The 51771-nt window shown below is 33.1% G+C and overlaps 5 protein-coding genes and 1 pseudogene across 5 annotated transcripts; 4 read left to right on the plus strand and 2 right to left on the minus strand.

Moving 5' to 3' along the window:
- The first annotated feature begins 4943 nt into the window (after positions 1–4943).
- On the plus strand, positions 4944–9895 carry LOC123892147. The gene is made up of 2 exons (XM_045941976.1): positions 4944–5030; positions 9206–9895. The coding sequence occupies exons 1-2, from the start codon at positions 4944–4946 to the stop codon at positions 9893–9895; spliced, it is 777 nt and encodes a 258-aa protein (XP_045797932.1).
- Positions 9896–16197: 6302 nt separating this feature from the next.
- On the plus strand, positions 16198–16698 carry LOC123892165 (B3 domain-containing protein At2g33720-like). Its single transcript, XM_045941990.1, has one exon. The coding sequence runs from the start codon at positions 16198–16200 to the stop codon at positions 16696–16698; it is 501 nt and encodes a 166-aa protein (XP_045797946.1).
- Positions 16699–18209: 1511 nt separating this feature from the next.
- On the minus strand, positions 18210–19011 carry LOC123892175 (annotated as a pseudogene).
- Positions 19012–21509: 2498 nt separating this feature from the next.
- On the plus strand, positions 21510–22010 carry LOC123892181 (B3 domain-containing protein At2g33720-like). The gene has a single exon (XM_045942002.1). The coding sequence runs from the start codon at positions 21510–21512 to the stop codon at positions 22008–22010; it is 501 nt and encodes a 166-aa protein (XP_045797958.1).
- An 11117-nt stretch (positions 22011–33127) lies between these two features.
- Positions 33128–33997, plus strand: LOC123902971 (ethylene-responsive transcription factor 1B-like). Its single transcript, XM_045952817.1, has one exon. The coding sequence runs from the start codon at positions 33244–33246 to the stop codon at positions 33904–33906; it is 663 nt and encodes a 220-aa protein (XP_045808773.1). The 5' UTR covers positions 33128–33243; the 3' UTR covers positions 33907–33997.
- A 6460-nt stretch (positions 33998–40457) lies between these two features.
- LOC123892190 lies at positions 40458–42091 on the minus strand. Its single transcript, XM_045942009.1, has 3 exons — positions 41819–42091; positions 41037–41090; positions 40458–40955 (listed from the first exon to the last, which is right to left on the minus strand). Exons 1-3 carry the CDS (start codon positions 42089–42091, stop codon positions 40458–40460), a joined length of 825 nt encoding a protein of 274 aa, XP_045797965.1.
- Positions 42092–51771: the final 9680 nt, after the last annotated feature.

Raw genomic sequence — 51771 nt, forward strand, 5'->3', positions numbered from 1 at the left:
TTTATGATTCTAGAGTCAGTAAATATAACCAGTCAAATCAATGGACTGGTGATAAATACAAACTCTGGGAGCATAAACAATCCAAGTCCTGGAATAATAACAGAACTCAAACTAAGAAACATTTTCAAAAGAGTTATTATTCCAAACCAAAATCTTTCTCTCACACTCAACAACACAGTAAACATTTGTGGACTAACAAGCGTGGACCCAGAAGATGGGTACCAAAAGCTGAAATTATGTATCATTCAGATTTACCAACTAGGAAAGGATATGTCCTACCTAGAGTATGGAAACAAGTCCTATGCAAAGGAAGAAGGGCTTATGTCCTTGACCAATGGCTGACAAGTTCTCAAGTTAACAATCAGAACTTGATAAATGAAGAGGAAGAATATTGGGATGACTTTATCATTAACTGTGATAAAGAGTTCCACCGTAGTGATTAAAGTTGTTTCTCATACAGCCTATCACTCAAAGAAGTATCATGAATCACTCATGGTATCTGGATAGTGGGTGTTCAAGGCACATGACTGGTGACAAGCAACTGTTTTCCAAGCTAACCATGAAAGAAGGAGGTTCTGTTGGCTTTGGAGGTAATCAGAAAGGAAAGATAATAGGTACAGGTACAGTAGGTAATTCCTCCCTATCTATTAATGATGTTTGGTTAGTTGATGGACTTAAACATAATCTATTGAGCATAAGTCAATTTTGCGACAATGGTTATGTAGTCATCTTTAATAAGGAATCATGTACTGTAACTAAACAATCTGATAATTCCGTTATCTTCAAAGGTCTGAGAAAGAACAATGTTTATAAAATTAATCTTTCTGACTTGAATGAACAAAAAGTGATGTGTCTTTTGACCTTGAGTGAAGAAAAATGGATCTGGCATAAGAGGTTGGGCCATGCTAACTGGAGGTTAATCTCCAAGCTTAGCAAGCTTGACCTTGTCAGAGGTTTACCTAAAATCAAATATCACTCAAACACACTTTGTGGTTCATGTCAAAAAGGAAAGATTACAAAATCATCTTTTAAACCTAAGAACATTGTCTCTACCTCAAGACCATTGGAACTTCTTCACATTGATCTCTTTGGGCCAGTTCAAACTGCCTCTATCAATGGAAAGAAGTATGGATTAGTAATTGTTGATGATTACAGTAGATGGACTTGGGTAAAATTCCTAAGAACAAAAGATGAAGCTTATGATGAGTTTAGCATCTTCTGCAAACAAATTCAAAATGAAAAAGGCTACACTATTTTAAAAGTTAGAAGTGATCATGGTGGAGAATTTGAAAATGAACCTTTTGAAAACTTTTGTGAAAAATATGGCATTCTGCATGAATTCTCTTCTCCTAGAACTCCTCAACAAAATGGGGTTGTAGAAAGGAAGAATAGAACTCTGCAAGAAATGGCCAGAACCATGATGCATGAAACAAATGTAGCAAAGTTTTTATGGGCAGAAGCTGTAAACACAGCATGTTATGTTCAAAATAGAATCTATATCAGATCTAAGTTGAACAAGACTGCTTATGAATTGTTCAAAGGAAGAAAACCTGATATTTCTTATTTTCATCAGTTTGGATGTACATGTTATATCTTAAACAACAAAGTCCATCTAAAGAAATTTGATGCTAGAGGCTATAAGGGTATTTTTATAGGATACTCTGAACGCTCAAAAGCATACAGACTGTATATTTCTGAAACACATACTGTGGAAGAAAGTATGCATGTCAAATTTGATGACAAAGAGCCTGACCAAGTGTCAGAGCTTGTGGAAGGTTTGTCTAGATTTCAGGTATCAGAGGATCAATATTCAGATATTCCAAACTACTCAGAACATCCATTCTCTGAAGTACCTCTGAACACAATAGTTCCTACAGACTCTGAACAACCAAGAACTGAAGCATCTGCTGAACCTAATGTTGATGAGTCTGAAGATGATGAGCCTCCAAGAAATACATTCAAATACAAGTCATCACATCCAGAGGAACTGATCTTAGGCAACAAGGATAGTCCAAGAAAGACAAGATCTCAACTAAGAAATGAGGAATCATTAGTTGGTCTTATTTCAATGATGGAACCTTCAAAGATTGATGAAGCTCTGAAGGATGATGCTTGGATTGTAGCAATGCAAGAAGAGCTGAATCAATTCCAAAGGAATGATGTATGGACTCTAGTGCCCAAACCTTCACACAAGAACATTATTGGAACAAAATGGGTATTCAGAAACAAGCTGAATGAACAAGGTGAAGTGGTAAGGAACAAGGCTAGATTGGTTGCACAAGGTTATAGTCAACAAGAGGGGATTGACTATACTGAAACCTTTGCACCAGTTGCTAGACTTGAAGCAATCAGGTTACTTCTATCTTATGCTGTTAATCATGGAATAACCTTATATCAAATGGATGTTAAAAGTGCCTTCTTAAATGGTTTTATTTCTGAAGAAGTGTATGTTAAGCAACCTCCTGGTTTTGAAGATATCTCAAACCCAGAACATGTTTTCAAACTGAAGAAATCACTGTATGGTCTGAAACAAGCTCCCAGAGCTTGGTATGATAGACTCAGTAATTTCCTTCTTGAAAAGGGTTTTGAGAAAGGAAAGGTTGATTGCACACTCTTTAGAAAAACAACCAAAGAAGACATTTTAATTATTCAAATTTATGTTGATGATATTATTTTTGGTTCAACTAATGCTGCTTTGTGCAAGAATTTTTCTAAGATAATGCAGGATGAATTTGAAATGAGCATGATGGGAGAGTTGAAGTTCTTTCTTGGAATTCAAATCAATCAGAAGAAGGAAGGAACTTATGTTCATCAATCAAAATACACTAAAGAACTTCTGAAGAAATTCAATCTAGATGACTGCAAGATAATGAATACTCCTATGCATCCAACTACCAACATGGGCAAGTCAGATGATGAAGGAAAGGTAGATCAAAAGGTCTACAGAGGTATGATTGGTTCCTTACTCTATCTGACAGCCTCTAGACCAGATATTTTATTCAGTGTTTGCTTATGTGCAAGATTCCAGTCAGATCCCAGAGAATCTCATCTTACTGCTGTAAAGAGAATCTTTAGGTATCTGAAAGGAACAACTAATCTTGGACTTCTCTATAAGAAATCCAATGATTATGTGCTAAATGGATTCTGTGATGCTGACTATGCTGGAGATAAAATTGAAAGAAAATCCACAAGTGGCAATTGTCAATTTGTTGGTGAAAACCTTATCTCCTGGGCTAGTAAGAGACAAACTACTATAGCTTTGTCTACAGCAGAAGCAGAATACATTTCAGCAGCTAAGTGTTGCACACAACTACTCTGGCTAAAATATCAGTTAGAAGATTATCAGGTAAGCAGTAACAATATTCCTTTATATTGTGATAATACTGCAGCCATTCATTTATCTAAAAATCCTATCCTACACTCTAGAGCCAAACATATTGAAATTAAACACCATTTTATCAGAGATTATGTTCAGAAAGGCATTATAGATATTAAGTTTGTTGATACTGAAAATCAATGGGCTGATATTTTTACTAAAGCTTTATCTGTTGAAAGATTTGATTTTATAAAGAAACATCTGAACATGTTTTCAATCTCTGAATGAAATTTTTTTTTTTGGCAATTAAAGTGTAAGAGGTTATGTATATCAGAACTTATTATTCAGAACATCTGAAACACAAGCTCTGAAGTACTTAACTCTGATAGAGAATTTTAAATAACTCAGAGGCTCTGAACTATTTAAGTGGGAAACGTTTAGTATTCACTGCTGAACAGTTGTCCATTAAAATAGCAGTTACCGAGTAAATTTCTGCACGTGGTCTACGTGTGTCAGGTAGTGGGTGGTTAATGATGATTTTTGGTATTCAACTTTCTGTCAATTAGCGTAACTCCCCAAATTTGCTATTTTCGTGTTAACTGTGTGCATTTAAATAAAACTTACACAATACACTTGCACACTATTCACTCTCACAACCTACACTTTCATATTCTCTCTAAACCTCCAACAAACTTTCTTTCTCTCTCGTTAGTCTTTCCAAACCTTACCCTAATCTCCAACAATGGCTGGTACTTCATCTTCTTCGTCAAAAAGGATTCCACCGTTTATTTTCAAGAACCTTCAGATTGTTGGGAACGAGATGGAATTCCCAGAATCTGAACTCACGTTTCTGTCAGAGAAGATAGTTGATTTTGATGGTCTGAAAGCAAATGGTTTCGACGTTAAGCCGTACTTTATCACTCAAGGTTGGGATAAGTACTTCGACATGCTTAACGGTCCTATCTACCCAGATTTGTTGAAGAAATTCTGGATGAAAGCAAAGGTGTTTGATAAGCATGAAGCTAAGAAGGAAGAGCTTGCTGCAATAGAAAGAGATCCTAGTCTGAAAGGTAAAACTAGGAAGGAAATGGGTTTGCTGGATTATACAGGTGTACAGATTAGGTCAAATATCTGTGGGATGAACATGGCACTCTCGCCTATTCATTTCAATGCTCTTCTTGGTCTGCCTAACTCTGGGATAGAGTTAGATGTGTTTGAAAAGGATACAAGATTCAGAGATGATCTTCTGCATCTCATCTGCACTGACTTTAAGTTAAAAGGGAAAGTAAAGGGTTTGACTGATGAATGTCGAGTTCTTTTCAAGATCATCATAGCAGCTATCAGTCCAAGGGTTGGTGGGACTGATACAATCTCCTGGACGCATCGTCATCTGCTGTATTTCCTTCTGACAGGAAAGAAGGTAAATCTGGGAGATTACTTCTTTGAAAGGATTTGTGAAGCCATTTTTGCAAGTAAATCTCAGAGGAAAACTACTATAGTTTATCCTAGGTTGTTGTCAGACCTTCTGCATCAAGGTCATGTTGTTCAGAACCTAAAGAAATTTCACCCAGAGCTTGTGGAGAAGAAGTTCACTCCTGAAATTCTTCATGCTAGTTTCCTTACTAAGATGCGCCTTATTGCATCTAAGCCTGTTGCACCTCCACAAGAGCTATCTGTTAGACCTGAAGATCGTATGTATGTAGAAGGCTACCCAGTTATATCTGAAGCTGATGCTGAGCATGTGATTCAGGACTACTTAGAAGTGCTCAGAAAAGAAGGTTTGGTTGTTGATAGAAGTATGGTTCCTCCAGCTCCTGTAAACATGTATAAGCCTAAGAGGAAACCAAAGAGGAAAGCTGATTCTCAGGATGAGCAAGTTAAGCCAGATCTTCTTGCTCAGAAGAAGGTTAAGGTTGAGCAATCTATGGCTGAGCAAAGAACTAAGAGGAAGCATGAAGAAACTTCAAACAAGGCTGCTGAAGGAGCTTCTAAAAAGCCTATTGTTATTGAGGAAGACAGTTCATCTGAAGAATCTGAGTCTGAAGATGAGACTGAGTCTGATGAAGAGACTATTGCTGAAAGCCTTCGTAGAAGACCTGCTCCTATTTCTAAAGATAAAGGTAAGTCTTCTAAGTATGTTTTTAATGAAAATGAGATTGGAATAGGTTACACCAAACCTCTCAGAACTATTTTACCAACCTCTGATATTCCAACCTCTGATAACCCCCTATCTGAACTTGAAAAACATCTGAGCCCTGACCCTCTAAACAATCATCCTCCTTCGCATGAAACTCAACACAAATCTACATCACCTCAACCTCAACCTGACATTCCACCATCTGAACCTCAACCAGATATTCCTGTCACTAAACCAACCTCTCCCACAAAACAATCCTCTCCACCTCCTGAACCAACCCCTGAACAAATTGCTCCTGAACCAAACCCTGAATCTAAATCCCCTGAACCATCTCCTGAACATATTCACCCTGAATCAACTTCTGACATTTCATCACCTGAACCAACCTCTGAACCTCATCCTAACCCAAGTGCTGAACATGCTTCTCCTGAGCGTATTCATACTTGTGCCCCCAAGCCTTCAGAGGCAGAAGTTGTTATTATTGACAACCCTGCTAATGAATCACCCAACCTCTCTACCATTCCCAATCCTTCACCATCATCATCCAATCCTTTTGGTAATCTATCCACTCAGATTCATGAAGACTTAGTTAGATTATCTCTGCTTAAGGACAGGTTTCTAGTTTGTCCTTCTGATGTGGACTTGGAAGTTTCAAACATTAAGGCAAGGATTTGCAATGCTCTGGATGGTGCTGCTGAGAAAATTAAGGCTGAGATTGGAAGAAGAGACTTGGATATGATAAGCTTCTTGAGAGATAGTATGGCTAGGGCTGAATTGAAAAGGTTAACCATGTTCAATCATGCTGGATTTGAACTTGCTAAGCTGGAAGAAATTGCTGCTGTTGAACACCGTCTGAATGCTTTCAAAGTCATCTGGATAGACTCCAAGCTGTTTCCGAGTCTTGAAGCTCAGAGGTCTGAGTCTGAAAGGTTGGAAGAAGCTGCTGCTAGAGTTGCCGAGTTGGCAAATGAGCTACACAATGAGGATACCACAGGCAAGGATGTACTGAATGTGCTGAACCAGGATGATATCCTGATGATAGATTATCCAGAGGAAGGTGAACCCTCTGATAAAGGCAAGGCACCTTTAGTTGAAGAACCAGAACCTGTGATTGAAGATCAAGCTCCTGTTATGGCAGAACAGTTGCAGATATTTCAAGAAGCCCTGAGGGAACAGCAAGAAGGTCTAGCACGTCAAAGAGCTGCTCAAGAGACATTGGAAACCAAGGTGGATGGTTTAGTTTCCAATGTGGGATCTTTGAATGATAAATTCGACCAACTCTTAGCCTTTCTTAAGAAACCCTAGGATTCTATGCACATGTTTTATGCTTTCTTTTTATTCTCTGTTTTATCCTCTGAACAATTTTTCTTATTATGTGGTTTATTATATGTTTTGTTGTTTTTGCTTGTGATTATTTTCCTTGTTAAAATAGAACATAAGAACACAAGATGCTTTCTAAAAACAAAATTTTTTTATTCATGATCTGATAATGTTGAGTACATTGGTAAAAAGAAAAAGAAAACGACAACCTAATCCTAATCAGATGGATAAAACTCAGAAGAAATCTCTGATTTCTCCTCAGCATCCTCTGATGAAATTTCAATGGGATCTGGGTTTTGCTCCTGTTCTTCTTCTTCTTGTTCCTCTTCTGGAACATAGCCAGCCAAGAACTCAACATAGTCAGCATCATCTTCATTCTCTTCAGCTTCTGAGTCTGATGAGATGATTATTATCTCAGCATCTTGTGGTTTCTTGTTGTCTTTTTTATCCTTCTCTTCGTCTTCGCGTTTTTCGCCTTCTTTCTTTCTCTTAAACTCTGCGATGCGTAAACTAAATCTTTTCATTATTCCTACTTTCTCTTGCTTCACTTGTTTACTCGTGTTTTTACGTGAAGAAGGCATGTTAACTCGTCTCTTTTTATACACCTTTGAGCGCGTTGGTTTTCGTTTTTGAAAATTAATTCACCTTTGTAACAACCACTCTTCCTTCTTTGACTGTCTTGGTTATATAAATTTTTTTTTTTTTTACTTTTTGATAATGACAAAAGGGGGAGTAGTTACGCATTAATTGATAAGTGATAAGTTAAAACTGAAACCACGCCTTTTATCTCGCTTTTATCTGTTATGTTAAAAGTTGTTACGTTTAAATTGTTTTACGTATTTCAAGGTGGAGACTAAGTTAGTTGAAACTAAAATAAATTTCATAAGTAAGGATAAGTTAAGAGTGCAATTTTAACTTAGCCTTATGAGACTTAGGGGGAGAGCTTGCAAACCTCTCACTCTGAAGAAAGATATGAAACTTATTTTATTTCAAAATTATCTTAATCTTATACTAAATTAAAATATCATGGATAAAACATAAAGTTCAGACTTTATGAAGTATCAATCTTAGGGGGAGCTTGCAAACCTCATAAACCTAAGAGAAACATGATAAGTTAATTTAACAACAATTGTCAATTAATACTTATGTTTGTCATCATCAAAAAGGGGGAGATTGTTGGAACAAAATTGATTTAAAAATGTTTGCCCCTAAATCTATAAAGGTTTTGATGATAACAAAGTATTAATAAACAATTGGAAGGACTAAAAATTTACTTTAAGTGCGCAGATATAAGCATCATTTAAGTCCTGAGTGGAGTTCAGAGGATGTGAATTCAGAAGTTCACAAGCGCTCAGAAGATGTTGGACTTCAGAGGTTACAACGTTCAGAGGATGAAGACTTCAGATCTTCTTATCTGTCTACAAGCTTCATCAAACTCTGAAGATCTCTTTGTAAGCTGTAAAGATTCTCTTTACCAGTCAACTCTTCTACCAATGAAGAAAAGGACCTTTCAAGCCTGATCAGTTCAGCTACCTCTGTTTTGTCTGTCCTGTCTTGAGAACGTGGGTCTTCAGTTTTGTTAGCTGAATAAGGAAAGTCCACTCTGCAGTAGTCAAAGTACCTGAAACTCTTTCTTAGTTTTGGATACAACCAACTGCATCAAGACAGACTGCTTGAAGACAAAAGGTTATCAACTCCAACGGTTCTTTTTGCAACGACTCTTTTCTAGTGGTATATATACTAGAAGATTCAGCTACAACAATAACTATTATCAAGATTTGAACGTGCGCTGAAAAAAACTCTGAACTCTGTGATATACAAGCTCTGAACCTCTGTCAAGTGTTTTTGCACTTTAGCCAAATACTCTGTACTACTTTGTATTTGCTCACATTAGGTTCATCTAAGAGCATTTGTATATTTTTATATACTTTACTATTTTACTTGAGGAAACTTAAGCTTGTGTGCTTAAGTGTGAAACTTAAGCTTGTGTGCTTAAGTGTGAAACTTAAGCTTGTGTGCTTAAGTGTGAAGTCTTAAGCTTGTGTGCTTGAGCATTGTTGAGAAGTCTCTTGCTTGTGTGCTTGAGCAGGTGTAATCTTGTGTGATTATAGTGAACTCCCTTGGAAGTGCAAGGGGACTGGACTACTCTCGTTTTGTGAGAGGAACCAGTATAAATTGTTTGTGTGATCTCTCTCTCCCTTTATCTTGTTATTTATTGTGTTACTTTTCCGCTGCTAACGTAGTTGAGTTAAGAACTTGAAAAAGTTTTAACTTAGCTAAAACACAATTCAACCCCCCCTTCTTGTGTTTTCACACCTTCAATAACGTGTAACCCTGATCATGCCCATTCGCAAGGATTCAGTGAAGGAAATTTTAATTCCGCTGCGTTTTAATCTCTTTTATACACGTTATTCTCCTTCACTTGGCAACAGAGAAAAGAGTCCAACAAGTATAACCAGCATTTGAAAGCGAAGAGCTCACCAAACAAAGGGAAGCAAGTTCAGACTTCCAAGTCCACTCAAGCTGGCGGGTGCAACAAGTGTGGAAATTATCATAAAGGAGAGTGCTTGGCTGATCAACACATTTGTTACCAGTGTAAACAGCCAGGCCACATGAAGAGAGAATGTCCTCTAGCAAGAAAGAAGGGAGCAATTGATCTAGAGATGCCAAAGCCAGCTAGAGTGTACACCTTAGATGCCAAAAAGTCGAAGGGAAATAATGAACTCATTACGGGTAAGTGTTATCTAAATGATGAACCTCTTACTGTGTTGTTTGATTGTGGAGCATCACATTCTTTTATTTCTTTAAAGTGTGTGAATCAACTTAATCTAGAAGTGACTCCTTTAAGTATACCAATGGTTATCACTACAGCAACTGATGAAAACGTAGAAACTACTTTGACGTGTCAAAACTGTCCCATTAGAGTTGGAAACAAAACTTTTTTGATAGATTTGATTTGTGTGCCCATGATGAGGATGGATGTTATATTGGGCATGGATTGGCTTTCAGCTAATTCAGTGTATCTCAGATGCAAAGAAAAAGTTGTTTTCGTTCCACCTGAGAATATGACAACGGGAGAAGTGATATCTAAATTACTAGAGAATGCTCACCAGATGATTTAATGTCTATTTGACAAAGACCAAACTTTCATACTAATGCTTTCCTCAAGTCCTAATTCAGATGGAGGGATAAGTTCTATTCCGATAGTACAAGAATTTCAGGATGTATTTCCTGAAGACATAACTTCCTTACCACCTGAAAGGGAAATAGAATTTTCTATTGATCTTGTTCCAGGAGCAGAACCAATTTCCACTGCCCCATATAGAATGTCTCCATTAGAATTGAAAGAGCTCAAGGCTCAGTTGGAGGAGTTATTGCAAAAACATTTCATCAGGCCTAGTGTATCCCCTTGGGGTGCACTAGTGTTATTAGTCAAAAAGAAAGATGGTGGGATGCGATTATGCAGTGATTATAGGAGACTCAACAAAGTCACTAAAAAAAACAAATATCCTCTTCCTCGTATAGATGATTTGCTGGACCAACTCCGAGGAGCAACAATCTTTTCCAAGATTGATCTGTGATCAGGGTATCATCAGATTCGAATTAAAAATTCAGACATACCAAAGACTGCTTTTAGAACTCGTTATGGTCACTATGAATTCTTGGTAATGCCTTTTGGTGTGACTAATGCTCCAGCTGTGTTCATGAACTATATGAATAGAATCTTTCAACCTTATCTCGATAAGTTTGTGGTAATCTTCATAGATGATATTCTGAATTATTCTCATAACCCGCAAGAGCATGCAAAACATTTGAGGATAGTGTTGCAAACTTTACGAGAGAAGAAACTCTTTGCAAAGTTGAGTAAATGTGAGTTTTGGATGTCTGAAGTGAAATTCCTTGGACATGTCATTCCACAGGGAGGTGTAGCTGTAGACCCTTCTGAGGTAGAAGCAGTACTTAATTGGGAGCGATCCAAGAATATTTCTGAAGTTAAAAGTTTCTTGGGACTTCCCGGTTATTATCGAAGGTTTATCATGCGATTCTCCCAAATAGCTTTACCACTGACTCGTTTGACGCGCAAGGAAACTCCATTTGTATGGAATGAGGAATGTGAGCAGAGTTTTCAGAAATTGAAGGAAAAGTTGACTAAATCTCCTGTTTTAACTATCCCAGACCCGACTCAGAAGTATGAAGTGTATTGTGACGCTTCGAAGAAAGGTTTAGGATGTGTTCTTATGCAGCAACGGAAGGTTGTAGCTTATGCATCGAGACAATTGAAATCACATGAAGAAAATTACCCAACCCATGATTTAGAGCTAGCTGCCATTGTTTTTGGGTTGAAGGTGTGGAGACATCATCTCTATGGAGTTCAATTTGAAGTTTTTAGTGACCATAAGAGTTTGAAGTATTTATTCGACCAAAAGGAACTTAATATGAGACAAAGAAGGTGGATGGAATTCATAAAGGACTATGATTTTGAGTTGAAATATCATCCTGGAAAAGCTAATATGGTGGCTGATGCCTTGAGTAGAAAAGCTTTACACACGTCTAAGTTAATGATGCATGAGTGTCAACTATTAGAGAAATTCAGAGATCTCAATTTGAACTTCACCTGTCTAGACCGTGGAGTAATGCTAAGCCAGTTAGATGTATCTTGTGACTTGAAAAGACGAATTGGAGAAGCACAATTAACGGATATGGATCTACAATCTCGTTTGGGTAGACCAGAATTTACTCAAGCAGCAGATGGAGTTATACTCTTCGAAGGAAGGATGTGTGTGCCTAATGATGCGGAATTGAAGAAAATGATTCTAGAAGAAGCTCATAAAAGCAGTTTCACGATACATCCCGGTTCTACGAAGATGTATCATGACCTAAAGAAGGATTTTTGGTGGCCAGGCATGAAAACCGATATCGCAGAGTTCGTGGCTCAGTGCTTGGTATGCCAGCAAGTCAAAATAGAACATCAGAGACCAGGTGGTATGCTTCAGCCATTGGAAATACCGGAGTGGAAGTGGGAAAAGATTTCAATGGATTTTGTGACGGGTTTACCTCGCACTAAAAAAGGACATGACTTGATTTGGGTAATAGTTGATAGGTTAACCAAGTCAGCCCATTTTATATCTGTCAAGGCCACTTACACAGCACCCCGACTAGCTGAAATATTCATTGAAGAGATAGTAAGACTACATGGAATTCCAGTTAGCATTGTATCAGATCGAGACCCCAAATTCACTTCCAGTTTTTGGGGAGTTTTCCATCAGGCTTTAGGGACCCGGTTAAACCTTAGCACATCAAATCATCCTCAGACGGATGGTCAGACAGAGAGGACTATTTAGACCTTAGAAGACATGCTCAGGGCCTGCATTCTAGAAGATGGAGGAGACTGGAGTAAGCATTTGCCTTTAATTGAATTTGCTTACAACAATAGTTATCATTCCAGTATTGGAATGGCACCATATGAAGCACTATATGGAAGGAAATGCAGGACACCTCTATGTTGGTCTGAAGTGGGTGACAAAGGCATTCTTGGACCAGAGATAATCCAAGAGACCACAGAGAAAATAAAAATGATACCAGAAAAGATGAAGGTTGCTCAGAGCCGACAAAAGAGTTATGCAGATAAAAGGAGGCGGCCTTTAGAATTCAAAGAAGGTGATCATGTGTTTTTGAAAGTAACTCCTAGGTTGGGATTAAGAGGAATTTTCAAGACAAAGAAGTTAAGCCCAAGATACATAGGACCTTATCAGATCATCAAAAGGGTGGGAACAGTGGCATATAAGTTGGCTTTATCACCTTCACTATCCGAACTTCATAATGTGTTTCATGTTTCTCAGCTCAGAAAATACATTTCGAATCCCTTTCAGTCGTTGTCAGTTGAGTCGGTAGACTTGAAGTCCGATCTTACTTTTCAACCCCAACCAGCTCAGATAATTGAACGTAGTGTCAAGACGTTGAGGAGTAAGGAAATCCCATTAGTGAAAGTTATATGGGAAGGTTCACCCCCAGGTGAAGCAACTTGGGAGCTTGAATCGGAGATGCAATCGAACTACCCCCATTTGTTCAGGTAAATTTTAAATTTCGAGGACGAAATTTTCTTAAGGGGGTAGAATGTAACAACCCATTTTATTATTATAGTAAATAATAATTATAAGTAACTTTATGTTAAATTAAGTCACTAATTTAAATAGGACTTATTATTAGTAAATATGAGAAGAGGAATAACAGAGTTTTCTTCAAAATCAAACTTAATAAGAACTCACCTTGACTCTTTGAAGGTAGTTCTTGATGGGTGAGTGAAAATGATGAAGATTGGAGAAATCCCTAACACTTGAGTTCCAACTTCTTCACTTTTGTTAACTCATGATGCAGACCCAATGCATAATCTTCTTCACTAAGCTTGTTAATAAGGTAGAAGGTGTTTATTCTTCTTGAATCCTAAGCATGCATGTGGTGTTAATGGTGAATTTGAAGAAAACTACATTGGAGGGGGGTGGGGTTGTGTTCTGCCGAGAGGAAAGAGAGAGGGAGAGACTAAAATTGTGTTTTCTTTTTCTTTTTTCCAACACTCACTTTATGTATACTTATTGATAGAGTTTTACAATAATGTCCCTCTATAGTATAGTTTCTTCTCTATGAAATTATTCCTCTTCTCATATTTACTAATAAGTCCTATTTAAATTAGTGACTTAATTTAACATAAAGTTACTTATAATTATTATTTACTATAATAATAAAATGGGTTGTTACAGTATAACTCTTAGTTTCTCATCTTGTTGAAACTCACTCAAACAAAAAGCACATTCAGTAGAGACTCTTTCATCATGGTGATCTGATCGGCGTCGAATCAACAGAGACAAGAAAAACTGATTATAAGTTGAGTTTTGAGACAAACACATGTTTTCTCTTGTTTTTGTCACACCAGCACAGACCTAGTCAGTGCCTCATATGCAAGGACGAGGAGAATTGTGAGCTTCTACTTTTAAAAAAACTGGAATGGAAGTGGCTCATAGTAAGAACTGGAATCACCTTTGGTTAGAGAGTGATTCGACAATTGCACTTCGAGCCTTTGATGATATGAATGTGGTTCCATGGGATTTGCGAAATAGATGGTCGAAAATTGCTTGCATCTTGGTCTTACTTTAAGGTGGTCTCATATTTTCCGTGAAGGAAACGCGTGTGCGGATAAACTTGCAAATTTAGGACATGTTTACACTCAAATTAGGTGGTGGAATTCTCTACCGACTACCCTCCGGGATGACTTTTTACGTGATAAGTTAGGACTCCCACAATACGGTACCACCTTTCCTTATTCCTTTGGGGTAAGGCTTAGTCTCCCCTTGTAATTATCTTTTTTTTTAAAAAAAAAAAAATAATAATATGGGCTATAGGTAGAGGATGGGAACGTCGCGGGGTGCCAACATGGTTGGGATGTCGCTTCAAACCTAAATTATATAATTATATCTTAAAATTTAGTTTTTTATTAAATATATATTGATAATCTAAGGAAAAAGTGACATTGGAAATAAATTTAATTTATTTATTTATTTTGACAAAAAATTTAGTTAGCTCAAAGTAGAAGTAGGTGGAATTTCGTTCCAGTTCCAAGTGAAGTTAGGCTAGAAAATTATTCAATCTGTGTTCAATAACGTGCAACTCAATTTTCAAACGATAGAATCGCTCCTTGTTTTGGTCAATGGTCAATTGGTCATCCAGTGAATGATAAGGTTACTCAACGACCACGTCTTGACCAATGAAACCATCTCTTTAGAGGAGAGGGACAATTCAAACCGATTTGGATCTCTCCAATTTTTCCTTATGTTTTCTTTCATTTTTCTTAATTCAATGGTTGGTAAATTATAAAAATTCAAAATGAGAGAAAATCAACTATTGAATTAAGAAAAATGAGAGAAAACATGAAGAAAAATTGGAGAAGATCCAAATCCATTATACATTTTTCATAAAGAAAAAAAAACATTTTTATTAACACGGTATAAAATACCATAGTTTTAAAATCCGAACTGTGAAAGACCTGGTCAAGGTAATGAGTCATTAGTTGGAGTCGGACTCCAATGATTTGTCCAAATTTAATTACGGATATTATATAAGTTTAAATACACAATTTTAATTTGCTATTTTGTTTTGAGCAATTTTAGTCTTCCTATTTTACGGTATGCACAATTTTGGTTTTTCTATTTTGTTTTACACAATTTTGGTTCCCATATTTTGAAAAATTTAAATATTTGGTCCTCCTCTTTGTTTAACCTTTAATTTTGATGATTTGACACCATCTTTAAATGACATGGCACATGATACATGCTTATGTTTAGCAAAAGAACACAATGAAGAAGAATGTCACACGTTTAACAAAATAACTTGATATGTGTTCATGATGATCATAAATTTGTATGCATTTATAATGAGTTCGCGCGTGTTGTCGAGGATCATAACTTGTTTTATTTGTCGTGATGTTCTCCTAATGAGTGACCTTGGTTTTGGCGAGATACGTGTAATCTCGCGAACAAATGAACGTGACTTGAGGGGACAAGCCGTTTAGTCTTTTGTTGCCATGTGTCCTAGCTACTCTGACGCACTCAAGTGCACATTCCTTTAGTTTATGATCATGAGGACGAAAGAGAACCGTTGGATTGACGCGTCAATTCGTGAATTCTTAGATAAAATCTGGAGCGTTGGATGTCTTTTGGTCACAACCCTTAGATCAACGCAACGGTTCAAACTGGGGTGTGTTGTTTCACTTCACGTGGTTGTAGTTGTTGGGAATTTTCCTACAAATAGGAAAATGGAGGGACTTTCAAACACTTTTGCTCATTTGTCTTTGAAGAACTTCCCGTCTTCTCTATGATTTTCCGCATTCATTGAGTTTGTCAAAGGATCAATTATATTGGAAGCTAGTTGTTACTGCGGTTCTGTAGTGTCGTCTTCTTCATCATCCACCGGTTCTATAGTGTTGTCTTCTTCATCATCCACTTTCTTCTTTACCGGTAAGTTTCTTTGACTAAGCAATCCCTAATTAAATAATTAATTAATAAAAGAACCTTACCATATTTGGACACTTAAATAACTTACCATAAAATTCCATATAAAAGAATATAAAATGAACTTACCATAAAATTTAATTCCATATTTGAATACTTAAAAGAATTTATCATAATATTATTTGAATATTTTTATTAATTAATTAGATAAAAGACTAAGTAATTCCAATAAAAAGAATATAAAAAACATCATTTTTATTTGGGCCGAAAAGAATATAAAAAGCAGCATTTTTATGTGGGCCGACCCGATTAATCTAATCTAATCTATTGAAAGATAAAGAAAATTAACCCTAATATTGATCTATATATATAAGTAGTGAAGGGTTTATCAGTTAACAAAATAATACTCTAAACTCTGTTCATTCATGGCTAGCCGCATCAATATTCCCAATGACTTCGTTTGTGTCTGCTTATCACTCGGTGGTGGTTCTTGCGGCCGTTTCCCTTTCCGTTGTTTAACATTTGATGAGATCCATTTCCCATTCCGTTGTTTAAGAATGAACAATAATTCTGATTATCAATGGGAGATTAAGAAGGTCTTGGAAGAGAGTGATTGTGGCCGTTTGAGAAGGCTTTGGTTGAATAAGGATCTGGCTAATGATTTTGTAATTCCTGTGTTGATGGGTGGTGCTGAAGCTGCTAAGCAGAAACAAGGAGTGGAAGTTCAAGTATGGGATGTTGACACAAAATCTCTCCATTCTCTCGTTTTCAAGATATGGACTTCCGCACAATGTCATGTTTTCATCAAGAAGTGGTTCGATGACTTTGTTGTTAGAAGGAAATTGAAGAAAGGGGATGTAATTGGTCTTCATTGGGATCAAGCAAACCAACGATTTAATTTCTCGGTTCTCTATAGCTCTAATTAGTTTATAAATAATTGTTGGTGTCTTGTTGCTCCTTGATTATTACTCTAGTTAAATAAGTTTAAGCCTAATTGATCATTTTCTTATGTTGTCTTTTGTTATATCAAAAAAATTATAGTTTGTGTTTTTAGTTGAGAAAAATTCTTGTAATTAATGCCTACAAGGAATGATTGATGTATTTTCATGTTTGGAGGTACAAATTGGTTAATGAATGTTGTGAAGCATAGCATATAATTTGGCAAATGGTTTATACCGATTGAATACTTTGTTCCTAAAAATTATTTTGATAAGATTATTAATTATAGATATAAATTTTATAAGATAATAATTAGGCGTTAAACCTCTTAAGTTAATATAGCTCAATTAATATGAGTCGAAATTCAAATATGAGATTTGTTTTGCCAAATGAATCCAGAAAGATTTGAGACAAAGATTCATAAAAAATTTGGGGTGTTTTGCAATGATATCGACGTCTTGACAAAAATAATGATAAGCATTTTTCAAAATATAAATATTAATAACAATTGATATTTTTTTTTGACAAAATAATAATTGATATTATTAGACATAAATTTATTTGTAGATTCAATAGGATAAATATTAGCTGACAGTTTAGAGGGAAAAAAACTAATATAATTTAGTAAGAATATGGATTTAGTATGATTTGGTTTAAAATGTTGGTAATACTATCTTGATAAAAAGAAAATCAATTAATAAAGATTTAGTATGCTATAACTGTAAAGAAGTTTTTTTTTTTTAATTTTTTAAATGAGCGTCACTTTAACAAAAATAAATAATTTGTCATAGTGTCATACAATGAATGTATGACCACACTTTGCTCTTTTGTTGTTATCACACACTTCCATGACAATTGAAGTTGATTTTTCTTAACTGAAGTACAAACTAAATGAAGCATAAACTAAATGAAGTACAAACACCTTAATCACAACATTAAGCAACACTTCAGAGAAATGGGCCCCCGCAAGTGGGCGGTGGGATTGGTCCCCTTGGATTAGTCGGTCCTAAGGCCGGATACCAAGTTTTCAAAAAAAAAAAAGCAACACTTCAGAGAGCTCATCATACATTGGAGTGAGCATTTGAAAATTTGTAAACTACCAACTGGCTTGCATGTACAACGCATAATTTAGGTGCGTATAACCCAACTGTATTAACTTCGAACTTGCAAGTAAATTAAATTGTTTATTGACTGAGGTGTGTCTAAACTGATATTTACAAGTGGTATCAGTCATGATCGTGTTCGTTGCCAACTAAAATCGTGCTTTAACCATCGTCTTAGAATTTAGAGTTCGGTCTAACTCAACTTACAAAACACACCCCTGGTGCCCGTACTATTGGGCTTGGTGTGCAGATATAAATGGTAGGTGACTCGATCAGAAACATGATAGGTGGCTCAGTCGATCCTGGAGGAGACTCTAATATTATCTTAGAATTTAGAATTGAGTCTAACTCAAACTTACAAAACCGGGTCTGATATATCGGCGCAATTCTGAATTTCAAGGGTCCAAATGAATAGGTAAGACATCACTTCTTGATCTACTTCGATGCCCAAAGGAAAAGAATGATCTCTTGACTCTACTACTGCTATCACCACAAACTGCAACGGAGTCAATGACCTCATGGACATGCATATTCTGTTGATATTAAGATTTTCGAACTAATTGGTTTAACCAAAAAGCCATCATCTTTATCTTTCATACTTACACACTCATCCCCCATGCTAATCACTTTATGAAGCTTAATTGCTTTCATATGTGTAGGACTAGTAGAATCTCTTGGTACCTCCAATTCTTTACCTCTTTCTTGTCTTCTTTCATGCAAGTTTTGTCCTTCATTTTCATCATCCAAATCAACCACCAACGATGTTTTCAACATTTTGGCTTTGAAAATAAGGTGAAGGTCTTGGAGTAAGAACATGTTCAACTTGTACTTCTTCTTTTGTTAATGAAACTCTTCTTCTACAAAGTGGACAATTAGCATTGTTTTGTAGCCAAATATCAACACATTAATGTGAAATAAATGGTTGCAATTTGGTATAACTCTTAGTTTCTCATCTTGTTGAAACTCAGTACTCAAACAAAAAGCACATTCACTAGAGACTCTTTCATCACAGTGTTTTTCTGTTTTGTAATGAATCATTGGAATTGATTGAATCATTTCTTGGTCTAGTCCTCTTGGATCTGAGATTGTTGAAGATTGATTTTCATGTTGTCTTGAAAAAGTAAAATGTCTTGTTCTAACAAGATCAACATTGTTCCAATTGAGACAACATTTGATGACAAAGGAGTAGTAGGCCATTAGTGAAAGAACTGGAATGGAAGTGGCATTGATCCTTGCAATGGAAGTGGCTCATAGTAAGAACTGGAATCACCTTTGGTTAGAGAGTGATTCGACAATTGCACTTCAAGCCTTTGATGATATGAATGTGGTTCCATGGGATTTGCGAAATAGATGGTCGAAAATTGCTTGCATCTTGGTCTTACTTTAAGGTGGTCTCATATTTTTCGTGAAGGAAACGCGTGTGCGGATAAACTTGCAAATTTAGGACATGCTTACACTCAAATGAGGTGGTGGAATTCTCTACCGACTACCTTCTAGGATGACTTTTACGTGATAAGTTAGAACTCCCACAATACCGTACCACCTTTCCTTGTTCCTTTGGGGTAAGGCTTAGTCCCCCTTGTAATTATCTTTTTTTTTTTTTTAAATAACATGAGTTATAGGTAGAGGATGAGAACGTCGCGGGGTGCCAACATAGTTGGGATGTCGCTTTGAACCTTGATATCTAGATGCTCTTAATTTATAAAAAAAAAAAAAAAACTCTTCCTAAATTATATAGTTATATCTCAAAATTTAGTTTTATATTAAATATATATTGATAATCTAAGGAAAAAGTGACATTGGAAATAAATTTAATTTATTTATTTTTGACAAAAAATTTAGTTAGCTCAAAGTAAAAGTTGGTGGAATTTCGTTCCAGTTCCAAGTGAAGTTAGGCTAGAAAATTATTCAATCAGTGTTCAATAACGTGCAATTCAATTTTCAAATGAAGACCCTATAGACGATAGAATCGGTCCTTGTTGTGGTCAATGGTCATCCAGTGAATGATAAGGTTATTCAACGACCACGTCTTGACCAATGAAACCATCTCTTTAGAGGAGAGGTACAATTCAAACGGATATGGATCTCTCTAATTTTTCCTCATGTTTTCTTTCTTTTTTTTTTAATTTAATGGTTAGTAAATTACAAAAATTAAAAATGAGAGAAAATCAACTATTGAATTAAAAAAAAAAAAAAGAGAAAACATGAAGAAAAATTAGAGAATATTCAAATCCATTACACATTTTTCATAAAAAATTTTTTTTTTATTAACCCGGTATAAAATACCATAGTTTTTAAATCCGAACTATGAAAGACCTGGTCAAGGTAATGAGTCATTAGTTGGAGTCAGACTCCAATGATTTGTCCAAATTTAATTACAGATATTATATAAGTTTAAATACACAATTTAAATTTGCTATTTTGTTTTGAGCAATTTTAGTCTTCCTATTTTACGCAATGCACAATTTTGGTTTTTCTATTTTGTTTTACACAATTTTGGTTTCCGAATTTTGAAAAATTTAAATATTTGGTCCTCCTCTTTGTTTAACCTTTAATTTTGATGATTTGACACCATCTTTAAATGACATGGCACATGATACATGCTTATGTTTAGCAAAAGAACACAATGAAGAAGAATCTCACACATTTAGCAAAATAACTTGATATGTGTTCATGATGATCATAAATTTGTATGCATTTATAATGTGTTCGCGCGTGTTGTCGAGGATCATAACTTGTTTTATTTGTCGTGATGTTCTCCTAATGAGTGACCTTGGTTTTGGCGAAATACGTGTAATCTCGCGAACAAATGAACGTGACTTGAGGGGACTAGCCGTTTAGTCTTTTGTTGCCATGTGTCCTAGCTACTCTGACACACTCAAGTGCATATTCCTTTAGTTTATGATCATGAGGACGAAAGAGAACCGTTGGATTGACGCGTCAATTCGTGTATTCTAAGATAAAATCTGGAGCGTTGGATGTGTTTTGGTCACGACCCTTAGATCAACGCAACGGTTCAAACCGGGGTGTGTCGTTTCACTTCACGTGGTTGTAGTTGTTGGGAATTTTCCTACAAATAGGAAAACGGAGGGACTTTCAAACACTTTTGCTCATTTGTCTTTGAAGAACATCCCGTCTTCTCTCCGCATTCATTGAGTTTGTCAAAGGGTCAATTATATTGGAAGCTAGTTCTTACTGCGGTTCTGTAGTGTCGTCTTCTTCATCATCCACCGGTTCTATAGTGTTGTCTTCTTCATCATCCACTTTCTTCTTTACCGGTAAGTTTCTTTGACTAAGCAATCCCTAATTAAATAATTAATTAATAAAAGAACCTTACCATATTTGGACACTTAAATAACTTACCATAAAATTCCATATAAAAGAATATAAAATGAACTTACCATAAAATTTAATTCCATATTTGAATACTTAAAAGAATTTATCATAATATTATTTGAATATTTTAATTAATTAATTAGATAAATGACTAAGTAATTCCAATAAAAAGAATATAAAAAACATCATTTTTATGTGGGCCGAAAAGAATATAAAAAGCAGCATTTTTATGTGGGCCGACCCGATTAATCTAATATAATCTATTGAAAGATAAAGAAAAGTAACCCTAATATTGATCTATATATAAGTAGTGAAGGGGTGATCAGTTAACAAAATAATACTCCAAACTTTGTTGATTCATGGCTAGCCGCATCAATATTCCCAATGACTTCGTTTGTGTCTGCTTATCACTCGGTGGTGGTTCTTGCGGCCGTTTCCCTTTCCGTTGTTTAACATTTGATGAGATCCATTTCCCATTTCGTTGTTTAAGAATGAACAATAATTCTGATTATCAATGGGAGATTAAGAAGGTCTTGGAAGAGAGTGATTGTGGCCGTTTGAGAAGGCTTTGGTTGAATAAGGATCTGGCTAATGATTTTGTAATTCCTGTGTTGATGGGTGGTGCTGAAGCTGCTAAGGAGAAACAAGGAGTGGAAGTTCAAGTATGGGATGTTGACACAAAATCTCTCCATTCTCTCGTTTTCAAGATATGGGCTTCCGCACAATGTCATGTTTTCATCAAGACGTGGTTCAATGAATTTGTTCTTCGAAGGGAATTGAAGAAAGGGGATGTAATTGGTCTTCATTGGGATCAAGCAAACCAACGATTTAATTTCTCGGTTCTCTATAGCTCTAATTAGTTTATAAATAATTGTTGGTGTCTTGTTGCTCCTTGATTATTACTCTAGTTAAATAAGCTTAAGCCCAATTGATCATTTTATTATGTTGTCTTTTGTTATATCAAAAAAATTATAGTTTGTGTTTTTAGTTGAGAAAAATTCTTATAATGCCTGCAAGTAATGTTTGATGTATTTTCATGTTTGGAGGTACAAATTGGTTAATGAATGGTATGAAGCATAACATATAATTTGGTAAATGGTTTATACTGATTGAATACTCTGTTCCTAAAAATTATTTTGATAAGATTATTAATTATAGATATAAATTTTATAAGGTAATAATTAGGCGTTAACCCTCTTAAGTTAGCACACACTACAAGAAATTTTACTAATTTTATAAGGTAATAATTAGGCGTTAAACCTCTTAAGTTAGCGACGGTTTTTGAGCGGTCTAGCGAAGGTTTTAAACCGTCGCAACAGCATATAGCGACGGTTGTACAAAGGTCGCATATCCTGGCGTCGTCAGTACTATATAGCGACGGTTATATGAACGTCCACACAGACCGTCGCAATCAGTTTAGCGTCCATTGTAAACCGTCCCGAAATCATGTAAACCGTCGGGAAATAAAAATACAAATAGATGTATTTCACCATTTTGCGACGGTTTAAACCGTCGTAATCCCTTCTTTTTTTTGAAAAAAAAAATTGTGGTATTTTTTTGTTAGCTTATAGCTTTTCCTGTTTTAATTGATCTTATTTCATACTTGACAACTACTAAATTAATTGATTAAAATCCAATGCATTAATCATCAACAAATGCATAAAGATCCTTGCAATGGAAGTGGCTCATAGTAAAAACTGGAATCACCTTTGGTTAGAGAGTGATTCGACACTAGCACTTCGAGCCTTTGATGATATGAATGTGGTTCCATGGGATTTGCGAAATAGATGGTCGAATTGCTTGCATCTTGGTCTTACTTTAAGGTGGTCTCATATTTTCCGTGAAGGAAACGCGTGTGCGGATAAACTTGCAAATTTAGGACATGCTTACACTCAAATGAGGTGGTGGAATTCTCTACCGACTACCATTCGGGATGACTTTTTACGTGATAAGTTAGGACTCCCACAATACCGTACCACCTAGGATTGTTTTTTTTTTCCTTGTTCCTTTGGGATAAGGCTTAGTCCCCCTTGTAATTTTATTTATTTATTTAAATAATATGAGCTATGAGTAGAGGATGAGAACGTCGCAGGGTGCCAACATAGTTGGGATAGTTGGGATGTAGCTTTGAACCTTGATATCTAGATGCTCTTAATTTATAAAAAAAAAATTCCTAAATTATATAATTATATCTCAAAATTTAGTTTTGTATTAAATATGAGGAGAGATCCGTTGATTCCAGGAGTAAGTCTCCATTGACTTACTCCACTTAATAACTCGACATCGGCATTATATTTCTTCAATCCAACAGTTGAATTCAAATATCTTATTAAGTACATCAACTTCAAATTTTTTTATAAAAATTCAAAAAATGTAGTTATGTATTCAGACTATTGAAATTCAACGGTTTTTTAAAAAGTTTGGCGTACGTCCAATTAAAGTTATCAATAAAAGTATCAAACGGTTTTGAATTTTTATAAAAATTTGTGGAGTTGATCTATTCAATGAGATCTTTGAATTCAACGGTTGGATTGAAGAAATATAATATTGATACCGAGTTATTAAGCGGAGTAAGTCAATAGACTTACTCCTGGAGTCAACGGATACCTCCTCTTTAAATATATATTGATAATCTAAGGAAAAAGTGACATTGGAAATAAATTTAATTTATTTATTTATTTTTGACAAAAAGTTTAGTTAGCTCAAAGTACAAGTTGGTGGAATTTCGTTCCAGTTCCAAGTGAAATTAGGCTAGAAAATTATTCAATCAGTGTTCAATAACGTGCAATTCAATTTTCAAACGATAGAATCGGTCCTTGTTGTGGTCAATGGTCAATTGGTCATCCAGTGAATGATAAGGTTACTCAACGACCACGTCTTGACCAATGAAACCATCTCTTTAGAGGAGAGGGACAATTCAAACCGATTTGGATCTCTCCAATTTTTGCTTATGTTTTTTTTCATTTTTTTTAATTCAATGATTGGTAAATTACAAAATTTAAAAATGAGAAAAAATCAACTATTGAATTAAGAAAAATGAGAGAAAATATGAAAAAATCAGAGAAGATCCAAATCCATTACACATTTTTCATAAATAAAAAAAAACATTTTTATTAACACGGTATAAAAAACCATAGTTTTAAAATCCGAACTGTGAAAGACCTGGTCAAGATAATGAGTCATTAGTTGGAGTCAGACTCCAATGATTTGTCCAAATTTAATTACAGATATTATATAAGTTTAAATACACAATTTTAATTTGCTATTTTGTTTTGAGCAATTTTAGTCTTCCTATTTTACGCAATGCACAATTTTGGTTTTTCTATTTTGTTTTACACAATTTTGGTTTCCGAATTTTGAAAAATTTAAATATTTGGTCCTCCTCTTTGTTTAACCTTTAATTTTGATGATTTGACACCATCTTTAAATGACATGGCACGTGATACATGCTTATGTTTAGCAAAAGAACACAATGAAGAAGAAATGTCACACGTTTAGCAAAATAACTTGATATGTGTTCATGACGATCATAAATTTGTATGCATTTATAATGAGTTTGCGCGTGTTGTCGAGGATCACAACTTGTTTTATTTGTCGTGATGTTCTCCTAATGAGTGGCCTTGGTTTTGGCGAGATACATGTAATCTCGCGAACAAATGAACGTGACTTGAGGAGACAAGCGTTTAGTCTTTTGTTTCCATGTGTCCTAGCTACTTTGACGCACTCAAGTGCATATTCCTTTAGTTTATGATCATGAGGACGAAAGAGAATCGTTGGATTGACGCGTCAATTCGTGTATTCTAAGATAAAATCTAGAGCGTTGGATGTCTTTTGGTCACGACCCTTAGATCAACGCAACGGTTCAGACCGGGGTGTGTCGTTTCACTTCACGTGGTTGTAGTTGTTGGGATTTTTCCTACAAATAGGAAAATGGAGGGACTTTCAAACACTTTTGCTCATTTGTCTTTGAAGAACTTCCCGTCTTCTCTATGATTTTCAGCGTTTGTTGAGTTTGTCAAAGGGTCGTTGATATTGGAAGCTAGTTGTTACTGCGGTTCTGTAGTGTCGTCTTCTTCATAATCCACTTTCTTCTTGCTGCGGTTCTATAGTGTCGTCGTCTTCATCATCCACTTTCTTCTTTACCTGTAAGTTTCTTTAACCTTTCTTCCGTTTTAGTTTTTTTTGTTTTCACTTTTCTATTTTGATTTTGATGAAATTGAAGTTGATGAGGTTACTCTAGTTGAAATTGATACAATGGTTTTAAGGGTTTTACCCTTAGTAATTTCGTTCCACTCAAGCCTGTTATATTTTCCAAATAATAAAATAAAATGTTAGAAGTCCCACATTGACTAGAGATATGGTAAAGATAACTTTTATAAGTGTAGTGCAAACCTTAACTCTAAAGCTAGCTTTTGTGGTTGAGTATAGGCCTCACAAATTCTAATATGGTATCAGAGACTATCCTAGATTCATTTGTTGTTTGTTATGGAGACCTCCCATATTTGGGCTACCCGTTGTTGTTGATTTCACGTTTCAGCTTGTTCAGTTCTGGACGTGAGGGGGTGTGTTAGAAGTCCCACATTGACTAGAGATATGGTAAAGATAACTTTTATAAGTGTAGTGCAAACCTTAACTCTAAAGCTAGCTTTTGTGGTTGAGTATAGGCCTCACAAATTCTAATATAAAAAATTTGTTCCATTCCCATCATAAAAAATTTGTTTCATTCCACTTAAATCTGCTATATTTTTTTTTTCACTTTTTTTATAAGCATTTTTTTCCCACTTCATTTTACTTCGTTTATTCTAAATTATCCAAACTTCAGTTAAAAAGAAAAAAAACCATCTCAAAGTTATACATTAAAAACCTTCCTTACATTTAACCTCACAGTTTATTCCTTTTGAGTTAACAGAAAAAAAAAATTTACAAAAAATCTCTCATTTTCTTTCATATTTGAATCTTCAATCTCTTTGTATTTCTGTTTCATTAATCTGTACTGTATTTTCGATCCCTCTTCAACAAAAAAAAAATATTGTTTTTCAGATTTTTGTTATTTTCCAATTCATACAGCAAAAAAAAAAAAAAAACCCAAAACCAGAAATTAAAGTGAAGTTTTCTAATATATTGAATGCATTTTTAATTCGAATCCTAGAACGCACCAGTTCATCTGTTCATTCATAATACTGGTAAGAGGTCTATTATCTTTATTGTTTCGGAACCGTTTGGATTAACTTACTGCAAACAGTTTATGCAATATAAATTAGTTTTTATATTATTTTATAAGTTCACACTAGTGAAAATTATATTTTTATAAGTTATTTTATGATAAAATACCTTGACAAACTTATAATACTACATAAAAATTTGTCCAACCTATTTGCATAAGCTCAAAAATAAGCTAATCCAAACGAACCCTTGGCCAGTTTTTACTTTCTATATAGGTTTAGTTTAGATTTACTTATTTTTGAGTTTATGCGAAACAACTTAGGTAAATAAATAAGTTTTTTTGTATTATTATAAGCTTTTCAAGGTAGTTTATGAGAAACCAACTTATAAACTACTTTGAAAAACTTATAATAATACATAAAAACTTATTTATTTGTATAAGCTGTTTCACATAAGTTCAAAAATAAGTTAATTCAAACGGACTCTAAAAATAAGAAGATGCTAAGAGTAGCTTCTCAAATACAGTAATAAATTTGTTTTAGAGCAGATAAAATATAAGTGTTAAATGGTGGAGATTATTTTGTATTTAAAAAATCATTTTACATATTGTATCCATGCTACATTAAACAAACACAAAGTAAGAAAGTTTGTCATATATCTTTTTCCATATTCACTATTATGCCAACATCTTCGACTTGTAGAAAAACTTGACATAAGCTCTTGCGGAGTTGAGGGAATTATTGCAATGGAAGAAAGATCAATGGAAAACAACTTTTGTTTGATAACATCTACAACAGCTAAGAGCTTAGTTCAACTTACAACATTGAAGAATATATTCATTACTTCTTTAATCGCTTAACTTAATTTCATAGAACTAGAAAGTGAGAGAAATCAAGAGAAGCATTTTCAATAGAGATACTCTTCCATCATTTAGATTGTAATGAATGAGTTAGTTGCATTGTGCAACTGTATGGTATTAATTATACCAATAGAGATTTGTGTTGACTGACTCAGCACAAGTTAGTTCTGTTTGATTTAGCTATATTTCTTGATATCTCCTAGATATGGTATTTAAAGATAGAATTTCTAGTCAAGACTACCTGACAAAAAAAAAAAGAGAAATGAAATAAAAAGAGAAGAGAATGAAGAGAGATGCATATATATCATAGAATTTGAAATAAGTTAAGGGAGGGGGGAAAAATCGAAATCAACGACAACTTGATTTTGGTTTCATCATATTAAATAAGTAAATTCTCACATATATCTCTTTTCATTTTACATTTCTTTCCTTTCACTTTATCTCATACCAAACACCCAAAAAATTATCACACTCTCTACTCTCTTTCCTTCCTTCTACTTTTTTCTCTTACTTTCTTTCCTTTCACATTCTTTTACAAACCAAACATAGCATTAGAGAAAAATATAATGAAGGAGATGATATAATTTCGAATTGTTCCCTTTAGAGGAGCATATCCCCTTTTCTTTATAGGATGGTAGAATTTGAGTTAAATGATAGGATGATCCAATTTGCATAAAATATTTTTCTCCTAAAAAACATTTAAAACCTAGGCTCATTTTTAAGTTAAGAAATTTTAAAAAGTTTTTTGTCCAACTTTCTTCTTTTAAGGAGAAGAGAAGTACAAAATAAGTCAGACCAAATAATGTTATTATTTTGTTTTGCCTAACTGTTATATAAATAAAACAACTTAAACATAGCTAAATATATTTAAAGTAAAAGTTTGTTATTTAATTAAAAAAAATGACAAAATTGTAAAGAAAATAATTTGATATAATTATATCACTTTTACGAATGAGAATAAAATGTACAATAAAAACACATAAAACATTAATGTTAATAGTTCTCAATACATATTGAATTATTTCAAATATTCTTTTTTTTTTTGTAGAGATGATCTAGATATATGATATAAATTATTCATTAAAACATTATTGAGTGATGTAATATTAGTTAATTATTATAATTTTGTCCTCTCCAAATATACATGTGGTAAAATATTAGTAATCCTATATATATTGGGCTTTATTGGAAGCATGATAGTGAGTGAAGTCTTAAATTTCAAAGATGCCCAATAAGTGATGGGCTAACTTTGATTTTGAAGGACCATACATCAAAATGATTACCAAAATCTTAATTTAATTTTGATGACATGAAAATAAGTTAATTAGGCATGAATCTTGAGCTCATTCAATGTACCAAAGAAAGCACACATACTATGTTCTATATGGATAACGATTCTTCTTGTCATACCAAAACAAACTATAGTTTTGAAGACAAAATTCATGCTTGGTGAGTTGGATAAATGTCATTTTCATTTAATTAATTTTTGGATTCACATGAAAATTTTACATTATTTTGCACCAAAATGTGCTTTGTACTAAACCTTTTCACATGAACCTTTGTAGACATAAATTGAACTGAGCTAAGATCTAATCAAGCCCGTGTTATCTCTGAAGACTGGAGAAACTTTTTTCAATTGATGCAATGTATATAGAAGTTCTAAGTGATTAGCATACCCCAAGAATTGTTTAAATATTTTCTTATAATCATGACACTTTACTTTTCCACTATATTCATTGAATTCAAATGACTTAAGAATTCTAAGACTTTTCATTGATGACAACTGTTATTTGTATAGTAGAAAAGTTTGGTTGGCATGTTAGTAACATTACATGTACGGTAAAAACAAAAACAAAGTTGGCTCCATCAACGAATGAAAACGTCGAACTTAATAATTTCGATATTTGTGAGTTGAGGAATATACCACAATAAATAAGCGCATTTAACTCGACTCAAATAAATTGATCTAAGTGTATGTTTGGTTTCAATTCTGGAGCAGCCAAAATCGATTCTAAACATTTAGAATTGATTCTGTTTTGTTTGGTTTCTTAAAAGTATAATTGATTCTGCCTTCAGAATTGATTTTCCTTGAAGCTAGAAATTGTAGCTTCTGATTTTAGAATTGATTTTTACACTTAAATTCTTTATTCAATTCACTTTTGTAAAAATATATCCAAACATAAATCAATTTTGTCAAACTCAATTCTATCAAAATCAATTCTATCAAACTTAATTCTATCAAAATCAATTTTTTTCACCGCAGAATGTGAGCAGTCCAAAAAAACCCCAAAATAAATATTGCAACTTTATCTAAACACTGTTGACTTGGGATCTGATCTGTTATCATCGTCAATACTTGAAGTTACAATCAACAATAGTTTCTTCTTGGCGCCATTTTTGCGGTTATTAATAACAAGGAACTAAAATATGACAAGTGATTATAAAACATAAATGAGGCAATAAATTGGGAATATTCGCTTGAGTTTGTCGTTGTTCACATGTAAGCCGTTTGTTAATAATCCACACACGTGTTGTATACTCCCTTCGTCTCAAAATGACTCTGTGCATTATTCATACAAGTTATTTTGACCATATTTTTTTATTAATGTATAAAGATAAATATTAACATATGAAATCTTGTTAGATTTGTCTCAATGAATACTATCAAAATATCAATTTTTCATAATTTTTAATAATACACAATTAAAGATATTAATGATCAAAATTGTGCATCAGCAAGTGTGCAGTAGTAAAATGTGACAATTATTTCGGGACGAAGGGAGTACTATACTTGTACTATGATATACTACAATTAGCTAGCCTTATTCATGTGGATGAGGAGTACTCTATCCGTACCAAAATATAAGAATTCATTGAACACTGCACGTATACTAATACATAATTTTGATTACGAATATTTTTAATTATATATTAGTAAAAAAATATAGAAATTTGATATTTTGAAAATATTCATCGAAACAAATCAAACAAGATCTTATATGATAATATTTACATTTATATACTTTTAGAAAAATACCGTCAAAACAAGACATATGAATAGTGTGCATTTAGTCAAAGTATAAGTCTTATAAAATGGGACGGAGTGAGTAGTATACTCCCTCAATCCTCCTTAATTATAAGTAGATTCATTGAATAACTGAACTGATGTATCTAATTTATATTACTACAATTCGCTAGCCTTATTCATGTAGTCGTGGAGTAGTATACTCCCTCCATCCTTAATTATAAATAAAAGTCAACTTTTTATATTTATTGAATAACTGATGTATTTGGTCTGTATTCAATTAATTTAAAAAGTATATTTTTGCTTGTAACTAAGCATGAAGCGAGTATAGAGTTAATAAAAAAATTGTAACTCGATTGTGACATAAATAACCAAAATAAATATTTTCACTGAGTTGAATTTGGACTCTTCCAAATGATTCGTTTTAACGAGATTGTTAACCACTTAAACTAAATTATTTGATAGAACAAATATGCAAACCATCACCTACACCGGTATACACACACAAAACTTAGTGGTTCCTCATTGAGATATTATACATTTTGTGCGTGAAAAAGTTGATTCAATCAAGTGTGAGTCCTACATGTCCTCTCACGTTATCAAATTGCTGACATCTTCACAAAAGGACTTACTTTACAACTCTTTCTTGATTTTAAAGTTTGTCTCAACATTCGTCAATCTCCAGTTTCGACTAAGGGGTATATTAGATTATGTAAATCTTTATATGTAGAATATGTATACTATTGGAAATTATCATGAATACTCTACTCATCATATATATGAGAATCATTAGGGGAATTATTAGAAGATTATTGTTGTATATATAATTGATCAAACTAGTTGCCAGAAACATGTCGATCTATGTCTATTATGTTAATTTATGTTAAAAAGAAGAAGAAAAAAAAAAGTGTCTTATATTATGGTGAATGTGTTAATAAAAAAAAATTGCTGCTTAAAAAAAAAACTCTTATATTATGATGAGTTTGTTAATAACAAAATTTTGCTGCTAAAAAAAAAGAAAAATACACTCTACTTCGAATATTATTACTTCCAGAAAAAGAAAAAAAAATACACTCTACTTTATTTTATATAGAAAATACAATTCCCATGTGTGCACAGAAAATTCTTTCCATAAGGGGTTTCGTGGAATCTTCTTTTTTTACATTATTATTATTATACAGGAAAATGGAGAAATGGCAGGCAGGAGTCAAACCTCAAAGAAACTCACCAAACCTTTATTATTGAAGCTAAAAGAAGTAGCAAATATATATTTTGTCTCATCTTTGAATACTTTTCAAACCTAGTATTACTAAAATAAAAATAAAAAGCTAAGTCTTTTAAGTGTTCAAAATCGTATGCGTAATTCTATTAAATAAATTTAAATCTAAAACTTTTTTTTGGTGAAAAATTTAAAACATTTATTGAAGCAATTTAATATATATTATGTTGATCAATATAAGAAGCTTGAAAAAAGTGTATTAACAATACCAATTAGTTGGTCGAGTTGTGATCGATGTTGTATTTAGTAAGAATGACCACAGTTCGATCTTTCGTAACTGTGATTGTGAGGAGATTGAAACTAATTGATGTCAGAACTGACTCCGAATCAGATTAGGCAGTCCAGTAGCCAGATACAGATAATAATAATTAATAAAAAAGTGTATTAACTATATACGTCATTATGCAATTCAATCACATTTTACTATTTTATCATAATCTATAATTTTTTAAAATAAGAACAAGAAAATATGATTGAACTAATATGTGAAACTTCTGTAAATATTCATTACATAATCATTAAATTCGTAAAACTTACTTATTCTATTAGTAATGTGTAATTATCACAGAATTTAACTATTAAGTTTTTTTTTTTTTTCTGATAATCAAAATTATTATAAGGGTACTCCCTTATGAATCGTCGTAAGATGAATTGTTCGGGAGAATGAATCGTTCAAGACAATTTAAATTCGATTCTTAGTGCAAATAATTTTTAGCCAGATTTTATTTATCTCGCGACCAAACTTTGATTTACCAAAATTCTATTTTTCTGAAAATTAGAGAATTAATAACGAAAAAACAAAAGTTACACATAAAATAAAAAAATATGAGTTTGAACCGCATCCCTCTATATATGAATTTTCTCCATTTTTTTAATCTCATGTATCACCGTTAAAACTCACTTTTTCGTTCTTTTTCTCTCTCCTTTTTAGTAGAAGGTAGAAATTTTAACGCACTCTCATGTCACATGAGAGTATCAGTTCCCGCATGGTCGGTGGACACACATGTGTTGGATGTGCGGTAGTATAGGGCTTTAAAATTTGGAGGCCATTTTGTGCGGCTTAAAATTTTGAGGCCATCATTAATTATGATGTCTCGATGTTATATACGAGAAAAATTATTTTGTTAATGTGTTTGTTTTTTTTTTTTATGTTATTTACGATTTAAATAGAGAATGATTTTTTTTTGGTCTTTTATTATACATGTCATTTTTAATATTCGAGCAACACCTCCAAATAGTCGGGGACTGTCCTGTGTTCCCACTTCCCACCCTATCAAATTTTCCTGTGGCCATTTACCACATGAGAAACAAAATGACAAATTTTTTGATACACATCTTATTTAAATATATAATGGTACACCATTGAAGCAGATAATTCAAATAATTTCATAAATAATATCTATTAATTTTTGGATTTATCAAAATTATCCACTAACGATGTACTGGTATATATCCATTTTAAAAACCAAAAAAATATTCAAGGAAATTATGGAGCTTACGTAACCAAAAACCCTTGGTCTTAAATACCATGAATATAGAACATATAACAATTAAACTAATCTCTTTTCCACACACTCTTAATCTATTGGCTCTAGTAGTGACTTTTACAATATTTTAGTGTCCCCCAAATTGGTATATATAAACAAGCTAGTGAGGTTTCAAATCAATACATTGAGAAAAAAACAGAGTAACTCTTTTTCTCTTTCTTCAATTCTTCTTCAAACACATTCATTCATTCACACACACTTACACACAAACACACTTGAAATGGATTGTTCCTTCATACCCTTTTCATCAAAATCCAATTTTTTTCCACAATCTTCATTTGGGTCACAAGATTCAATCTCATTGAATCCAAAGAATCACCATGAGTTTCTTCCCTTCAATGAAAATGACCCAGAAGAGATGCTTCTATATGGCATGATAGCATCATCATCATCATCACAACAAAAACTAATCACAAGTAGCAAACAAACAACAACTACAAACAACAACAAAGAGAAGAACAACAAGTCCTACCGAGGCGTGCGAAGGAGACCGTGGGGGAAATTCGCGGCCGAAATAAGGGATTCGACAAGACATGGAATAAGAGTTTGGCTTGGAACATTTGATAGTGCTGAAGCAGCAGCATTAGCTTATGATCAAGCTGCTTTTTCAATGAGAGGTTCATCTGCAACACTTAATTTTCCAATTGAAAAGGTTAAGGAATCACTTAGAGAAATGAATTATGTGTTGTCTAGTGATGATGAGTGTTCCCCTGTTATTGCTTTGAAGAGAAAACATTCAATGATGAGACGTAAAATGGATGAAAAGAAGAAGAAACATGAGACAGATGTTAGCATAGATAATTTGGTTGTGTTTGAAGATCTTGGTGCTGAATATTTGGAACAATTGTTGATGTCTTCTGATGATAATCAGAATACTTGGTGAATCAAGATGATTGAAAAATATGTAGTAATTTGTAGCCATTATTTAAATTATTTTGTTAATCTTTATTATATTGATATAAGTGTTTATTCAATCTACTTTTAAATTATTATTTTTATTGAGATAAGAATTTCTTTTATGAATTTGAAGCTATATAAATATGTATACGTAGATTTTAGGGATGACAGAAAAACCCAAACCCGAGAGACTCACCTGAACTCAAACTCAAGTCAACGGGCGAAACTCGAGTTGACTGAGTTTGGGTTCGGGCGACACCCGATAATATGAGTGTGGGTTTGGTATCAGTCAAATCCACACCCAAAACTCATACACCCATCCGAAATATGTTAAAATACCTAATTACCCCATATATATATATATATATATATATATATATATATATATATATATATATATATATATATATATATATAAAAGTTTTAAAGTAAATGTTGTAATTTAATTTCTTGAAAGTCTATATTTGAATTTCCTTGGAAGACCTGAATTTTAGTTATAATTTAATTCAAAGTCTATATTGTAATTTCTTAAATTTGAAAATTATTTTTTGAATGAAAGACAAAACAGGTAAGAAATACCGGTGCTAACTTATAAAATCTACATTCAAATGTTTAAGACTTCAATAGTGTTTGTCACTTCGTCTAAGGAAAAAAAAAAAAAATCCTTTTTTATGATACCTTGTGTTTAATTTTTTCAATTTTCCTTTTTTATTTATAGACTATATTGGAGTATATTATTTTGGTAAAATATAAATTCATGGTCAGGCAATTTATATGTTAAATGTTGACCGAAAATTACTAATTTAGTCTTTTTAAAATCGTAGGAGTTGGACAGTTGATCTTGAAAATGATTAAAATTAAAAAAATTCAGTTTCATTATTTCTTTGAACAACTTTTTGTTTTTAGATAAATTAAGATATCTTCCACTATTTTTTTGTCATAATATAATGTTAGAAGAGTTATTGTTTTTGGCTCCACTAACCCTAACTCAGCTTAAAAATGTCGATATTATGTGAAAAATATTCACCTATATTCAAACTCAAAACTTCATAATTATGTGGGTGAGTTTTAGTAATGCTTATCATTTCTTTAAGGACAAAACTTACATGCATTTTCATACATGCATTTCTTACTTTTCCTCTCACAAAGAGGTAGTTTTTTTTATTAAAAAATAATTTTCTTTTATGTTAAAAAGAAAGGAGAAAGCTAACTCGTGTCATAAGTATGTTAAAACACTTAATATAGAAAATTAATCTAAAAAATTGTGCATTTAATTTTTTTAAAGTCAAAATTTTATTTTTCTCAATGCAAAACTTCTATTTTTAAATTTCTTAACATGTACTCTTAGTAGGACCCAAAAAAAATTATCATTTTTGGTGTACCTTGTATTAAGGATCAGATATAATATACACAATATTGTTTCTATTATCAACTGAATTATGCTTAAAATTAAGAGTTTAATTGATATGCACTTACGGTATAAAATAGTTTTACTTTTACACGATCGTCCAATAAATAATCATCATTTTGCCATGTCATGTCAAGAAAGTTGGGTGATGTAGCGGAAAACATAATTGGTATTGGTTGACGGTGTAAAATTATTTTACACCGTCGGTGCATATCAATTAAATCCTAAAATTAATGTTGTTTATTGTTGTAAAGATAAAAGAATTAGAGAATTTGCATCAATCATGTTAAAATTGATTAAGTTGTCAATGTCTAAATTGATTGAGATAAACCGTTATTTGGCTTATTATATAGTATAGTATGAAATTCAAGTTATAAGTCAAGATGCATGGTCGAGTTTTGAACTGTTTTCGGCCACGCGTTGGGTGCAGATGAGGATCTCTTTTGCATTTTGGCAACCCTCAAATGGAAAATTTCAGACTTTTTATATGGCGACAAATTTTTGTAGCAATTTATGACAAAACAAGAACACGATAGAAGTGTCTTTATTTGATTGTTTTCTAATTAAGATAGGAACAATCATAGCCACAAATTATTCCTCCCTAAAAGTCTTTTTCGAATTTTGCACAAAAATTAAGAAATGATAAAAAATATAAAGTAAAGTCATTTTTATCTTTATTTTATTATGATAGAGAAAATATATTTAATTAATTAATATGTTAACTTTTATAAGGGTATAAATGGTAAAGTATCACTAAATATACATTGATTTCTTAAAATGACTAAAGTTTTTGGACAAAATTAAAAAAATAAAAAAACTAAAGATTTGGGACAGAGGGAGTAACGATGATGTTTAAAGGATTTGATACTAAAGTAGTTTTCTTAATAGTTTATAATAAGAGTTATGTTAACTAATATCTCTCGGATATAGTTAAAGATTTAAAATATTTTGAAAATATTTATGTTTTTTTTTTATAAGAATATTTGTGTTCTTTAACTAGTGTTCACTATTTAACATTTTTTTATAATAAATGAGAAAATCAACACACAGTTACTTGAATGAGAGAGGTTGGAACATCTACAATTGTCGATGAAACACTTAATTTTTGGGGTGCTTAAACATGTTTCATTTATAATTTTTTAATAATAATACGTTTAATCTTTTCAATCTAGCACCATTAACTTTATATAAAAGAAATATGTTTAATTAATATTTATTTTTTTTAAGTAAGATGATAGAGATAATATTGGAAGAAAAAATAATACGTTATAAGCTATTTAAAATAGTGTTTGAAAAATAAACTATAAGCTTTTTAAAAAAAACTATTACCAAAACTTATAAGCTATAAGGTAGCTTATTTTTCTTCCCAAATGGGGTGCTTAAATAATGTGTTCCATGTATAATTCTTTAATAATAATACATAGACTCTTTTTGGAAAAACACAAAAGCTAGCTTATAACTTATAAAAGTTTTATTTGGTAACAGTTTTTTAAAAAGAATTTATAACTTATTTTACTAGCTAACTGATAGCTTATCATTCTTTCAATGTACCCAAGAAAAAAAAAATCATTCTTTCTTCCAATATTACCCCTATCTTACCCGGAAAAAAATTAAATATTAATTAAACATATATTTTTTATGTCATTTCATACTTATAAACTACTAGTTCAACTGTTAATTTTACTAAACACTACAAATTCGATTAGTTAACTTATTCGTTATAAGTTAAAAGCTAGCTATAAGCTATCTACTATTTTCTACCAAAACAAAGCCATAATAAACGTTCAATCTTTTCACACAACCCTTACGCACATGGTAGAATATCTGGAGCGCACGCAACACGATAATGATGACCTGATTGTAAGTGCGACTCAATAGATTTTAAATATATCCTAATACCATCTTAAAATTTTAGATGAACATCACTCATTATTACAATATAAAATTTGTAAGGGGAAAACTGCTCTCATTTATGAAAATGAGTTAAATCAATGGCTAAAAGACTAACTAAACTTCCAACAAATTTTACTTTTTTTTTTTTTGTATAAAATTGGTCTAAATGAGAAGAGACTCTTTCAACTTAAGAAAGTGGTTATGAATATTTCTCCATGTATTACTTCTATTTTTTTTATTAAATTACATATTTGATCTCTTAATTAATTTATTTATTAGTTTCATTTTAGTCCCATAATAATAATTTTTTGGTTAGGTTTTAGTTCCTTAACTATATACTATTAGTCAATTGGTCCATTCCATTAATTTTTGTCAAAAATTGTTAAGTTATATATACATGTGGCAATAAAAATTGTGATGTGGCATGTGTGACTCAGTGTTATACAATGTGTTAGATCAAACTTAGGGTTCTATAAAATTTCTTCTTTTCTTTCATAGCATTCATCATTTTTGTGATGTAGCTATAACCACTGCACAGACCGTGTTCCCACTCACATCAATGCATTGCAAAATAAAATAGAGAGGGAATTTGGTGATATCAGTCTAATGAAAAAAGGGATGTTGTTGCAGAAGGAATTTTTTGGCATTCTCCAAATTGCAAAGAAGAAGGGGATGCAATAGTTTTCTTTGATTTGGGTTTTAGTTTTTTCTAGCTAGTTTGTGATAACAAAAAATTGAAGAAGATGAATGAGTGTGGATTTGCCACATCACAATCCTTATTGCCACATGTCTACAAATTCACATTTTTTGGGAAAATTTAACAAAGAAGACCAAATAAAAATTGACTAACAAAAGTATACTTAGAGTATCCACAATGGAGCACTCCAACTTTGAGTACTTAAATGAGTCTCACATGGACACATCATTAATTTATTATTTTTTAATAATAATACCTAATAGGTACTCAACCCCTCCAATTGAGCACTTCTTAAAAAGTTTTGAAATGGGTCCCATCAATAACCTCACATTATTACAATAATTATTTAATTATCTATTTTATAATATAAATTGATTGAATGATAAAATTACAAAATTAGTATGTACTATTTTTTTTTATAATTCGAAAAAATAATTAAAATTCGAAATTTAATTTAAAATAATATTGCCAAATTTTAAGAATTACACAATTAAAAAATAATTTAAAATAACATTACATAATTTTAAGAATTACACAATTAAAAAATAATTTAAAATAACATTACATAATTTCAAAAATTGTGCTTTTTGATGTACCAAAAAAAAATTGTGTTTTTTTATTTATAAATATTCACTAATTCAAATTGAATATATAATATAAATTGGGTCCCATGAAAAGAATATTTTAATGAAAAATAAGATGGTCCAAGAGGAGAGAGTTCTTATTTTAGAAGTGGTACCTAATAGGTACTCAAATTGGTGGTACTCCAATGGTAGTACCTAATTAGTACCATAAATACCTAATATGTACTACACTATTGGAGATGGTCTTAAGAGATCAAAACGTAACAAAAAAATTAGTTATGCGATTAAAATGAAACTAACAAATAGATTAAGAGACCAAATATATAATTTAATAATTGCTTTGTATTTTTTTCAACAAGTAACATTTTATTGATAATGGGATTGTGTACAACGTCAATATAGATATATTCTACGCACATTCTATAAAAGATTGAAGAAAATGCGAAATATGGCCGAATAAAAATGACACGAGATGATTTGTTTTTGTAAGTGATCATAAATTCAATTTTTGACATTGTGTGTACGAAAAATCTAGTTGAGAGGAGAAACTTATCTTGTATGTCTAATTAGTTCTTTGACGATATATATAACATATAACATGGCGCGGTAGATATTTCGTACATATAATTAAAAAAAAAATCAATTTTTTATAATTGATTGACGAATTAAGTAAGATATGGTTCCATTGTGGAAACATTTCTTTGAATTTTGAACGTGGTATATGATGTGGATATGCTTGATTAATATTTTAGTAACTTAGAAAATGACAATAATTCACAGGTCATCAATATTTCCTATGTATACGTAGTTGTGTTCAAAACAGGTGGCCAAGCATGTTTACCAACGTACTAGGCTATGCTATGTCTTTCTCGTGACTATAACTATACATCAACAAAACAAAGACTTGATCGATTGCACGTTGGTAGAAAATGACTCATGTCAAAAAAATTACTTGTTCAAAAGGGAATTTAAAATTAAAAATACGTACATTAATTGTAATATTATAATGATGAAATTTGATAAAGGAAAGTGGAAGGAAAGAGCTAAAGAGCCTTATTATTAAGTTGGTGAGATTTTTCTAGAATTGAATAATAAATCTTAATCTTGGAAGAGTAATATGCCATGCCAAATTTATTGAGTCCAAGTTTGAAGCAAAATAAGCTTTTCTGTTAGTTGGTTATTATGGTCAAATTCAAAATGTTATGATACTTGGACCAAAAGCTATAATCTCTCATGACTTGTTTATGAATGAATTTTTTAATCCTCACGTGGGTATTATAAATTTCATTTTTGTATTTTACCAATTTTCCCTTGGTTCTATTTGTATTCGTCCGATCGGAAACTTCCTTGATATTGAGAAATGAGAAATAAATTGACCAAAGCATGCTCACCCTTTATTTAATGTTTATGAGCAAATATTAGTATACCGTATATAAAAAAAAAAAAAAGAACAAGCAAATATTAATATTTGTTTGTCTCTACAAAATTACCGAATTATAGTTATTGTTCATATTCGGTTGCTCATACTTTACTTAGAACAGTCAATTCTTAGACTAGTTTTCATATATATTTGAGATTATTCTTTTATGTATTGAACTTTTGGCAATTAATGAAATACGTTAAGTTTGTTTGATTTTTTTTATTTTCAAAAAAATTTCTGTTTTGTTTTTACTTTTTAGTCAACAATGAGCAAAATTTTGAATTTTTTTTTAATATAATATGAACTTATATAAATTTAACATAATATAGAGACACATAACATAAAAGGTCATGAGTAAAAAAAATAATAATTAAAAGGTCATAATATTGATATTAAAATGAACATAATTTTTTTTTTGAAGAAGCTAAAATGATATATATATATTAACTAAAGAATAGTCACCTCAGCACAAGGTGTGCCAAGATGGGCTACCAGAGTTTACAAAGTGACAGAAAAGAAAATATAAAGATCACAATCATACAAGACCCAAACATAACAAAGGACCAGACCACCAGTTATGGTAGTTTAATGCCAAAGTAACATTCTTCGACTTCAACCACCTATAAGAAAATAACTTGATCTTGTCCAATAACTGGATGGAAGTGCTAGTTGAGCCTCTGAACAATCTGTGATTTCTTTCCGTCCATATAACCCATACGCTGACAAGCCAAATAAGCTGCAAAAAAGACCGGCGTGTCCGAGATCCACCACCTGATGATGTGAAATGAGCGAAATGATCCCGAACAGTACTGGAGTCCGTCAAAGGAATGTCAATCCACGTGCACACTAAAGCCCAAAGGGAACCAAAGAAACTACAGGAGATGAATAAATGATGAGCCGACTCTGCCTCCCCACACCCAGCTACGCATAACTGTGCTGGAGAAGATAAGATGCCTCGAGTGACCAGGTTGGACTTCGTAGGTAACCTGTCACGTAGTAGCCGCCACGCAAAGATGGATACCTTCAAAGGAACCTAAGGATGCCAAATAAGATGGTCTGCATCATCCATAGTAACCGAGTCACGAGAAGTCAGGAGCTGGTAAACTCCTCAAACAGTGTAACCTGTGTCAGGATCTGGCTGCCACCGCCACCTATCTGATTCCTGTGTCTGTAAAGAAATATCAGAAAGTAAAAACTGACACTCCCTCAACATGTCCTCCTCCCACACCCTCAGCTGCCTCCGCCAAACCCAAGCCGCCCCATCCATCCCCCATCCTAACGAGAACATCTCAGCCACCGTATGCAATTTGGTCTCTCATAAAGCAAACAGACGGCCAAATCGCTCACATAAAGGAGTCTCATCCACCCAGGGGTCAGTCCAAAAAAGGGTATCTAAACTGTTCCCCACCCTCCTAACAACATGCTCCCCGAACCAACCTCCCCCTGACTCTCCAACACCATCCCTAATGCTCACTATCTCTCGCCACCACAAAGACCCTCGTCTCCCTCCATCTCGCAATCGCCCTCGCTCCACCCCATAACGAGCTGCCAACACACGAAACCATAACCCCTCTCGATCCACTAACATCCTCCAACACCATTTACCTAACAATGCCAAATTAAACTCCCTCAACTGTCGTACCCCCAAACCTCCATGCTCTTTCCGTAAAGTCCTCACACCCCCCCAAAAAAATTTAATTAAAAGAGATTCAATAGAGGAAATGATACCTGAAGGAGCTTTGAAGAAGGATAGAGCATAGACAGGTAGAGATGTCAAGACAGACTTAATCAAAACCAGACGACCACCAAAAGAAAGAAAGCGACTCTTCCACCCAGTTAATCTATTCTTTAACCGTTCCAACACCGGTGTCCAGAAGCCCAAACGCCTCGAATCACCCCCAACACTTTACAACATAAAGCAGACGCAGCTTCGCCTAACCAGGATTCAGGAATATTCACCCCAACAAGCATACTTTTGTTAAATTTGACCTTTAATCCTGACATAGTCTCGAACAACACCAGTAACGCTCGCAGAGCCCGAACATTAGCCCAACTTTTTGCCCCCATTAACAGAGTGTCATCAGCAAACTGCAAGTGCGACACCGAAATAGGATCCAACTCCCCTAAACTATATCCCACAAATAAATTACGCGCTACCATAGCCTCCATCAGCACATTTAACCCCTCAGCGGCCAAGAGGAAAAGAAGGAGATAACGGATCTCCTTGTCTTAGGCCTCTCTCAAGAGGGAACTCATCAGTTGGGCTACCATTGACCAGAATAGATGCTGTAGCCGTACCCACACACTCCCTAATCCACTTCCTCCACAAAGTAGGAAACGACATACTCTCCATAACCTTGTCCAAGTAACTCCAATCCACCGAATCATAGGCTTTCTCGAAATCCACCTTAAAAAGCATAAGTTCCTTCTTTGACTTTCGAGCCTCATCCACAACCTCATTAGCGATAAGAATTCCATCCAGAATCTGCCTATCCTTAACAAACACTGTCTGAGACTCTGAGATCACACTTCCTATAACAAGACGTAAAATGAACATAAATTGGTCATTAAGGACTAAAAAGAAACTAAGAAATTTTTTAGATGAAAAATATAACTATTTTATAGGAATGAAAAACAAAGTTGATTAATTTTCTTTTTTTAGGAAAATGGGGTGCAGATCGGCTGCAATGCAACACCACAAATATATTAAAAGAAAATAAAAATGTACAATAAACTATGGGGGACATATAACCAAACCCAGTCAAACTACATAATCGCTCAAATGGGTATATAAATTGATTAAAAACAACAAAAGTGGTAAAAAATAGAAGCAAAGATACACACATCACTATTCACTAGCACTATCCAGCGAATCCGCGTACGGGCGCGAAACCAAATAGCAAAAAAAATTGATTAATTAATTTTATAAAATAAAAAACATATTTAAATTTTTTTTAAAAAAAATAGAGATAACATTTGTAAACAGTCAGTAATAAGTATGTTCATATGTTCACGGGCTTATTTGGCCCATATAGCTTTTAGTGGCTAACTTCGGAGAATTTCTTTTGGCACCACTTGGACATTTTGCGTGCTCTGTTCCTTTTTAATTTGATAGCAAATATTATAAAAAAGAAAAAATTCGAAGAAATTTTGAAAACACCGTCCGCTGCTTAAATAGCGGGTCAATCGGTAGTTAAGTCTTCTATCTCAATCAACGGTATGTCAAGTGGTCAATTTTAATTGGTTACTTGTTCGGCCATGTCATAGAAAAATGCCTATATGTATTCCCCCACACTCACTCACCTTTTCTTCTCATTTTCTGTTTTTCTGTTTGTTTTTTTTTTTAGTTTTACTTTAGTTTAATTTTTGCCATTTCGTGTATAAACGGCCGCATAGTCCGTCGTCGGCTACTGATATTGTTTCGACCAATGTTGTTTAATAATCATGGTTGTGAATGATATGGTAATCGATGAGGGAATTTTTGTGGTCAAATTGGGAACAGTATGAGTAGCCAAAACTGAGACCACTCCAACGAAACTTCATCTCTCTCGAGTCAAAACCCTGTCCACCAAGCTGGATACTTGAGCTTGGCAAATAAGACTTTCCTGAACACAAATGAGACTGTCCTTCCGTGCTAAACTTTTCGGTTCAGACTAGCTAAGTGGCTGTCTGTAGGTACTGTTCCAAAAAAAAAAAGTGGCTGTCTGTAAGACCGAAAACAAAACTTGAACAAAACTTGTAACAAATCTATTTTGCTGTCTAATTTTTCTGTCTTTCCTGTTATCGTTTTTGTTTCATGTCATAGACTGGCCTGCTACAAAAAATGACGTGACATTCAATTTGATATATTTAAGTTGATTTAATATATTTTAAAAAGAGGTGACATTGAAGGATTCCTTTGGTTTACCAAAAAAAAAAGAGGTGACATTCGATTTGATGATATTGAAGGATCAATAATCATTAAACAACAAGAAAAATCATTAAAAACTTTGATTTTAAGTTTATAAATGAATCATTTTTATAAATTTAATTAATGAATATAAATAATTAATCCATCTGAATGATTCTATATCACCAAGTCGCATGTCATGTTATTTAAAATATGACAAATCATCAATTTGGGTCCGGTTAAGGTGCATAAGCCCAAGCTTATGCACCGTGCATAATTGCTATGCGCGCCCCCCATATTGCTACGCGCGCCCCCAACTGCTACGCGCCCCCCCATTTTCTAGCCCCCAATTTCTAGCGCGCCCCCCATATTGCTACGCACGCCCCCCAACTGCTACGCCCTCCCCCCAATTGCTACGCGCCCCCCCATTTTCTAGCACCCCAATTTCTAGCCCCCCAATTTCTAGCGCACCCCCCTAGGTTTTTTTTTTTTTAGATTTCTAGCGCACCCCTCAGATTTTTTTTATCACGCTTTTAATTTTGATTGATTGAATTTTATTTTATTTTATTGATTAGGGATAAATTTCAGAGTATTATGTATGGTTAATTATTTTAGTAGTTAGTTTTAAACTAAAATTATGCCAAACCATCATCGCTGTAACCGCTGCAAGCTCTTCAATCTTCTTCGCTCTCGCTATCTTCGTTTTCCAATCGGAATCTTACAAATCGATTCTCTTGAATCGAACGAAAACGAGAACGAATTGCAATTTCTGAGATGAATCGGAATCGGAATCAGAGTTTTGCAATTTCTGAGATGAATTGGAATCGGAGTTCGTGAGAGAAGGTGTGAGTTCGTGAGAGAAGGTGAAGAAGATGAACAGTGATCGCGGATGAACAGTGATCACGTTTTCACTGTTTCGCGTAAGAGAAGATGAACCGTGAATTTTCGTTACAATTATTCTTGAAACCATTGTGCTGGTTAAATGGTTTCAGAGAGTTAAAAAGTGAAACCATTTGTATTATAAATTGGTTTTATGTGTTTATTGAAATAAATATTGTGTTTTTATGGTTTTAAAAATCCTGGAAACCATTATGCTGATTAAATGGTTTCAGAGAGTTAAAAAGTGAAACCAATTGTATTATAAAATGGTTTTATGTGTTTATTGAAATCAATATTGTGTTTTTATGGTTTTAAAAATCCTGGAAACCATTATGCTGATTAAATGGTTTCAGAGAGTTAAAAAGTGAAACCATTTGTATTATAAAATGGTTTTATGTGTTTATTGAAATCAATATTGTGTTTTTAATATTGAATTTATTGTATTATTAAAATAATATTCCTTCATTATTATTACTATTACTGAACCAAATTAACATCTCAAAGATTCTCTAACCAATAATCACTCAACAATTATAAAAAAAAAAAAAATTAATCACTCTACTTTGTCTCCATTCAGCAAAAACACAAATATTTTATCACTAAAAAAAACCTCATCACAAAAAGAAAAACCAAGCTACCCAATTCGATTCTAATTCATACGTTCTTCATTGCCGTTCAAATTCGATTCTGAGGGGTGCGCTAGAAATCTAACAAAAAAAAAAAACCTGGGGGGGTGCGCTAGAAATTGGGGGGCTAGAAAATGGGGGGGGCGTAGCAATTGGGGGGCGCGCGTAGCAATATGGGCTTTCAGGCCTAGTAGGCTAAAAATAAAAACAAAACGTGTGCATCAGCAGAAAGGGGGTGGGGATAGCGAGCCTTTGTGGGGGCTGGGGGGCGCGCGCGAGAAACTTTTGGGGGGCGCGCGAGTAATTCTGGGCTTATATGCACCATGCATAAACATCCTCTTATGCATATTAATTTTTGCCAATTTTAAGTACACAATTTAACGGAGCGAAAAAAAATTGGATGATTTTAAAATTGGGAGACCAATTGCATGAATGAGTAAAATTAAGCCTTCTATTTATTAATCCTTCTATTTTTCTTGCGGATTAAAAATAGAATTAAGTCTTCCATCGAGTGAGGTGTAGTGGAACTCACATCTGTCCTAACTGGTTGTGATTTTAAATTGACAAAATTCAAGTTATTTTTGTGTTATTGTTAATTTTTATTGTGTTATTGTTGCGCTGCCTCTGTTCTTTTATTGTTGAACTCATAGTGAGGAAACATTATAACACCAAAACAGACTATACCAAAGTTAGATGAACAGATCCAAGATCCAAGATCCAAGGCAGATTAATGCAATCATACAATAACAATGAGAGAAAGAATACGTTAGTGATTGAGGTTAACATAATAATTCTGATTTTTTATTTGAGTCTAATATAAAAAAATATATATAAAAAAATAGGAAAAATCTGGTGTGGTTTTAACGGGAAGAACACATAATCTATGGTGTTTTGCAGTGATAGCTTACATGAGAAGCCACCGCGACATGAAGTGGAATTGAGTTGGTGTTTTGCATTTGGTCCGAAACAGGGACGGATTCAAGGGGTGGCAAGGGTGGGCTTTGGCCCCTCCCTCCCACCCCTAATATTGTATATACTATATATTTAAAGTTGTTATTTTATACATAATTAGTATCAATAGACTATAATATCTATGTATAATCATAGTGTAAATTAATTCTGATAAATAAATCAATGTAAAATAGTTTTATATCGGTATAATTTGATCCCCATTTATATAAATTACAATTAAATTTTATGTAATATTTATTAAAAAAAATGGTTAGCCCCCCGTTTGGTTAGTTTCTGGATCCATCCCTGATCCGAAACATATTCTAATCGCATCGGTGAGAACTTGTAACATATTGGATATTTTTGTTTTTTTGGATCAAGTACTATTATAGCATGTGTCGTTTTGCAGTGAATTGGAATATTTTCTATTCAGAGCTTCTTATTGTGCATTTGTTTGAAAGGTTTTATTTAAATGGGAAATTAGCGCCCAGATTCTATGGTTAGAAAACCATTGGAATGAAAGCAATCAATTTGGAATTTGAAGGTATGTTTAATTCAGTATGGTACAATTTGATTTGGTTTGGTTTGAATTGGATTGTTTTGTTTTGTTTGGTTTGATTTGCCTCAAACACACACACTTAGGTTATAACTTTACTATGCAAGGATAAATTACAAGTCACTTGTGTGTAAAATCAATTTTACTTATATATGAAAATTATTGGATCCAACCTCAACTTAAGTGTATGTTAAGCAAATTGGCTCGTAAGATGAAGATTATCCCCTCAACTAATGTGATTTATAGCAGATGGCTGAACGGATTTTGAAAAAACTCTAATACCATCTTAGAATACACTCAGTAACATGCATAAATTGTCGCCTATACTACTTTTAGGCAACAATTGTCAAGGGTTGCATAATAACATGTTGCCAGAGGCTACAAATATTGTAGTGTCAACTTTACAAAACCGACTTATAAGACGATGATTGCCCTACTTATAAACATATCTTCAGTTCAGACCATATCTAGAAATTGTGGGACTCTTAACCCCCAAACTATCCTTGAATTTGGCAGTTAAAAAAATTAATGGTTAATCTCTTAGCTGTTAGATTATTGTAATAACTGATAAATAATGTTGTAGAGTGATGAAAGGACAAAGATGTTGTAGGGGCTTGTACTTTTTAATGTTGTAGATGCTTGTTTGAATTGAGTTTTCTTTTTAGTGAATCATTCTATACAAAACAGACTAAAACTTTATTTCTCACAATTTTGTAATGATTGCATACAAATCATTCTATACAAATCATTCTATACAATTTTGTAACTTATAATATATAGATTTCATCTTTTTCAAATTTCATTGTAATATCTGACATTTATATATTTGCATATGATGATAAATTATCCAATATTATATATTTATATATTTCTATATTTTGTAACTTTATTTCTTATATATATATCTAAACAATATTTCCGTTTTGTTTATTAAATAGATTTGATTTTTTCTTAATTTTATTTAATATTTTTAATGTAATTAACTACTTTTTTTCTTACTTTTTATATATAATTTTCAAATTAAAACCAAGAAATGCAGCCGATGACTTAAATAACGCGCCGCAGGCGCGACCCGTGCGGACGCACGGGTACTATCCTAGTTTCATAATTAAAACTTCTGCTTATAAAAAAGCACTTTCATGTAGATTGTAGATCATAATTCGTAACAAATAATTCATTTCATAAATGGCACAATACATCACACTTGTTCACACCAAATTGAAGGGAAACATACAAACAAGAAAAAAGAAACATGATTGATGGCATGCATGTATAGCAAGCTCATCTTTATTCTTTAAACATACCAAAGTAAAATACAAATAAAATCAAGTGAACACAACATTACATGCTTTTATTACATTAACCAAGATTGAAATTCAAACCATATTTCATAAGATTGCATGCAAGTATGTAGCTTCACAAGTTTAGTGATTAATTTTTGGAAGGGGGGTGCTTCTTCCATGGATGGGGGTGGTGAGAATGGTGACTATCCTCAACTTTAGTATGCTTCTCTTGTGAATCTTGTTTGTTTTGTGGGATTGATTGTTCCACTTTTGGAACCTCTTTTTGTGTTGCCATAGGAGGCCAATGTCGCTTTGGTGGATTATGTTTCCAAGTGTGATCATGCACAGGGGATTCTTCCCCTGGAAAATGAGCAAGAGAAGTTGTTGCAAGAAGCACAATCCCTAATAGAAAACATAGTGAAATGTATTTGGGAGACATTTTTTGGCTATTGGTTTCTATGTTTGAATGATGCATATATGATAGGAGTGTAGTGGTCCTTTTATAGTGTGGTTGCACTTGTTAATACTTAGTTTTTGTTAATATTTTATACATATGAAATATATCTCAATGTAGCTAGATGATCCGGTTGTTTCCTCATGACTCAACAACCTGAACATATGTCCCTTGTGACCCAACAACTTGAACATATGTTTTGTTTGTATGGGCGTACATTTTTACTCTACAAACTGGTTTTATATTTTTACTCTAGAAACTGATTTTATAAAGCTAAATTAGTTCAATCCAAATTTTGAAAACACTTTAAGCGGATATTTTTTAAAAAAGAATCCCCACTCCAGCATAACAAATATAGTTGAAGTATTTCACCATTTGAATTGTCCTTACCAAACGATATTATATCTTTATATCAAAATTTTATTTATACATTAGTTAAAAATTAAATATCTAACCACTTATTTAAAAGTGTTCGAGTTCTTTTCTTCTATAATTAAGCACATTTTTGTATGTCTTCGATGATGGAGTTCAATAAGGAGAGGCCCAGAATTTAATGTCTGTAGCTAACAATTTCCTTTTCCCCTAAGAAACTAACCAGTAACCACCAACATTTGCCCTATAACACAAAATCACATTTTGGTAATTAACTAGTTATTTTCTATATTTGTTAAAAAAAAGAATGGTTAAGATTACAATCTATATTTATCTTGTTTGACCAGCACTTCATATAGTAGTGAATTAGTATACCATTAATTGTTAGAAGTCCCACATTGACTAGAGATATGACATAGATAGCCTTTATAAGTATAGTGCAAACCTCAACTCTCAAGGTAGCTTTTGTGGTTGAGTATAGGCCTCTAAAATTCTAATATGGTATCAGAGCCTATCTTAAATCCATTTGTTGTTTGTTGTAGAGACCTCTCATATTTAAGTCACCCGTTATTGTTCAGTTCTGGACGTGAGGGTGTGTGTTAGAAGTCTCACATTAGCTAGAGATATGACATAGATAATCTTTATAAGTGTAGTGCAAATCTCAACTCTCAAGCTAACTTTTGTGGTTGAGTATAGACCTCTAAAATTCTAATATTAATTAATCAATATTATACCCAATAAGACAATTAATTTGTAAAGTAACTCCAATTTTATCACTGGTGGTAGAGAATATTGAGTGTAGTAATAACTAAACACAGACGTGCGTAAATTCTTGTCCTTCAATTTGTGTAAAGTTTTAGATTCATCGGTACTATCCATTTTTTATTGTATTTGCAAGACTCATTATCTCCATTTTATATAACGTTTGACTAACTCATAATCTTCTTTAACCAATACCAACTAATTGAATTTAACAGAAGAGGTTAATCTCCTACAATATGATGAAATGAATTAAGTAAATTTTAGTAGATAGAAATGCTCATATTTAGCATTAAATGGAAATAAAATTATTTTTATTAGGATAAAAAACCAATAAAAAAAAAACAAATATATAAGAGAATAAATCATCTTATTTTACTAGTCTTTGAGGTTTCTATATCCCATGCATATTTGTCTACTATGATCTTAAAAAATTGGAGAATTTTAAGAATGGCAAAACGGTTTAAGTCGCCCTACAAGTCTGCAACAATTAGTCCCACCTCTAATCCTTCAAAAACGGTGCCGTGCGGGACAGACTAACTAGAAATAGTGGGTCGAAATTTCTACTACGCTCCTACCACGTCCATTTTTTAAAAGAACTATTTAAAATTAAAAGATTACAAAAACAATGTAAGAGAAATACAAAAATTATGGCCGTAAACATCGTCAATTGCAATGGTTCGCTTTGCGAGTACTTAGTTTGACATGTAACTCATCGGGGTCTGAAGGGAATTGGAGTGCTTTTGAAAGGGTAAGTTTTCGAACTTTTTAAACAAATTGTATTACAAATATCTATTATGTTTTCATTTATGTTATGATCATTTAGGTTCACACTAAGAAAAGTAATCGCTTGCAGCAAGTCGGAATGAATAAGGTAGTTTTTGTGGTGGTTAGGGTAGGCCTAAATAGGAGTTAGTCAACTTCAGCCCAAATAATGGGACTATGTGGAGAAATGAGTTACTATTAATAGTGTAATAGGAGTATTTTGTGAGTTATGTGATTGGTGAAGTTGTTATTCTTCTCTCCCAAACTCTCTTTTCACATCTCACAAATTCATTTTGCATTGCATCTATTTGATCTAAGTTCAATAAGAATGATTCCTATCTTAGCTTTATTTCCTATTCAATTTTAGTATCATTTCAAAGAAGAATAAGAGAAAGAGTACTAGCTATGAGGTTGAAGAAATTGATTCTAAAGATGAAGGAATGGATTGAGAATGTGGAGTATGATGAAAATGAATGAGATGACATTTCATTGATGTTTGTTAAGAAGTCTCACATCGATTGCGAGATGGCCTGAACAAGTGTTTATATACTAGAGACAATCATCACCTTACAAACCGGTTTTGTAAGGATGAGTACCACTGCTTATGAAGAATGGCATGTCAAATAACCAATTATGCCAAAAGCTTAAGCTGTTAGGATAGAGCTACATCAATGGTTTTATATTATTTCTAACACGCCCCCTCACGCAAGAGCCCACTTGGGCTTGAAGCGTGGATATATAATGCATAGGCCCACCTACCATATGCTTAAATTTCACTTTTTAATTAGAAAGTGAGGGGAGTGGTGATCGAACTCTAGACCACTTAGTCATAAAGGCTCTGATACCATGTCAAATAACCGATTATCCCAAAAGCTTAAGTTGTTAGAATAGAGCTACATCAATTATTTTATATCATTTCTAACAATGTTGGACAAGATGCTAGTATTGGTGATGCTCTTGGTGATGATTTGGATCTTTCTCCCAATGATGAAGAAGACGATGATGATGCCGTTGAAGCGAAAGAGAATGAGGATGAAGATGGTGATATTGGTGACTATTAAGATTTTGGATTGGAAAATATCTTAAATGCCTAGACTTGGTTTCTATAGATTATGTCTTTTTGTGAATGATAGGTCATAGGCCTTGTTTTTAGTGAAGCAACATGCATAATGTTTTCTCTCCCGAGCCTTGTGTTTCTTTTATATTTCCTGAATTTCCAATTTTTCCCTTGCAAAAAACTTCGGTTTGTAGAAACTGAAGTTTTTTTTTTCCTTGAAAATAAATTTTGGTTTATAAAAACCGAAATCTACTTTGA

This window comes from Trifolium pratense, linkage group LG1, assembly GCF_020283565.1.
Source record: "Trifolium pratense cultivar HEN17-A07 linkage group LG1, ARS_RC_1.1, whole genome shotgun sequence".
NCBI lineage: Eukaryota > Viridiplantae > Streptophyta > Magnoliopsida > Fabales > Fabaceae > Trifolium > Trifolium pratense.

What these genes read in the sequence shown, in the direction of transcription:
- LOC123902971 (XM_045952817.1), top strand. Translation starts at nt 33,244, where the DNA reads ATGGATTGTTCCTTCATACCCTTTTCATCAAAATCCAATTTTTTTCCA.
- LOC123892181 (XM_045942002.1), top strand. Translation starts at nt 21,510, where the DNA reads ATGGCTAGCCGCATCAATATTCCCAATGACTTCGTTTGTGTCTGCTTA.
- LOC123892190 (XM_045942009.1), bottom strand. Translation starts at nt 42,091, where the DNA reads ATGGAGGCTATGGTAGCGCGTAATTTATTTGTGGGATATAGTTTAGGG. An exon ending in TATGTTGTAAAGTGTTGGGG is followed by an intron (nt 41,091 to 41,818) that starts GTGATTCGAGGC and finishes ATTTCTTTACAG; the next exon opens with ACACAGGAATCAGATAGGTG. An exon ending in ATCCTGACACAGGTTACACT is followed by an intron (nt 40,956 to 41,036) that starts GTTTGAGGAGTT and finishes TGGCATCCTTAG; the next exon opens with GTTCCTTTGAAGGTATCCAT.
- LOC123892165 (XM_045941990.1), top strand. Translation starts at nt 16,198, where the DNA reads ATGGCTAGCCGCATCAATATTCCCAATGACTTCGTTTGTGTCTGCTTA.
- LOC123892147 (XM_045941976.1), top strand. Translation starts at nt 4,944, where the DNA reads ATGCGCCTTATTGCATCTAAGCCTGTTGCACCTCCACAAGAGCTATCT. An exon ending in TGTATGTAGAAGGCTACCCA is followed by an intron (nt 5,031 to 9,205) that starts GTTATATCTGAA and finishes ACTTGGCAACAG; the next exon opens with AGAAAAGAGTCCAACAAGTA.